We start from the raw sequence: 72,089 nt of genomic DNA on the forward strand, positions 1-72,089 counted from the left end.
GTGGGGTAGAGGGGTTGTTCTGTTTCCAATTTATGCAGATCAGTGACTAATCCTGCTGGCCTCACTACGAAAAATGGTATTGTAACTAAATCATGGTTAGATTATTAAAGACGGTAGAAAGACAAAGTTTCCAGGCAAAACTCAACCATTTTCATATTGTGCTTGCCTCTTTGGTGTTTAAATGACAATACTTTGTTATGCAGCAATACCAGTACTTGGGTATGCTCCTTTTATGTGAGTGGTTTTAGAATGTTCTGTAGCTATCATTTCTCTAGTCCTTTACCTGGAAATCCCGCAGCTTCTACTTTTCTCTTTTTAGCAGCAGTATGTGGCATTCCTAGTTACTAGAAAACCTTGCTACCTCACCTCCTGACAAGCTTTTGCATATGCATATGGAAGCCAACACACACAGCATGTTAGATATGTCCATCCATTCCTGAATACCCTCTGAGCAAGCAGCAGCAGACCCAGCAGTATTGGTGGTTTGATGTATGCAAGTAGTAGTGACTGCTATAGTGATGCAACCCTGAGACCTCTTCCTATCACTCTTATTGCTGTGAGCTTATTTGTTGAGGCTGATTTAGTAAATGATTTAAAAATGTTCACACAATTCAATATGTAAAGATTCACTTTTCACATGAAAGCAAAATCCTCATTTCCTTTTTTATCTGCACATAATTGACAACTGAAGTGAATCATCATATCTTACAAATGTAAATGAAACGTCAAACAGTCTGTGTTATCTGGATTTAATCATTTGTGTTGTGTGACTGTTTGACACCTGTAATGAGATGTAAGCAATGATGTACCCAAATCAATACCACAATTTCAATATTATATAATATTTGGTGAGATTTCCTCCTATATACTGTTCATTATTACAAAAAACACAAGCATTAAAAACAACTTTTTAACAAAGTGCAGAATAATTAGAACTTCTGTTAGGTTTTTGTTGTTGTTTTGTATCCCTACTTGGGAGATTTCACGTCACTTCCTGTAATATTAGGACAAAACATAAAGGCAAATCTTCCCAAAGGTGATACAAACCTGACAAAGCTCTTATTTCTTCCACAAACTACACAAAGTTTAACAAATGTGTTGTTAACTCAAACAGATGAGTTGGATGTATTTGTATAAAAAATCATCTAAGAGGTTTATGAGGAATACTTACTATTCTGCAACAATAAGCAATATGGCTGATTTACTAAAGGAGTTGAGACTCCTTTGAAGTATGGGAGGGGGGCATGGGACACCATTCTTGATTTACCTGTATGCACAGTTGTGACCACTGATGCGAAAGTCATCATCTACCATCTCCAATTACTTTTTCTTATGAACCTGCTTGAAGTCCACTTGAGCTGACCCATTTATTATCTGGTGCCTTGCCTAGTTTGATGGATCTTTTGCTGCAGGTCATTGTTTCAGCCTACTTATGCCCCCATGATGCCTAAAGCTACGTACACACGTCAGATTTTTATCGCCCGATAATCGGCATCGGCCAATTATCGGGCGAAAATCTGCCATGTGTACAGTCGGTGTCGTCCATCGTCCGGACGACCGACCTGCCGGATCCACGGACGATGGACGACAGCCGATCGTAATGAAAGTGAAGGGGAGAGCGCGCAGCAGGGTGCCGCTCCGTCGCTCTCCCCCTCCCCTCTCCATAGAGCATGAACGGTGCTGTATGTACAGCACCGTTCATGCATCGTGCAGTCCCTTGTCGTTGGAAAGGATCGTGAAAGATCCTTTCCAACGACAAAAATTGGCAGTGTGTACGCAGCTTAAATCATTTGTACCCGTTACCTTATCTCATACTTGATATGCATTCTATAGGTTAGTCCTTTTTGGGCTAGATTTACTTGCTGACAAATTCTTGCCACAATAATTTGTGTAAATTTTCACTTGAATGGATACTTTGTAAGAATTGTTTACATTGGACCATACCCTAATACTTACAAATACGAAAGGGTTTTCTTTCCCCAACAGGGAAAATATGCATGGGTTTTAATGGTGCCAAATATCAACACTAACAACATAATATATGTTAAAAAACAATTAGTTGCAATTTATTATACAATATTATAAAAACGTATCCCAAATTGGTAAATGCTTGTAAAATGCATTTTGCATAACACAACTTTTACAGTCCTGTTTTACTAATAGGCTTCATCAGAAGGACAGAACGTTCTTAGTGCCGCATCTATGTATTTGTTCAGATAGTGGTTGATGATTAGGTTGGTATTATGTCATTCAAGCGTTGATGTTGGAGAGCAAGATTATTTGTTTGAAATCCATAACACAGGCTTTCTTGTGCAGTTAAGAGTGATATGACCCCATGGTGTTGTAGGTCTCTTCTCTTTTAGTGCACCACAGTGTATATAATCAAAAAGATAAAATATCACCTTTAGAAGTATTGTGTTTAGATTTAGAACAAAATAGAGCACCTTTTTGTTCTTTAGTTGTTAATTCTACTTTGGTCACTCTTTCACTGCTTCCTGTCTGTGAATACTCATACAATTCATTAGGCCTGATTTAATTAAGCTCTCTAAGCCTGGGGAAAATACACTTTCACCAGTGAACCTGGGTGATCCAGCAAACATGAAAAAGATTTCTTAAAATACATTCGCTTTTTATTAGCAATGTTTTCAATCCTGGACCAAATCCATTCCAGGTTTTCTGGATTACCCAGGTCTACTGATTAAAGTGTATCTTCTCCAGTCTTAGAGAGCTTTAATAAATCAGTCCCATTGTGTGAACAATCTTAACATTAGTAAATCAGCTCAATGTTGTAAAGCTGAGAACCCAAAACTGTCACCATCAAAGGTTTCTATGTGGAGGAAGAGAAGAGGGGAGCTATAGTTTATGCATGATAGAAATCTTAAAATGATTTAAATGATGAATGTTATTTCTTAAGCACAGCTGCTCCCTCACTTTATTATAGACACATTGTTTCCCTTCCAGTCTCTGCACATGAAATCAAAGGATTTCCTCCAAATTAAATTCTTCCTCTTCAACTATTCATAACAGCTAAGCATAGAACATCATTCAATAGTATTTGTAGGCTGAATTCTGTAACACCCTCATCTCCGTGTTTGTCTGAGTATTTGTAAAAGGATGTGGCATACAATTGTGGTATTTTCAGTACTTTTTTAGTTCCTGTCTGAGCAAATAATTTATGTACGAGAACAAGGAGGCATGAAGTAAACCTTAATTTTATTCTTTTTTTTCCATTGTCTCAGATGACCTTAACAAACCGCAGCAAATCAAAGTCACATCTGTGCCAGTCCAGATTTCATAGCAGAGAGAAATTAAGTTAAAAGTGCCTTTATAAATCATCACTTCTACATTTCTGCTCCCTATTGCTCTTTTAAAAGGTACCAGCACTATATCTAAGATACCAGGCAGCATGGCCTATTATGGAAATTCAGAGAAAAGGTACATGAAAAAAGAAAAGGGTATGTTGCTTTCTTTTAAATATTTCATTAAAAAACACAGAGAACTTGACCTAATTGTAATGGACATGGCAGGTGATAGAGCATGAGAATTTAAAGTAGGACTCCAACTATACATATCTCGTCTGGACTACTGTGACATCCTCCTTTCTGGTATTCCACTAACCCGACTCTCTCCTCCACAATCTATTATGAATCCTGCAACCAGACTCATCCATCCTTCCCACCACTCCTCTTTCGCTGCATCTCTTTGTAGTTCTCTTCATTGGCTTCAATTTCACCTTAGAATCAAATACAAGCTCCTGTGCTTTGCCTTCAAATCGCTCCACAGTTCTTGTCCCTCTTACCTTTCTGATCTGATAGAAAAGTATTCCCCCAGCCGCTCTCTCCGCTCCTCCAATGACCTAATAATGACTTCCTCACTCATAACTAGTGTTGGTTGAATATCTCACTATTCAATTCGACAGCTATTTCATCGAATAGAGCGATATTGTTCGGGTGATCGAACGTTGAATTCCAACACCATTAAAGTCAATAAGGGGAAAATTCAGGTTATTTTTCTGGGCTGTGTAGAACTGCAAGAGCTGACAGCTCTGCTTCCCTGATTGCTCTTGCAGCCCTAGCGTAACTATAGTATGTGCTCTTGGATAGAGATTCTCTATTCAAGAACACAGAAGTCCCACAGGATCCCCGGGCACTAGAGGCTAAATGGGGACAGGTCTCCCCATTCATTCACCTCTAGTGCTCTGTGATTGGCTGGGAAAAGGAAAATCCTGATGACGCTTTAGCTGTCATCAGAGTTTACCTTTCGTCAGCCAGTCACAGAGCACTAGAGGTGATGAATGGGGAGACCTGTGAACATTTAACCTCTAGTGCCTGGAATCCCACACTGACTGAATCATCCTGTCATTGTAGGATAACCTGTAAAAAAATGCATGTTAGTTACACAAATCACACACATTCAATAAATTACTTTAACACTAAAGCCCCTTTTTTTAACCCTTTTTGTTACACATGAATTTGCAAAGTCGAATCCCGTGTCGGGTCCATCCGAATTCGGACAGACATATTTGGATCGAATATAAGGACAACCCGAATTCGAACACCAACACTACTCATAAGCCTCCTCACATGCACGACGGCAAGACTTTTCTAGAGCCAGCCCGACTCTCTGCAATGGTCGTCCTCATCCTATTCTGATTTCTCCTTGCTTGCGTGCTGCAGGCTTGCTCGTGCTTTCTGCTCATTTAAAAGAGCACACAAAACCCATCTTTTCAAACCTTCCTACCCTTCTTCTTCTGTCTCCTAAACCCTCACTAATACTTACCCCTACATATCTCCTCTCCTCCTCCCTTGTCACTGTCTGTATCTGTCTGTCATTTGCAACCCCTATTTAATGTACAATGCTGCATAATATGTTGACGCTATATAAATCCTGTATTATAATAATGATATAGTTCATTAAAATATGAAATTACAAACCCAGCAGTATTCACCTTCAATCCAAAGATTTCCTCCTTTCCTTCTGTACTTTTTTGCTGCTGTACGATGTCCTCAGTCTGAAGATTACAGATCACACTTTTATCACCTGGTTATTTCTCTTACCTTGTACTGCAGGAGGCTGATGCACAGGATTGGGAGGTATAGAAGGTATTATTACCTGCTGATTGGTATAACAGATACATTGACAGTCCTCCTCCCACCTGTCAATCCACCTCCAATCTGTTTTAGCTCCTGCATTCCTGTATTGCTGCTTTGTGATTACTGACTTTGGTATGTATTGACTGCAGTCATTTGCTGCCCGCCCAGACCTCTGGCCTGTTTCTGTATCTACTTGTTGACTTGATATCATGCTCTGTTCCAACCTCAGGTCATCTGACATCGGCACAGGTGTGACTCAAGACCTCAATCTCATATGGTTCAGCAAAGTCCACCATCCCTTTCAGGGTGCTCTGGTAAACATCTGGTGACTGGTTTTGCTCTTCTCAACCCCTGTTCAAAATGCAGATAGCATAGAAGGTCCAGTATCCATTATTTCTTGCCAGAGTCAACACCACCTCTTAAAAGCCTAGGTCCTTCTGCACCCACCCAAGAAAGTAACTGGACAGTGAAATGAAAATCATCACCACAGTGAATTCACCTATCACTCCTCCTATTTTTAGCATGCACCCCCCTGTGCTACTTTATCCTTTTACAATTCAGCCCTCCTGTACACAAAAGGCTACTACCAGGTCAGATTTGGATCCCTTATACTGCTTGCATTTAAAAATAAAGGTAATAAGGTGTTAATGATTACAACGTGCATTCAATTCGATCATTTATATCTGCCTAGAGTTAAGCTTTAACTAAAGAGATCTTACCATCGGTTTCCCCAAGGGATACAAGAAATGTATAAACTTATCTTTTATCTGCTGCTACTTTGGAGCGGATATCACTTAACCTAGAACAAATTATTTAGTTGTTAGAATAAAGCAATAATGTTTTTACACCTATATAAAGTGAGACCATACACATTTTATAAATATACTATATGTGGTGGGAACTAAAGTCAGACAAGGCAAGAATGTTGGCAACTTTTTACCCCAATATTGTTATACTAGGAGCAAATATTTAGACATTGTATATGCTTTCCAAAGATAAACTGGAGAAAATTAGTGCTTGTTGCTTTGAGAAACCAAGGAATCACATAAGTAATTTTCTAGTTTAGCTGAGTGAATAAAAATTTTCATCCATGTTCACTGCTGCTATTCATTTCATGCTTTACTTTGTAAATGTGTGTGTCATTATTCTCTATAGCTTCTAGAGCCAGCATTGTGGGCCAGAAAAGAGAAAAAGTGTGGCAAGAGATTAAGTAAGTATATACTTATTGTTAATAAAAATGAATTTTAAATGTGATATCCTAAAGGAAAAAGAAAAGAATTGTGCATACAGAAAGCACATACTCATTAGTTAAAGTTAAACTCATACTAGAGATGAACAGTGGATTAAAGGGTTTAGGAAAATTGTTCCATGCCATTTAAATGCTTGCTTAGTATGAAATCAAGGAGCTGCAAGTTAAGACATAAATAGTTATAGCAGCAGAGACATCTACAGGTTGCATGACATTACTACATGGCAGAAAAAAGTGTTGGCAACATGGATTACAATTATTATACTAGTATCCATATAGTGCCAAAATAATATGCAGCGCTGTACAAAGTCTATAGTCATGTTACTAGCTGCCCCTCAAAAGGGCTCACAATCTAATGTCCATACCATAGTCATATGTTTTTAACACAGTCTAAGGGCAATTTAAGGGGGGGGGGGGCAATTAACCAAAATGTATGTTTTTGGAATGGGGGAGGAATCTGGAGTACACGAGGAAACCCACACAAACACAAAGAGAACCTGCAAACACCAAGCAGATAGTACCCTGAATGAGATTTGACCCCTGGACCCAGTGCTTCAAAGGCCAGAATGCTAACCTCTGAGCCACCATGCGGCCCTGATCACTACAATCACTTCAATCACTTGAATTTGTTTATTTTGTTTCCAGTTATTCATGTTTTCCTTATGATATTGCCACAGAGCTACCATGTCCTTTTCTCTGTGTGAAACTCTGGGTAAAATTAAAAACTACAATTGCTGCAGGGCAGGGGTTAATTGCTATCCTGATCCCTCTGATGCTCTGGGTTGTGGACAGGCCCTTGTTATCCAAACTACTGACATTAGACATTGTGACCAAGAGAAAAGGCATTTTGGGGGATCTGTCATATGAGGGAAGGAAACCTGTGGGAGTGCGGAATATAGAAGTATTTTGAAAACTGATATCACCTTACCAAAATCATATTGGCCACATTCCTAATTTAAGACATACCGGTACAATATATTGAAACATCAATTATAGGACTTTTTATGAGGCCATTTTACACCATTTATGAGATTCATCATCTTAACGTTAAAAACTGTTATTTTTTGCATCTTATTAAAATACAATACAATTAACAAAAACATTTTTACACACTTCTCAATAAAAAATTTCCTAAATGGGATACCCCTTAAAACTTGCAGGTATTCCCACTTTTTTTTTACGCATTTCATGGAATTAACTACACTTCCTCATGAAAACAGGAGATCTATAATCATAAAAAATAACTGCATAAACATCATGATTTGAGAAATCAGAAGAACCCCAAAAAATCCAATTTGTTATCCAATTAATGCACATCAAGTAATTTACACGAAAGTCTTGAATCAGGATGACCTACAGAGACCCTTCTCACACAGAATGGTAAAGACGATGCATTGGAGCAGCACCAAGAGCAGGTGAGTAACAATTATTAGGAAGCAAACTTTCAACACCTACTAAATTGTCTTCAATGTGATACATTTTATCAACCAAACAGTCACCAAGTAACCTATTGTAACAGAATCAAATTCAAAGTCAGTCCTTCAAACCATAATTGGAGTATATTGTATAACTATAAAGCTGTACTGTTTCACGTTATTAAACTGTACAAGCAAATTGTACAAAATTGCCCAAAAATCGGTGTTACCTTATCTATTACCAAATACAAATTAAATTGTGTATATTCAAGTTAGAAAATATTGTTACCTCAAGACAAAATATCAACACTACTCTTGAGGGATAAAGTAGATAAACGTGCCTTTAAATTGTACACTAGGCAAAAACATGCATTTACAAGCCCCACTGCAAGGAGTAGTTTTCAAATTTTTTTTCCTGGTGTTCAGTTTTAATGCTTAACTCCAGCTTTAGCTATACACTAAGCTTGGTCAAAAAACAAAAACCAACAAAAAAATAAAAAGCAGTTTCAGCTACGGAACATTCTTTACCAAGAAGAATGGCATTGAGCAGCCTGGCTTAGTATTGTTCATGCTAAGTTAGTGATAAATTCTAAGAAATAGAAATGATTTAATAATTGGTACATGGCATTGATTGGGGATATAAAACAGAAAATGTGTTCTAATAAGTAACTTCCTGTGCTTTTCAACACCCTTTTACTGTGAAATGGTACACAAAGGATTACCCTGACATCAGCTTTGCAATAGGTGACACAACAAATAATTCCTTTTAAGCTGTTCACTTGAATTCTTTTCATTCTCTTGAAATTATTCTAAATGTATTCATTTGCCTCAGTGTTTCAGAAAACCAAAATATTTCATTCACCACTCAGTTCTGCCATTTTCAATCCCTCAGGGTCATGATTTTGTGAGCTTCTGTTTGTTAACAGATAATAATACATTACGAACAGTCTATGCTACTGAGCAAAATATTGGGTTTGGTCTTGAATTGTGGTATAGGTACCCCATAAATTACCGTAATTCTGATGTGTTGGTAGGTCCTTCTATATAGGAACTAAAATAAATTTGGTTCTTCTATATGGTAAGATGAGAATATTCAATATGAACAATATGAAAGAATGGAGTTGAACCTTTCACTGCTTCCAGGGAGCTTCTGATTGTTGTAGAAGATGCAGCAAGTCCAAGGCTAGGTACCCACATCAAATGGTTCTCGTCTGATCGTCTGGGCTCAGGGCCGATATTGTACGAGAATCTGGGGTGTGTACAGTGCCCATCGTTCATCGTCCGAACGACCGTCCTGGCGGATCCACTGACGATGGCCGACGAACAATCTTAATAGAAGTGAAGGAGGAGAGTGCGCAACAGGGTGCTGCTCTGTCGTTCCCACCTCCCCTCTCTATGGAGCAGAACAGTGGTGTATGTACAGCACTCGTTCATGCATCGTGCAGTCCTTAGTTGTTGGAAAGGATTGTGAAAGATCCTTTCCAAAGACAATTATTGCACATGGGTACATAGCCTTATAGAAGCCCCATTTTGGCTGAGGGCCATCCAGCATTATACAGCCTTTTCCTCCCAAGGCTGAGTGTCCTTGACCCACTGTCCATTCATTCATTGGATTTCAGTTCAATCAGAAAGGCTCGCCAGATGCTCCACCACTTTCACCACAGTGCTGGTTCTTAATGAACTCTTACCTGCAGATTTGACAATGGACAGCAGTGAGCAGTACTGTATGGAAATATAGCCTCATTGCCGCCCCTATTCATTCCGTATTAGGATGCCATGGGTAGAAGCTACTTGGAATGTCTTCCCAAATGCAACAGTACACTGGCATGGGGATGCAACCTCACTGCCAATCTGAACATAGTTTTACTGGTGAAACTGCAATGATCAGTGTCTGCACTGGTATACCACAAACACTATATTATAGTTAAAGTGATGTAATTGGTTCTAATAATATCACTTTGAAAAAAAGTGTCATTGCTATGAGAAAATAAAATCAATTTTTACTTTATTTAGTAAAAAGGTTGTTTAGAATTGGTGATCACTTTTTTTTATTGTTCAAGAGTAATGTTGCAGCAATGTTAAAAAAAAATATTTCTGTATGTTGTATTTTTGCCACCAGATGGCAGCCAAGCAGCATATTTTATTGTACAAGATTTTTTTCTCAATATATGTTGTATTCAATGACATTTATTTTGTAAGATATGCAAGTCTATTGATGTCCATAGAATCAATGATGTGGTTGGATATTTGAGCATATTTGTCCTTCAAAGTATCATTTGCCTTGTGGGTAGGAACTCTGACATTGATGTAAAAAAAGTTTAAGTTGCAAGGTGCCCTTGAAGATTGTGAGTAAAGTTAGCATGATGTTAGATTTCATGTGATCTGCCATGTAAAATAATATTAACAAAAAATTATTTTTCCTTTAGGACAATCTGACAATGCATGCAACCAGAAAAGCTTGGTATTACTTCAGTCACCTTGTGGAGTGGAGATCATGTAACAAGGACTGCCCAGGAACTTTAATTGTGACTGCACTATCCAATGTGCAAAGGTTAGATGCAGTAGGTTAATTGTATAGACACAGTTAGGGTTTAAATTTTTCACAAAAAGGCAAAAACCTTGAAGTATGAAGCTATTTTAAAAGGAGACCAATTAACCTGCTAGCATGTTTCTGGGATAGGGGAGAAAAAAGTTTTTCTTTCTTTTTTGTAGGAAAGGATGAGGTCCTTTTTGAGTTTTTTTGTGTTGGAGGAAGTTCCCCTAACTCCTTGCTCAGTGACTCCCATTTGATTATACTTAAAGAGGACTTAGCCAGTTGAAAAGATAAAATAAGATATTTATTAAGTATTGTCAACCTGATCCTTACTAAATGACTTGTATATAAATGGAATTACCCTTACCAGCGATTTATTTAGCTCTTCTATTCTGCAGTCTCTCGCACCCTGAATGCAGCCATTACTGTTCCTGGCAGAAGGATCACGAAGTGCAAGGGCAGTACAGTAGTACTAAAAAGTCTGAATCCCCTATCAGTGTGCACAAGTGCTTCCTGACAGTTTCTGTAAGTATAAAATATTTATAGCCTTATAGTAATAAGTTGATATACACTCCATGATACATTATGGGAGGGAGCCAGCACATGTTCAGTATTATATAATTGCTTGGCATTTAAAATCGGGAAAACATTACCCCGCTGTAGACAGGCCACACAGCAGCAGAATGGTATGTTGGGCAGTGGAAACTCTATATATAAAGCATTTGATATATAATATATATATATAATTTGGCTAGTATTTACAGACAAAATAATGCTTCCCATATTCCCTATATTTGCTCTCTTAGCGTACATAAAATATGACATTCCAGAAGGGCATATCATTAGATAGATATAAATCATTGAAAAAAGGGTTTTAACTAACATAGGGTTAAGATTAATTGCAATAGGTGCTAATAAACCCCATACCATGGACTTAGTTAAGCTTCTCCTCAGCTTCTCTGGAACGTTTAACATTAGCCATATTCACGTTAATACAGAACTTACTAGAAGCTCTGGGGCTCAGATAAAACCAGCCATGAAAAACATTCCCATGGCCTCTGTAACACTGATTTTTAACAGTCTGGGCTTAAGAGCCTGCCAGTCAAAGGCTGATGTCTCATATATTCCTATGAGGTGGGTGGCAAGCTTTGTTTTGGTGACAAGCCCTGGTTTTATGGCTTGGCTAAGCAGTCCTAATTGTTTCATTGCCAAATATAGGATTTGTGTGAGTTTGTAAAGTACTGTGACCCCACTGCCATGTTTTTGGTTAATTTTAAATAACCATGTCTTACAATGACCCTTGACATTTACAGTGAGCAAGATTTATAGCTCTGAACAAATAGAAACTTTTTATACCCTTCTGTTTTGTATGCAACTAATGCCGATTTTATAGCGTTGGTGACCAAATTCAGAACAGAGGGGGAATACTAATGCAGTATTCTGGATTTGAAGATCATATAAAGTATATATTATCTTTGGGGGATTATACTAAAGGAAACATCTTTATGATGGTTTAAATAGCCTTCTGTGTTCTTGTCAAACATTACACTTTTTTCCACGTAAGATGATCAAGTGTTTAAAAGTAAAAAACAACAAAGAATAGCACTGACATTGCTAAAAACAAAAAAAGCAGATAGCACAAAGGGTCAGCGGAGAGATCTTTTAGTTGTGAGTAGCTGCCATGGCCTTGTATGAATGAATAAAGGGGTTGGTATGGGGGCAAAACATAGGCCCCCCTTTTAAGAGAAGCATTTTAAGGTTCTGAAGCATAAGAAGTCACATGGGTGCTGTGGGTTGCTACATGTTTCCTAAACGGGCTTTAGATACTGCAGGCATGTATGCAATGCCACAATATCATAAGTGCTAAAGTGTATGTAAACCCTAAAAAGCTTTTTGTTACTTATTTTATAAAACAGCGGTCGCCAACAGAGGAAGGACCCTGCTGGGGGAGCACCTGGGCCAGAGCCGCAGACCATGTCTCCCGTATAGATGGCAGGCTCAGACCTGAGTGGGTGGGTTCTGGTATCATGACATCACTCTGGGGGAAGTTTCTTCCCCTTTGAGTGACACACGGTTCCCTGCACATGTGCAGTCCGTAATCCGTAAATTTTGTATTCTGTGAGGTCCAAAAGGTGACGACCACTGTTCTAAAAGATATATGTTGATCCATTGGGCTTGTAACTACCTGTTCCCAAGTAGAATTATTAGCCTTGCTCAGTCCCCATCTAATCTCCAGAACAGCCCCTTGTTTTGGTATGGGAATGGAAAGAGGGGAAGCTGTAGTTTTAACGCACTCAATGTCCTAGAGTAATAGGATACTAATGAGTTACTAATGAGATAATACTGCTTGTCCATAAAAACAGATTGGTGAGTTTGTATAAAGAAATGACATTTTTATTTTATAAAAAAGAAAAAAAAATGGCTGTGATAGGAATGCACTGCTTAAAGCAAACAGATTTTGTAAAGGAAGAAGTGTGCTTGAAGTGACAACCATGGATGACTCTAAATAGAACTCATGAACAAAGTAGACAAAGTCACCAGCACTTCAAAGTACAGGATTCTTGCCTTAATGTAAAAGCACTGTCACAATATTTTTGAAAAGCTTGTATACCACAGTACCACTGAGCCACCTTCAATACTGAATGGCTTCAAAGGGTTCCTGTCATCAGATTCATCAGTTAATGAATGATCTACCAATGAAAAGATGCCAGCCCCAAAGGTGTATAATTCCAAATAAAAGACATCTATGATAATTGGTGTTTTGTTTTGAGCCTATACCCTCCGAGGAATTTGCTTTATACTTAGACAAATAATATTTCAGCATTTAAATATTCCAAGTTTAAAGAGGAACTTTACTCAAAAAAACTAAAACAAAAACACACTTACCTTCAAACCCACAGGGCAGTCTGATCACTCCAGGTGTGTCTGGCATCGAGTCCCGCATCATCTCAGCATCCGTCCCGGAGCCGGTGCCTAATCCTATGTCACACGAACCAGGCTCGAGATCGGGTGATGTAGGATGAAAAAAAAATTAGCTGATCTCACTGCACTGCGTGAGATCAGCAAGTTTTTTTTTGAGCAAAAAGGCTTCTTCTGCACATGTCCGAGATGCTCGGGCATGCGCAGAAGGAGTGCCCAAGAGCCTCCCGGGATGCCTGACATAGGTATCCTGGAAGGTTTTGCACTCCCATTCATTCTCGACCACATAGGCGGCCAAGAATTAGGGGGTGGTGCTGCACCCTTTTTTTTTTTAAAGGGTGTTGCACCTAAGAAAAAAAACAATTTTTACCTTACATAAAAGAGTTCTCTACCCTTTTATGTAATGTGAAAATTCTGAGTTTAGGTACGCATTAAGTAGTGGTGATTTAGACTTGATTTTAAATTTGGCATTATCCACATGTGTATAAATGTTGTCTCATGTCTGCTCACCTCCGCCTCTATGACTAAGCCCATTTAAGATGAAATACATCAGAGCGGGTGGATCCTCAGGGGTGAAACTTGGGAGCTATTAAATTCTATTTGTGATGACATCATGGGTGTGCAGCTCAGTGTCTTGGTATTGTATATACTATTTCATTATAATGTTAGCTCCTCTGAGGCTTTCTTTCTTTGGAATCTCATTCTTCTCTTGCTGTTTTTTTATTGCAAAATAAATTGAAATTAGAATAGGAAGAATGAGATGCCTCTGTAACAGTCACAGCAGGATTTGCAAACTTCAGAACTCTCTCTGCTGGAGCCCTAGAGACATATAAATGCCAGTAGGTGGTTCAAAGAACTGGGAATAATCAAGACACATACACAAACAAGAAATGAAGTGTGGGCTGATATTTTGCAACTGTGCGCATGTTAGAATAAGTTAACACTTTATTTTTTCAAATTTCCCTAAAAATACAGGAAATAGCAAATATACATAAAAATGCTATTACAAGGTTTCAAAATAAAAGAAAACATTTGTATAATACAGGCTTTACCTTTACTTTCTTTACAGGTTTATACAAAGCCCATTGTCTTTATAAGGTGTACATGGATTGTTAAGTATTAATTAATAAGTATTTACATGTGAATTTTGAACTTATTTAGGTGTCTCCCAATTTGATGCATGGAGACAAAAGAAGAATGCATAGCCCTGCATATGTTTAACTTTCTTAGTAAGTCAAATTCATGGGAGGCACAGATAGACCGGCTTAAAATGAAACATAATTCTTTATAGCTGAAGATAATGCCATCTTAGCATATCTTTATCTCTGCAGTTACCACACTTCAATACTGTTATACATATAAATAAATGACTTGGACTTTTGCTTAACAGCTGACATAAGTATGCTGGCAACTTGAGTTATCACCAATTGTAACTGTTTTGGGAAACAGATGAACTGGTAAGTGTATACACCTGTAAGGTTTGGGTAGAAAAGTAGATTTTATTTACAAGTGCAATAACTAATATTTAGCAGTGTTAGTTTGTGACAAAAAAGGGGAAAAAATATTTTACAAAATATTTACATTTGTTGTCCTCCGTACATACAGTTAGTGTAGAGGGCTTTGTACGTATTGCTTATGTTTGATTCTTTATACTTTTTACTGGCAAATGCCCATATGAGTTACATTGGTTACAAACACTACATTTGAATTGATTGAGAGAACATACATTTTCCATCATGAAAATATTTAATCATACTTTGTGGTGACAGATAGAACGGGAGACCAGAAAAATTCTCCCAAAGTGAAGTTACATCCTTATATGATGTTACTAGAATAAGTGCCTCTTAATAGAGGAATCTGCCTATTACAGCTGTGAACAGTAACATTTTGCATGGAAGACTACCCTGTCTCGACTTTTTACTCTAAAATAACCCTTGAAAAAATGATTAGGTTTTAGGGAACCCCTGATAAAACCAATTATTTAGAAATCAGTGGTGCTCCTACAATGGTGGTACTAAAGATTAATGCCCCTTCTTACAATGGTGCATAGAATGGCACCCATACAGACAGCTAAAACAGTAACTGGCAGGTCCCATGAAAAGTCAAATTAATCACAGGTTAAGGAACCCCTAACAACTTCTGGAGGAACCCTAGGATTCTACAGATCCCTGCTGGAGAAAAGCTGTTTTAGATCATCTACTATAACTAGAATTTAATGAGTTTCCTGGTGTTGATCCAGGCAGTAAAATAAACCTGACATAAACATTTGTATGTAGTAGACTTGTATAACTGAAAATCTAACTTAGGTTTTCTTACTACTAGAGAAATGATTTCCCTTTAACAATCTTATTTTAGCAATGAGTAATGTACTCTTGTTTATTTCTTTTTCCAATCATGCAACTAAAGTAATTTGCACACTCAACTTGCCATTTATACAAAAATCCTACGTGTAAGCCATTGTAATGCCCAATAGTGCTAAATATTTTAAATTACATGTCAAATGATGCCTTGGCATAAGAAAAGAGATACTCTTTCGGGTGAGGCTAAAATAAATAACTATACAGCAGTTTTCAGATTAAATAATATACAAACTTTCAGTTTCCATTCTCACACTGGTATCATTTTCCAGGTTTGGTTTCCTTGGTTATTCTTACACAAGCTAAGGAAGAGAAAAGTCTTGCCAGTCTCTATGCTCACTGTTTCCACACACTTGCCGGTAGGAATGTGTATCAGTTGTCCAGCCTGCAAGAGTGAAAATCAGATTTTATATTTACAATACTGCTAAACACAGCAACATTTCAGAGACAGTTTATGACTGCAGAGAGAAGCTGTCTGTGTCTTCTTCACCTGACACCTTTATATCTAAACACAATGCACATGCGTGTTTACATAGACCTGCTCATGGAACTGCTTAATCTCTTCAAATGACTCTTCATCTGATTTTCAAACAAGCAACAATCTGTTTTTCAAATGCAAATACTTGTAAAACCATCATCTTCTTTCTTTATTATTAAAAATAATGTTATTAATAACATTAATAATAAATTAAAGATGGCACTCCAATGGTCCACAAATCCATATTTGTTTTACTACATAAAAACAGTTTTTTCAGAAGTTCCTTTAAATATGTTGAAACAATTAGACAGGTTATGATTAGGTGGGTTAAAGGGACTCAAAAAGTTGCCCACTTAGTGAGAAACAAACAAGATATACATAGATCTTACTTCCATTACAGAATAGGGGCTTATCCATAATTTTAAAATAATGAACAGACCCTAAAAAAGCTTTCTATTTGTCCCTTCATGGCACACATCACATCCAACTCTGTCAGTTTGTGGTGTAGCCTGAAATATATTTGGCTTGAATATGCTAGAGTAAGAACTCTTTTTCATACCTATCCCTGGTTGTGGGGACCATTGCCTCAATAGGAAATCCTAATTTTTGTCAAAGGAACAATAGGAGATCGAGGAATTTTCCAATGAGTAAACTAGTTATGATGACAACTACTAAGAAGAGAATATCTATGCAGAGATCACCTCTTACTTCCTGTCCCCCATGGGACACAGACCCAAGAAGGGCCTACATTCTTCTACTTAATCCAAACCTAAAAAATGTTTTGGCTTTAATAATACAAGACACTTTATTATTACAAATAAAAGTCTAGGCCAGTCTAAATTTCTCTATTTATATGTGTATTATTTTGTATTGTTGAAGTTATATAGTGTACCTGGTGGAGAATTTGGACATAGTGGACCTGATAAAGCTCTCTAAGGCTGGAGAAGGCATGGAATGGATCTTGTGTAGGATTGAAAACATTTTGCTAACATATAGCAAGTTACTTTTTTACCAGGTTTGCTGGATCACCCAGGTTCACTGATGAAAGTGCATCCTCTCCAGCCTTGGAGAGCTTTTTTAAATTATGCCCAGTGTACCTGGTGGAGAATTTGGAATGGTAAAAGCTCACCAGACAGGTGACCTTTCTTGTATAACCTGTGCAACATGACCACTGCTGGAGATTGCCTAATGATAAGTTAAAAACATGTTGTAAATGAGAAGCCTGATGATGATCAGATAACAAAATTTGATGCTTACAGTGGCTATGGAAACAATAAAATATTAAAAATTACTCACAGATATAGTTGCTGTCATTTTATTATGTTTAATCCAACTCTGTTTTACTAGGAAAGCTAAATGGTCCAGCTTAAAATATAGATATGTGCCATTAGTGTATAAAACTTCTAAAATAGGATCACTAAATGGGTAGAGCTGTATGAGCTGTCATTCTATGTGCACTTTATAGGTGCTGTAGGTAATAATTGGCAATGCAATGTACAACACTTGTCTGAGATCATACTCGTAAAACTTTAAAGTTCAAAAATCTTGTAAAATAATTTTATTGGGTTCTACAGAAAGCCAGTGATGGTTTACAAGTCTGTAAAACTCTTACTCTAACATTTCTAGTTCTTTACTTTCAATCCGAAACAGTATTTATAAAAGGGGAAGCATTCTTAATGTTATTCCAGAATAAAGCCAGAATACTATTTCTTCCACCTTCTACAACAGCCTTTTTTAATCTTTTTTTCTCCTAGGAAACCTTAAAAAAATGCTTGGGTGTTGAGAAAAGCCTGCAACAGTAGAGCATTGGTTGCCAGCACAGTAGTCGTCAAAATGCCCCCCTTACGGTCAGTTAAAATGATTGCTTCATTTAGCTGATGTTGGTTCGGGAACAACTGATTTATGGAAGTCAATCACCCACAGGTCAAGGAATCCCTGACAACTTCTAGAGAAACCTCGGGGTCCATGGAACTCTTGTAGAGAATACCTGCTCAACACACTAGGTTTAGTATATAAAGCAGCCAAGTCTAGGGCCACCCAAAATCTTGATTTAAAAATTTTATAATTCAGAAAAGTTATAGCTTGACATTGTGGTAGCATTTAGAATACCTCAGTAAAATCCCATGTAGATGCTTCTTTGAAGGAGCAGTTTGTGAGCACAATCTGTTCATACATTAGGTCAAAGCAAAGTGACTCTGTAAGGTTAGAATAGATCTTCTTATCGTGATATACAAATAGCTGGAAAGTAAGACATCTGTGTTAATAAATAACTCAAATTGGCACAAACCATATAACTGATCTGCTATCCATGACTAACAGAGGTCTCTATGCAATATATTAATAAAAATTGTGAATGTTTAAAATCGTTTGAGATCTGCTAATATCTTTTAGTTATGTCACTGTCAAAATAAAATATTACATGTCAAAAATTATATGTTTAGTGAAATAGCCATAGAAGAAATACTGGGGCTGTTGTTGGCTAATCTTTCTAAAAATCTTTCATTAGAGGTAAACATACAGCAGGAGAGGTAATAAACATAGAAAACAATACAACATTAACAAACAATGCTCAATGACAACAATGATGTACAGACAAATAATAAGTAGGTATTGCAATAGAGAATAGAAAGTGGAAGAAGTAAAAATCAGGTGGGGGACGGGGAGAGAAAAAAGCGAGTAAAGCAAAAAAAGTGAGTAAAGCAAAGGGGAAAGAAAAGTGAGTAAAAATGACATAGAGGTGATGGTGCTTGTGATCTAGTAGTTTTAACAATTGACATAAAAATGTATGTAAATCAGAAAAGCTAAAGAAGGTCTTTTTCTGTTCAGATGGCAGGTGCAATATTAAATCGTTGTGACCTTTCTCCCATAAGACAGAGAACACTAAATGCTCCATAAACACACAACACATCTATAAGAGATTGGAGGACATCCCAATATCCACCAATTCAACCAAAATAACAATTTATAAGGGAATGGTAGCTTTCCAGTTCATCACCTAGATGTTCATTTGAGTTGACATCAGGGCTCTGTGCAAGTCACCCAAGTCCCTAACATAAAACTTCATGAATCATGGCGATGAATGAGATGCAGTAATACTATGACCTTCCCCAAGCTGTTACGGAAAGGTTGGAATTGCATATTTGGGTAAAATGTCCTTGTGCTTTATGCTATATAAATAACTGGAAACTTCACTGGAAAACAAAAATAATTCAAGAGTACATACCAAGTACACAAAGGCCCTGATTTACAAAATAAATGCTCACTTTAAAAAAAGTGAATTTGTATCTTAGTGAATGAGGTGAAACAAAGTTAAACAATTCACTTTGCCTATTACCTAATCATGTACAAGGAAATAAATGCTGCTTTAGCAAGATTGGATAATTATTTTATCAAGTAAGAATTAACTTAGTGAATATGGTGTACTTGTACTGACTCAATCATACAAGCACAGCAAATTTAACTTTAAACATAAACTTATTTAGGAAATCTGCAGCAGGCAGCAATAATTCCACCAAAGCTGGAAAAAACAAAAAATAAAACATTGTACTTTTACCTGATTCAGTTTACTACCACAATCCGAAAGCTCAACCATGTGATATGACATTCTGCTGTTGTAAATGACTTGCACACAGGAGTCTGCTTCAGTATTAAACAGCTGTGAATGATAAAAATAGAAAAATGTTAATTTGTATATTTTTATTATTAAATGAAAGTCATTCTTATATGCTTTATATTCACCAAGGCTGAGTTAGGAATGTTCTCTTAACTTACTGAATGTTCCCTTAGTCAAGTGAATAATTGAAATAGTTCCAATCCATTTGCCAAACAAAATTGTATTTTGTTGTTGATGAACATAATTGTTTATTCAAAGAGAACATATCTTCACTTCATTAACTAAGTAAACATTTAGCTTATGAAGTTAATGTTTTTTCTAAATCTTTTTTTCGTAAATCAGCCCCCTTTCTGTCCGAAGAAACATACATATCAGTGTAATGTGAAGTGGGCTAATTTGTCCCACACTAAGTTATGGAAAAATACTGTGACCTTGCCCAGATATTTATGTCAACATTTGAATTACAACTTCCATTCATTTGTGAGATCAATGGAGCTGTTGTTTATACATAGCACACCTGAAGGTGAGTAAATGGATATACTGTGTTTTTCTTCCACCCACCAACATCCATCAGTGTTCATGGCATCCAAAACACGAATGCTGATGCATTATCAAGCCTCCAGCATGAGATGCCTATCTGTAAAATGTCATTGTCTGTGTGAATGAGCCTTGAACACAACTTTTTAAACAACCAATAATGAATACCTGATGCATACTTTATCCAGGTTATAAGTTTCTTATAAATATATATAGGCAGCGTACAAAAACTAATCAAATAGAAAAAAAAAAAGAATCCCTCAATCCAACTTTTATAGTAAAAATAATGGTATCGTAATGAGTTAATAATTTCAAGGGAGTAACAAGCTACAGAATGTTCTCTGATAAGCTATTTCCATCTCATCCAAGGCTGTTCTCACAGGAATTTTAATGGAACAGCTCTGATGAAGGTGACGCAACAATGATGAATAACTCCAAAGGGCAAAGCTAATTTTATTCTGTTAAATATACTTTAAAGTATTTCAATGTATGTTTTATAAAATGTAAAAATCTCCCAGAGATTGGGATTCGATAACCTCTTGTACTCTCCGCCTCTGCTAACTGTTATCAGTTACCATTGTTCCCAGCTAGCACTGTAGACTGCAGAGCCACGACCTATCTTATGGCAGTGAGGAAAGGGGAGGTGTAATAAAGTCTAAGGACAATTTTTTATGGAAAGCCCATTAACCTAACTGCTTGTTTTTTGGGATAAGGGAGGAAGGCCAGGGAGAACGTACAAACTCCTTGCAGATAGAGTCCTGGCTGGGATATGAACCTGTGATCTAGGGCTTCAACAGCACGAGTACTAATTACTGAGCCAACCGTGCTGCATCCACAATGTCTACTAATCCGCTTGCTTGTCCCATGCCACTAACCTAAAGGAGTGAAGTCAGGGACAGCTAGACAACTAGCATTTTAAGGGGAAGCTCTCATATTTTTTGAGCATTGCTTTTCTTTCCCTAAAGTTTTATACTTTAGGTAAAAGACTCAAAATCTTGGACAGCTGCTTGAAAATAGTACAGATATATTTAAATACATTTGAGTGTTTTATGATGAACAACATATGAAAAATAATTTTCCCGCCCAAAAATAGATAACAAATTCTTACTAGGCCATATAATCCCTGCACAGATACTGAGGCATTGATTTCTGGATATATATTTTCCAAAAACCACTGGAAGCCTTTGCAGCCGAGTCTAAGTCGCAGTTGTTCCCGTTCAGTGACATCAGTTTTCTTGCTCTAAGATAGATAAAAATTAAAAAAAAATAAAATAAATCAAATATACTGTAGCCATTATTTTATTGTAATAATAGTTAAAAACATATAGTAAAGTTCAACTCCAGCCATATTTAGCTTTAGAGAGAGTGGAGAGGTTAGGAACCCCCGGTTCGGTATTACCGCTATCTGTGACATTACTGTATTATGTCATGGATTTATATGAATATTGTTGGGTTAAATTCAAAGTGTACAAAGACAAGTGACAAGAGACTTGCAAGTGAAATTAACGAGTACAGTATATTATTTAATGATTTAAAGACAAAATAGATAAAACAATGCAATAACAAAGAAATAGATATAACAAAAGATACTTAACTACAGAGTTTTAAACAAAGAGCATACATTTCACTGACCAGGTTGCTCACATGCTCCATTCCAATGCTCTGATAGAAGACATCTTTGTATGAATCCATCCATACCTCTGCAATACGGATTTTGTTTTTTAGAATTGTTTCATTTTCAGTTATATTAGATGTGCTGGGAATCTGAGACAGATGGCCAACTCTGGAGCATGGTACAATTTCTACTGAGCCACCACAAAGCCAAACCTGTCAACAAATACAGGAGAAAACCATAAAATAGCAAAAACACAATATGACACAGTCTTATCTGGTCCTTGCCCAGTAAAAATAAAAGATTTAGAGTGCTTAGGATGTTCAAAGATGGAAATCTTTAGGATGCACAGCTATGCTACCTTCTGCCCTAAACATACTTAATTGCTTGAACTTTGCTTAGTTTTTGGGCTACAGAAAAAGTATGAAAGCCACTGATAGCATTAGAGACCAAAATGCTGACATTATCTGACCCACTTTTTGTTTGAGACGACTGATATTTATTTAAAGGTATTATGCCAAAACAGCCAACCGTAATGGTTTTGCAGCTGAAGCAATTATACCAGATGATGTTTTCTAGCTATTACAGAAAGTACAGTCTGCTAAGCTATGGAAAAGAAAGAAGCATACAAAGAGTAGTTCCCAACGAAAACCATTTAAATCAAATTTTGAATTTAAACTGGGTCAACTGTGCCCCACCATACTCTCCCTTCCGTAACTGAGGTTAGAAGATCTGTGAGACAAGCTGCACGTGAGGTTATCGGACAGTCTCTTTGTTTTTACTTGTTTCTGTGTTGTTGTTTGTAATGACCACTCCCCTTGTACCAGCTGCAGCTGGTGGTCATTACTGCTCCTCCATTTAGTCAGGCCTCACACTTCATGCTATGTGGTTGATATTCACTTCTGGGATGTGAAGACCTGGTGTGTTGTCCTCTTCAGGGTTCCTGCTCCTCCATTTGCTAATTAAGATAAATTGAACTACTTTTGGTGTTACTAGGCCTCAGGGAGAAACTGGTTCTTTCATCAGGGGAGGAACCAGTAGTCTCAAGCCCAGTCACTACTCCTAGGGCTATGCAGGGCTACTAGGGCCTAGGTTGCAGTGTATGAGTATTCCCACCTTCAGGCGATATTCATACTGTCAGGAGTCAGGGCTAGGTGTCCATAGGGGGTGACTGTTTCCTTTTCCCTAGTTATTGAAGGCCTACTCCCTTGTATTTATCTTTCTGTTTTCCTTCCCTCCCCATTATCCGTGACACATTACCTTTTTTTTTTAGCACCAAGGAAAATGTGAGCTTGGACCAAACTTGATTGGCCTAGCATATCCCAGAATCATGTACTTTCATTTTTTCTCCCTTTTTGTTAATTGTTTGCTATATTGCTTAATTCTTTCCTAAAATGTTAACTCACCCGGATAGAAAGCTCAATATTTTCAACTCCCGAGTCCTCCATGCCTGAATCAAAGGCTCCAATATTCTGGAAGTAGTGCCGGTCAACAACTATTACACTTCCTGGTATTACAGGAGTTCTGGGTGAATATCATACATTATTACATATTATATATTAACAAACTAACAATCACATCCATTATTTATAAATTATTGAATTTATACATTTATCAGAACTTTTGTAACCATATTTATGCATATTTATTAGGTACACCTGTGCTCAGACTATGGAGAACATATCACCACATTTGTTTATTCATTTACATAGTGCTGATGTCTTCTACAGGACTTTACCTATTCTATGACCAATTTGGGTGGTGGTGGGATTAATCTACTATTAAGTTTTTTGGTGTGGTAGGAAACCCACACAAACATCATGAATATCATGTCCAGTCTGAGATTTGAATATGAAAGCTAAGGCCAAAGCTACCATGTCACCTTTATATGCTTACCAATCACCAAAAAAATAATGTTAAAACAAGCAGTACCTAACCTGTGCTTTTAAAGTCGTGTTCTTACTTAGCAAAGATTTTAAGAAAAAACTCAAGATATAGGTGAAACTTTTTCAAAAACATGTAGTTAGGTTAATTGGCTACCCCCCAAAATTGACCCCAGGCTGTTGTAAAGACATTTGACTATGGTACAGCAAGTGATATGACTATGGACTTTGTACAGCGCTGCGTAATATGATGGCGCTATAAATACTGTGTAATAATATTATTAATAATCTCTTTGCACATCTGCTGCGTCTTTACAATAAAAGCATGCCTCTAGGATCTGCAATCCACAGAAATAACTAAGATTTCAGTGAACTTTGAAAATTTATTTTTCTTAAATACTTACCAATACATGGGTGATTGTTTTAAAATGTTAAAAGCTCCTGCTTTTTCATAATCTGTAGACTTCTCAATAATTTGGGCTCATGAGTCCCCTAAAATGGACTGAGAATCCAATGTTACTTGGCACCTTTCTATGGGTTACCTTGATCCATTCTCAAAATTGACTTCTTAATCTCCTGTATCTGAAGTTGTATACACTGGGATAGTCATATATTTTGCAGTACATTGGTTTTGTATACTGTAGTTATGGGCCAATCAAAATGAAGCTTTTTAAAAAGACCAAAGAGTACTTGTGATGTACTTTCTTTATCAGCACTGTTCACCTAATCACTTGAATTGAATTAGTATTATATATTATAAATGTGTAAGTCTCTTCTTGGCAGGATGATTAAACATTACCTTAATGGTATGATGGGAGATTGTCGTACCTTCTCTTCACTCTCTGTCAGAGTAACCCAGTATAAGTCAAGTTTCCAATCAAACACTCCTTGTCTCAGGTCTGGTGAGTGATAATAGTCATACATTTTCCAGTCAATGACATCTAGAATAGGTGAAACGATTCTGTTTCTGTGAAGGAAACAAAGAAAATATATTTTATATATTTAATACATCACTTGTGCTTTTATATTGGCTTAAAATCGTACAGATTTTAAAGACTATATATATCCAGGTACCAGGTGCTGGAATGATCATTCCAACACTTGATGCCAGTATCAGCCTCAGACAAGAATGTATGGAAAAATGACATGTCTCAAGCCAAGGGATGTCTGTGATAGAAGGCCTCGGTGTGTTCTGTAGCCCTGCACAGCTCTAAGCTCTGGATTTGAGGTCTGAAGGGGTTGGGGAGAAGGAGTGCTGATCTGAGGAGGACTATGGCTGGTGTGTGAGTATATAGAGATGAAGAATGGTTTGATTAGGCTCTCAGCATGAAAGATCTGGGGTCTGAGTTTAAAGGGGAGGATTGACCTGAGGTCTGAGTACTACAGGGGACAAATCCAATGGGGGTCTAATCTGGGTGTGTGTCTGGGTGTAAAAGGGGGTTCTGAGCTGAGGGTCTTCCTTTAAAAGTTTTAAAGTAGTATGTTTGTAGTCAGTCCAGTCTGACATTGGTGTTAAGTAGTACATGGGCTGTAATAAATCCATGGTTATGTAGCAGATTTTAGATGTTGAAAAATTTTGTATTTACAAAGGCAGTCTGTAGATTTTTCTACTACAAACATCTGCATTTGTCTGAGAATGTCTTATTATTTTTGCATCACATTTATCTTATTAGTAACAATTTATATAGCACAACCACTTCCTGTTCCACTTAACATGCTGATACAAATAGAGCTCAACAACACACACAACACAAATACATAAAACATATCTAATGTACATACAAATGTATAGAGAAACAAATGCAGCATTAACAGATAGCAGAAGAAGCCCTGTCTGTACAAACTTTCAATTATTGTGTAAAAAAAAAAAAGATTTTTAAGGCCTTCAAATAACGAAAAGCATGAAGAACACATTCTTACTATTTCCAGACTATTTAATATATTACTAAATGTGAACAGCTATATTTAGAAACAAGGAGTTTAATGCCAACATCTGTTTTAAAGAACACATTTCAATTAAACAGCAATTCAATTTGCATGTGAAATATTTTGCTTGCAGGAATTGTTTAAAACAATCTAAAATTTGAGGTCTCAAAATATTTACTTTTAGGTGGAAAGCTTTTTTTAGATACTGAGAGAGTCAGTGAGAGGAAAGCTTGACAATTAGCTGCTGCTTCGTCTTCATTGTTTAATCTCAGACAGGTTTGTAAATAACAGGACTGGTTGGGGAGAAATTCGAATCCTATACCAGGTACAACAGCTCCCACATACTTCAACTGTTTACTTGAAGTTCAGAGTTGGTAAAATAAAGCAACAATCGGATCGGGTGCCATCTTTTGACATTCTTATACATTTTGCTGGTTGATAGAAATATAATTCCATGCAGAAAACATCTTACTTATTATTCACTATTCTGCTCAGTAAGGGTTCTAGCCAGCCTGGGTGGCATTCACAATGTGGGTCCATGAAGACCAGAACCTCCCCTGTTGCTCTGGCTGCTCCAAGCATTCGGCCTCCAATAACACCAAGTCTTTTGTTGCTTCTTATGAGCTTCACTCCGCCAATTCGAGAAATGTATTCACTCAGTGCGGACTTCAGATGACCTGGAAATATTACAAACATAGAAATCTGATTGAGGTAGTATGGCAGCAGAAGCTTACCCTACATGTGAGTGGATATCTGATATGAATATATATATTTATATATATATATATATATATATATATATATATATATTTATATATATATATTATATCTGCACATTTTTATTAGGTACTGTATTTAGTGTATCATTAGGAAAAACAGAGTTTGCCATTCAAAATATTAGCTGACTGGCTGTGTCTGAAGTATGTACCTTAGGGGCCTGTAACAAGCAAGTTTTAAATAAGTGTGAGAAAATGTCTGAATTCCTCATCTCTATAGCTGTTTTAGGTCAGTATTTCAAAAAGCACCAAAGCCAAAGCATTAGTATGGCAGTCCAGGAACTAACATTTCTAAGAAAAGTTCAGCAATGGCAGACTTCATGATTCTCCAATGATGGGGTCCATCTATGAGAAATTCAGGAACTCTATAGCCTCAGAGCAACTAGATGCATATCAATCTGAAAGAAATATGAAGAATGCCACTGCCGATCACTTCATTTAAAAAGCTAAATGTTTGGCTTTCATGCCGATTCGGAGAGTCACAGATTAGGAGTTGTCACTCTCCTTGACCATTTCTGGCTTCATACCTAAGGGGGAGTATGAGATTCTGAAAGCAATAAGACAAGATTTTTTAAAACAGGTCAGCCACTGTATTTCTCATGGTGAGATTCTTGCTGAGATTCTTTCAAATAAAAGCTCGGCACATCTGGCTTGCCCCAGTCCATGTTGAAATAAAGCAGCATTATCCTTTCCCAAGGATCTTTCAAGAAGCCCCGCTGACATCTTGTCTAAGTGGGCTAGCTGGAAGCCATAGTGTAGGGTATTTTTTTAAAAATTTTCCCCAAGTGTTTTTTTTCCTGTTAAGCTGTATTTTGAGAGCCTGGGGTGGGGAGTACCTGACCTCAAATCTTAGTACAACCTCCACCCTAAATCTTTTTTATATCAAAGAGGCTACCTTGATAACTAAGATCATCCACCAAGATAATCTCCTTTAGCATCCTTTTAGGGGAGTTGTCCAGGATACTGTGTACCGTCCTCAGCAGTGTAGACCAGGCTTCATTGTGAAAGCAGATGATGACACTGGTTGTAGGGAGATTCTCATTGTAAATCTGCTGGTGACACCTGTGTGTTGTAACAAAAAAAGAGGATTTTGTAAAGTCAAAAACATATTGAATAGAATATGGAAATGTTACACCCCTGTTGCATGTTTTTTAAAATCGTTTTCCATTTGACAGAACAGGAAGTCAAAAAAATCTCTTTAATGTGAAGGAAACCCCCTTTAGAAATATTTTTACACTGTTGGTGTTCTGGTAATAGCATTTTTTTAATTTTCTTTTCATTTCTGCAGAATGAATCTGCCTAGTGGGTGGCAAAACAACAATAAATACAAAACTAAATACAAAACAAATTTTTTTAAATAAAATAGTAGTGGTCTATTAGCAGTAAAAACAAAAGGGCTAATAGTAATACCAACTAAAAATGATTAGTTTAGTCAACTTCATTTAAAACAATTTTGAAATACATAGCAGGAAGTTTTTTATCCTGGTAGCAGTGAGCTGCAGTCAAGAAATATAACACACATTACAATTACTGTAATATAGTTTCAAATAAACAATATACAATAAACAAAATGCATACTATATACAATATGAGCTCTATTTATAAAACAGAGAATCTGGCATTCCCTCAATTCCCTTGTGGGAATCATTTACATGGACCTGGAGGATTCCAAAAAGACAATATTTGAGGTTAAAAAGAGTCCTGTATATAACAATTTCAGGATTTGCTTTCCATCCCTTGTTGTTTCTCACTGGGCTTATAGTGTAACCATTTTCTTTCCACAATGAAATATTTTAGGTATTTGTTTAATATCACCTAAGGAAGTCTTAACAAATTATCCCAAAAACATTTTAGTAAGTGAAACATTGGGTACTGTAAGTTTAAATTTATATAGAAAGGAAATGGGTGCACATTATTCATACCTTGTTTTTAAATAATTCCACATAACTCTGGTATTTTATTCCAAAGAAGTGATACTTAAATTTGGAAGTTACATCACCTCCTTTTATCAGGAACTACAAGTTGTGTCTTCATTTTATTATTACAAAAGAGAAAGGGAGAATGTTATGAAGTACGCTATGAAGTTAGGTTTCCTTATTTATATTATAATTAATTTTCCCCCTAGAGGCTCTGATTCCAGGTCAAGGCTGAAATTATATTTTACTTGCGTAAAGCCATGAATAATACCACTAAACCAAAATTACAACTTGGTAGATATAAAAGATCTTCTAATAACATTCATGAATATTTTTATAACAGTTTTGTGAACTCATCAGAACTCAATATGTTTGAGGCACGGACATTCCTGTAAGTCTCTTTATAAATTGGTATAGTAAGCAGGTTATGTAAGGGGAACAATATTGTCAATTTTATATTATAACACTTTATTTTTAAAAACAGGGATTTAGGCAATTCCTTAAACGTTCCTATTGTGGGAAACTTCCAAGTCCATGTGTTTCAATGTCAGTAATTGATTTCCACCAGGGAATGTTTGAGGGAATGCTATATTCCCTGTTTTATAAATAGAGCCCTTTGTGTGTTGTAACCAATGGCAAATAACCTAGATTTTATTCCATAACATTAATTACAGCAAACTTAATATTGATTGTGTGCCATGACATTTGCTGAAACATTCTCTGGTGGAGAGCGAACTACTCCTGCTAAAAACATGGACCTGGGAGATTCTTGACACAGGAATGTTTCAGTCAATGGCAGATTCACAGCTTTATAAAAAGACCCCTGTGTGTTAATACAAAGCAATGTTCTGTGTTATTTCTGTAACACTAGAGGGCAGCAGTGCAGCTGTAATGTCAGCCTCCTGCCTTTAGGAACTCTGAATGTCCCATGATTCCTTGCATAGTGTACCATAGATGGGGATATTTACAATTGTAATCTCAATTCTCTGCAACACAATGGGGTGGCTACAAAGGAATACATTGTGAAAAGAGCATGAAATGTAGCCATGTGCTTTAGGTGGCTCAGAGGCGGTTTTCCCCATGTTTGCATGGGTTTCCCCCCACATTCCAAAAACAATTCCAATTGTGAGCAACTATGAGAGACAGCTATTGACATGACTATGGACTTTGTACAGCGCTGCGTAAAGAGATGGCGCTATATAAATCCTGTGTAATAATAATATTATTTGAATATGTACCGTTCTGCAGTGGATATAAGGTTTTTTATGGGGACTAAATTAACTCACAATTGAAAAAAGGAAGAAGGAATGTTTCATTAAACCATATTTTTTTTATTTTGACTTCATACACACCAGTAAACTAGAATTTACAGCAAAAGTATTCTCTCAGCACAGATTTTCTTTAAAACCCGAATCCATTATCCAAAAAATGGTCTAAATTGTATGTAAACTGTAGGAAGTTAATGCTTCTGTGTTGAGAATTACCTGTACCTACTTCATACACTGTATTTTTTTTTAATTAACATCACTTTGTATTATAAGTTTGCACATTCTGGAAAAGCTGATGAGTATCTAAAGAATACTAATTTTATGGTGGTCTCAAATTATTTGTTTGTTTGCTACTTTTTACTGCAGGCACATAAACAATCCATGCATTACTGCTTTATTCTGCAAATACAGAGACGGTATTATCCTCTAGATATTGTAGAACTACAAGTCTCAGCATTACATCAAGCCATTTATGTCTACCGTGCTAAAACCATCATGTCAGTGGCCTGCAGATCACTGGTACCTAGGTGTCTATGTAGTATTATCACTGTTAATAATACTCACAATGGATGGCGACCTTCAGGCACTGTCCGGTGTATAGGAATTCTCTGGCTTCCATTCTTTTTAAACTCATGTATATTCCTTGCCTGTTCAGTATGCCAGCTCTGGGTTACTATGTTGGCATCATTCTTCCTCTTGGAGTGCTTCACTATCTTGTAGATGTTTCTTCTGATCTTCTCAAAGCTTCTGCTCTGTCCAGGAATCCCAATGGCAATAAGTTCCTCATCCCTGAGAGAAGACAATGGGGACAAGAGTTCCACTTTATACTGATTGGCATCCTCAGATTGCTCCAATAATAAGCTACCTGCCCATCTCTGCCCAGTGCCATGGTGCTGGTAAACATAGCCAGAACTGTCCTCACTCTGTACCTCTGGATCTAAAATAGCCACCATCACCAGCATCAAAACCAATGCCAGGAGTAGTACCAGGACCTGCAGCTGGCACAGCAGGGATCTGCACCTCTTCCTCAACAGCATGTTTTTGGTTGCACAGTAAGGCACACACCGTCATGGTATTTGCAATTATCTTCATTCCAGATCAGTTTCCCTCACATGTATTTTCCCACACAGGTCCTTCTTTCCTTTTTGCATTCCACTTGCACGCTCTTACTGTGTATATTTTCTTTTCTTTTTTTTCTCTCTTCTCCTAAACCAACCAGGCCTTTGCAGATAAATTCCTTCCAGTCAATGTAAGGAAATATATAGAATAAACAAACAAGTCACCGTAATCCCTTGGATTTCTTCAGGATAAAAAGTATTCAATGAAATGCCACATGGTAGTAATAAAATATTTCCTCTTCTCTAGATGTCATTTTACAGACTAGATTTTTATTGCCTTGTGCTGGGGCAGTGTTATCATTTCATCCTAGTTGATTGCAGGGAAACAAGCCCAGATGTGTGATCCCTACACTGTTGTGATACTGCACTGAGATCTGATGAACAGATGTACTGTAAATAGGCAGCCACACTGCCTCCCCTTCACACAAGTTCAGCACTGCCGGATACTTCTGCACAATGCAGCCTGGTCCTAATGCCCACTATGTATTCCTGCAATGTGTACATGTACAGGCAACTTCACACTCAGCCAGTGGGACTCCTAAGGCAACCTTTATAAAATACTTATACGTTATGTAGTTATTTATATTTATAAGGTATATGTCTGAAAAATTGTAAATAGGCATTGAAAAGTACAAACAAATAATTAATATTCATTTGGGGCACAATAAAGAATTTAATATAATGATTATGTTGGGAGTTAAATTATTTGCTGCTGTAAAAGTGTACATAATAGTAATGACAATAAACTTCAGGCAAATAGCTAAATAGATTTAACTTGCTTAAGGATTTACATTTCTGCCTCTCCTGTTCTGAGAATAAAACAAAACTTCCTTCCCTAAATTGGGCTGTTATATTTCTGATGCGGTTCAGTTACACTTACAGGTCTTGTCCACCTATTCAGGGCTGTAACTGGACAATGAAAGGTGAAGCCGGAGACAGATAAGCTCATCCTTTGTCACTTTGCTCTCTCCTTCATGACCCTTGCACTGCTGCCCTGTTGCAGTAGCGATGCATTGGCCTCCACCAGTCTGCACTTTGTTGTAAAGGGACTACAAGTGGCACATACTATGGTATTTAAACTGATTGCAATAAAAAAGTATATGTAGAGATTATTTATGCTAGTGCATGACTGTGACAAGGCAGAGACCTTGCATAGAGTGCCCTCCCCCCCATAAAAACCCCTCAAATGACAACCCACTCGAATGATGGTTAAATGGCCGAAAGGCCTTTTATTAAAACATTTTCTCAAAACAATTAAAAATAGATAAACATTTTCCATAAATAACCAAACAAATAACCATAAATAACCAAATAGCAAATAAATAACATAAATAAAAAGTCACATAACAATGCAAATACAAAAATAACACATTTTCCTATAAACTTGACTCAATGAACCCACTCTCCTGGTTACTGGACCTTGAATGCCCCCTCTACTATACCCCAAACTTATTTGGGTCTGCACTGCTTTGATGTATATGCTTCCAGCCGCACCACAAGCTCAGGAACGATATCAGCAGCACTCGCAGTCCAATTTAACCAAGACCCATCAACTACCAATAACCAAATTCCATAAAGACCCATACCGAAGATGAGCCTCTCATCCCCACTGAAATAGACCAGAAAACCAACTTCCTTCGAGGACCTCACCACAGCCACAAAGCTCAACCTAAACAAGTCCCCACCATCACCCAAATACTAGGGAGGATGGGCGGGAAACTTTCTCCACTCTCCCCGTCCTGCCGAAGAATGATCCTCCCCTTCCGTTTCCCCCTCACTTTTCATTCCTATTCCCCCTCCCTCAACTACGTCACCCCCCCCACCACACTGCAAATTAGTTAACCCTAGCACTGCCTGCTCCCTACCCCTTCCCAGTCATGGAGGCCTTCCACTATCCTTTCACTACGTTCTCCTGCTCCAGGCCTCTCTTTATAGTGCACTCATTGATCCTAGTTTGCATTCCTTGCTACCCCAACCCCAGCTCACAACCGCATACCTCAAACCATTACATTGACACTCAACCAGCATACCAGTTTAAAAGGAGTCTAGCAATGGTAGCTATCCATAGACTACTTTACTGTGATGCCATGGGCCTGATTTATTACAGCTCTCCAAGACTTGAGAAGATACACTTTCATCAGTGTACCTAGGTGATCCAGCAAAACTGGAATGGATTTCTTAAAAGTCAGTTGCTATTTGTAAGCATATAATCTCCATCCTGGACCAGATCCATTCCAGGTGTACTGGATCACCGAGGTTCACTGATGGAGGTGTATCTTCTCCAGTCTTGAAGAGCTTTATTAAATAAGGCCCAATGTGTGTGTAATGTGTTAAAGATTCAAACTTAAAGAGTTTTGCAAAAAGTGTAATGACACATCACAGCCAATCATACATCACCTTTTACTGGTCTGAGGCCCTAGATTTAAATTTGATTGCTTGACATGGACCACTGCACTTTGCACTTCATCATTACACATAGATCTGTAATATTAAATAAACCCAGAAAAGCACAATGTCAGAATAGTTAGGCAATGATCTCATGCTTGAGCTGAAGGTTGGCTTGCATTGAAACCTAATCTAGCAGCTCCCTGTCTTGGATCAAATGGGGGTTTACGATGTTGCACTTTTATGTCACTAAACGGGGGACCTGGGAAAGAACCATTAATGTCTTAGAATACCTCTAGATTCATGGAAAGGATACGTGCATCCAATGGAAAGACAAAATCAAAACTATTTTTTAGTAAGGTATGTTTAAAGGGGACCTGTACTGTAGAAGAGTGCAAGAATTGGTCCTTACATTTCATTATAGGCTCCCTACAGAAGATCTTTTAAAAATTACTGACTAACCAAGTTTTGTTTTATGCTGTGTCTCATTATGGATATGGCCATCTTGGTAGAGTCATTGGGCCTGGCCCCTTAATGTTAGAGCTTCCCTCCGGATGACTGGTCATGATCAATGACCAATGATCCAGCAGCAGTTGAGAGGTGAAAGAAACATAAATCCACATATAAATAAAGTAGGAACAGGGTTTTCTTTGCACTGCATGATTTCAGGTACAGACTTCTCTCTATCTTTCCAGCAAAGAGACAGCACAATAGTAAGATCAGCAAATATTATTCCAAATCCATAGCAGTCAGAAGCACATGATCTCACACTGCACATATACAGCTATAAAGCTGTGGGCACAGGAGTGTACTGGTGCGTTTCAAGAGAAGTTCAAAACAAAAGTAATATCTTCAGGGTACTGCTTAGACACAATGAAACTTTCTAGATGATTCCTAAGAAATTTCTGAACTGTTTGTATTCAGGTTTGGTTTAGAAAGAAAAAAAGTTAACTTAACAATACAAGAATAAAGTAGAAACAGAATAGTGTATTATCTAGAACTGGGTTAGACCCCCTTTTGCCATTTTGGAATAGATTTAACAACATTTCTCAGGGATTTTGGTCCATATTGGCATGATAGCATTAACACAGTTGGTTTCATTGGATGCACATCAATGATGTGAAACTCCTTTTACACCCCATCCCAAAGGTGCGCTATTGGACTGAGAGCTGGTGACTGTGGAGGCTATTTGAGCATAGTAAACTTTTTGTTATGTTTAAGATAAAAGTTTGAGATGATCTGAACTTTGTGACATGGTGGAAGTAGCCATCAGAAGATGGGTAATCCCTGGTCATAAAGGGATGGACATGGTCAGCAACAATACTAAGGTAGGCTGTAGCATTTAAATGATGCTCAATTTGTAGCTCTTCTGGGCAGGGTCCTCTCCTCACCCTGTGTTATTATTTGTAACTGTATGTAATTTGCAACCCCTACTGTTTATTATTAATAATAATAATATTAATAAGAAGAAAATATCCACAACACCGCTATATAACCAACAACAGCCTGAACTGTTGACACAAGGCAGGATGGATCCATGCTTTCATGTTGCTGATGCAAAATTCTGACCCGACCTTCTGAATGCCCTAGCAAAAATTAAGACTAATCAGACCAATTAATGTAGCCCATCTTCTTCAAAGTTTACTACGTTGTGTGTTCATAGATACTGTTCTGTATACCTTAGTTGCAGCAAATGTTTTTTTCAGTAGACATAGTTATACGTGAAAATGCAGTAAACATGCCACATTCAAAGTTGCCTAAATCCCTTTTCTTCTACATTCTGAAGATCAGTGTGATCTTCAGAAAGTCGTTTTGATAATGTCTACATACCTAAATGAACTTTGTTGTTGCAGCTTAACAGGTGTACCTAATGAAGTGGTCAGTGAGTCTATAAAGAACAAATAAATATCAAGAATGAGTACACACAGATCATACTACATATACAGAAGCATATGGTACATTTTTTTTTTTTTTTTTATCCAGTTGGGGAGATTTTTCTTCACTTCCTGTCCCTTTGATACTTGTAAAAAAAACAGGTTATGTGGTTGTTACCAACGCAGAAAGCCACATATAGCAGAAAGTAAGAAATGCTGCTGACCATAACATTGATGTCAATGAAAACCTTAAATGTCAAATTCTGAAACAAATGAATTTGTCAGCTACTCATATTAATAATTCATATTAAATATTTTGATGTTTTTTGTTAATGTTGTATAAGTATATAATAGAACCCTAATAATTAATTCTAATAATTGCATATATCTGAGCTTTAATGGGATATACTTCAGTTTTTTTACTACTAATGAAGCTGCAACAGCAGCAGGTTAAGGAGTAATGGCCTTTTTAAACTGATATGCAATTTAAAAGTAAAGAAAAATTTGTTGAGTGAAACAAGCTAATACATATTTTCGGTGGTCTATGTCAGTTCGGCAAACTCCGGCCTTTAGGCCCGATACGGCCTAGCCAGTAGTCCGTTCCGGCCTAGCGCCCCCCCCCGGGTCGATCGGCCTAACCCCATCTGGCCTAATCACATCAGGTCTGCAACCCGCGGCTCTTGAGCCTCCTTTTCATGCCTCCCTTCACTATTTACTGCGGCCGGCGTTAACACTTCTGTCGCCGGGGGTAAGAGGACATTTCCCTACAGGGGCGTTCCTGGTGGGGGCAGAGCCATCAGCGTGGGACTTGCGCTCCAGAAATGGCCTAATAGCCAAAAAAGTTTGCTGACCCCTGGTCTATGTTATGCACAATTTTGTCTTACTATATTGTATCCTTGCAATAGATAGAGGAATTGAGAAGCTAGAGATGTAGAGAAGTGTTGGAATGCCAGGATGTTCCCCATCAGGGCATTTTACACTAACAATGTCTGGGAATCTGTGATTTGAGGCTTCAATTGAAGGAAATTTGATTTTTTCAACCACTGCATTGGTAAGATTGTTGAATGCAGTACCTAATAGGTGGAGTAGGACATTTTTTGAGAATGGGGGAGTGACAGTGCTGGGTGCTGATATGTCCCTATATAGTGACTGTATAGTAACTTTTTCAAAATAGATTATTATCCTAATTTCTGTTTTAAAAACCTAGAAAACAATCTAGTTGTCTATTGTATTACCTAGAAAATGATACAAGGGATATAATCAGTTGGTACTAGTAGGGTGAGATCTCAAAAATAAGAGAACATTTTTTTTACATAGAGTGATAGGTTGCTGAGCCAACAGTTTAACAAATGTATAAAAAAGGAGAAAACAAACAGGAAGAACGTCTCTTTACAGCAACATCTGTAGTTTAAAATATTAATTACATTGAATAATTCATAACTAATACAGTGTAAGGCCCTGGTCAGTACCAGTATTCTCCAGACACCAGTCCCCCAATCTAACACTTTCACCTAAAGCAGCCCCCGCTCAGCCTCAAGAGACTGGTTCCAGCTCCCAGCACTCGTTTGCCCCCAGGACTTAGTGAGCAAGGAATAGTGTCTGGGGATGGGCCGGCAGCTGACCAGGAGCCCACAGATACACAGTACAGAATTACCAGGGAACCAGAGAACAAGCCGAAGTCAAACACAAGAGATCAGTCCACCAAACGAGGTACAAAGGAAAAGGCACAAGCAGAGTCAGAGTCACAGGCAAAGGTTGGTCCAGGCTGAGGTCAAGCGGCAAAGGTTGTCAGGCAAAGGTCAGCAACAGAAAACCACTCAAGCACAGATAAGCCCAGCTAATGCTGTAACAGGAACTGGTGACTGTGAGCAGAGAGGCTTTAAAGTCCCAGCAGCCAATAGCAGTTTAGGGCTAAGTCAGGAGCTGATCAGCTTCTAGAATCTACTTCAGCTGTGTACAGCCTAACAATGGATGCTGGGGATGCCATAAATTCATCAGGCTGCACGGCTAAATGTATGCAGGGGCTGCTGCAAATGACATCTTCGGACAGAACAAACAGTGTTTTATATTGCAATGGCACACAGCACAGAGTTGTCAGCCAATAGAGTATCTCCTAACATACAGAGATTTGCTAATAATGTAAAGAATGCATACAAACTTGTCCTTTTGTATACAAAAAAGCAATAACCACACATGATCGATAAGTGCTCCTTATCCCCGCTACGTTTCGCCATTAGGCTTTATCAGGGGACTTCACAGTATAATTAGATATAATTAGTTGGTATGGGATAGTTCTCATGTTTGTTTTATATCAATTGATTTTACATTGTCCTGATTGTCAGATTTGGAAGTTCCAAAAACCCTCCCAGGGCAGACTGGGCTCATCTGTTGGGTATTTGGTTTAAGATGTCGTCTTATTTGGTTTAGATGTTCCATACAGTTTCACATTAAAATTGGCAAAATGTTTTCTAACACATTTCCTATAGTAGAAGACTGTTCATTCTTACCTATCTAGAGGACAATCTTTGGACCAATAGGGATTCCATACTACTGTACTGCACTGTGGCTTCTCCTACCAGCTGCCACTTTATTAAAGAACACAGGGGCTGTTAGATGGAACCACAACAAGTGTGCAGTGAAGGATATTTCCAGTGTTGAATGCAACGTTTCTCATAGAAGCAGTAACTTTGTAAATAGCATCACTCCAAGTCATCACCCTCCAAAGAGGTAAATATAAATGATGTTCTCTATATGACATGTGAAAAAAATTATTGCCAACAGAGTCACTTTAATTAGCCAGTGGTTTTGCAGTTGCAGCGTTTCAGTGGTCAATATACCCACTGTCCATGGTACTGAAAACATATATCTTTAGCTGTGTTTTATTAATACTATAGTTATCATTCAATGCATTAATAGGTCAGCACAAGAACATCAGTAAATTACACATTTGGGTTTTATTCTAAAATTGATAAACACACATAACAATATTAAATTAAATAGCAGGGAAGGAACCATACAATCTTTTACAATCTTTACGAATTTGCCCTTTTCATTGGTGTGTGACGTGGGGCATATATAAACACTGCTGCTTATTTCTAAAAGACAAGTATAATGCATTATATTTGGTTTATTATAAAATCTCACTGAGGAAAAACAAAACCACATTCCCCCCACCTGCCCTTACCAATTCATACAATTGTTGCCTACCTTCTGTAGCTGGACCAGGACTGATATAGAAGTCCCTTTAAGTCGCTGGTTCTGGGTGCAGGGGAATGGTAATTCAGGAAACGTTAGGGAAACATGGCTTGTATATTGATGATGGCGTTTACAAAATGTTAGCAGCTTGTTAAGAGCCTTATAAACCTTTGCCATCTCTTACTGAATTCCTGCGCATGCCTAAAATATTAGGTATAAGGTGTAGTATGCTAAGATTATGCAGTATGTATGAGAAGGGAATGTATGTAGAAAAAAAAACATGAGCCTAACTTGATTAGTTTATTAAATATTTTATTTTGTTAAGTTTCCAAGGGGAAATATACATTTTGCTTACTGTAAAGAAACGCCTGAAAGAATAGTTAAGGTCATGTTTTAAAGTTTTTTTGACCAGTGCCATACTGCCCATATGGCCCTTGTTAGCTGGTTTGGTGGATGGTTTTTGCCAAATTCAGAAAGGTGGTGACAGCTGTACTATCCAAAATAGGAATTTACCAATATTCATCACAATCATAAAGTTAAAAAGGAAACTTGACTTGGCCTGGGAACTGATGACCTGATGACATAAACACACTGATAAGTAACTTCTCCTATTGTTTTCCTAATGCTTGTTTTGTCTTCAGTGCCTGGATTTCATTCCTTCTCCAAAACACTTGTGTATGTAGAAAACACATTAAGTTAATTCTGTAGCAATCTACCATGTTGGTTTGAACCAGCTCATGTGAGAACGTGCTCTACGTTTTCTCTAGTCATTTCAATACTATATATATATATATATATATATATATATATATACAGTTAATTTTAAATTAAACATCTCAGATGCAGTTGAACTGCAGACTTTCAGTTTTAATTGAGTGGGTTGAACAAAAAGATTGCATAAAAATGTGAGGAACTAAACCCTCACATTGATACAGGAATTGGAATAGATGATTTTACTAACAACAAATGTTAACACAGCATAATAATATCAATCTCTATTAACACCCATGTTTTGCATTTTATATATTAAATGTAGCATTATTTTCATGAAACTTTCATTTGCCTTCTTTTTATTTATACATTTTCATTTTTTACATAAATATGAGTTCTTTATATGTTGTTTAAAACATACATTTGAGGTGAATATTCCCAGCAAAAAAGAAAAGAAACGTTACAGAATTTGTAAAACAAGCGTATCTTGTATATTTTGGTATTAAACTGGGGGACTATGATAAGTATTGGGCTCCCCATATGGTATGCAAAACTTGTGTAGAGTGTCTACGTCAGTGACACTCCCTGGTATTCCTGTATCCGACATGGAGGGTATACAGGGATTGGAGTGTAATCCAGGAGTTAGCAGTGGAAGTGAATATGGAGGAAGTGTTTCATCAAACCAGCAGTTCTCCCAAGAAGAGCTCAATGATTTAATATGTGACCTAAGTCTGTCAAAACAAGCATCTGAACTTTTAGCATCCAGACTAAAAGAAAAGAACTGTCTGAGACCGGAAGTTAAAATAACGTTTTATAGAACAAGAGAGGTGACACTCCTACCATATTTCAGTGAAGATGGAGACTCCGTGTACTGTTGTAACATCCCTGGACTACTAGCCCATATGGGAGTACCAGAATACCGAGCAGAAGACTGGCGGCTTTTCATAAACAGTTCCACTCGAAATTTGAATTTTGTTTTCTTACAAACTTGGAATAGATCTGGTCCAGGATTCAAAATATTTGCTAGCAAATAGAAAATGACTTTGAAGAAATCCATTCTAGGTTTGCTGGATCACCCAGCTTCACTGGTGAAAGTGTATCCTCTCCAGCCTAGGAGAGCTTTAATAAATCCGGCCCAAAGTTGGGAATAATGAAGCAGTTTGTTAGAGCTCTGAACAAGGACGGTGATTGCTTCAATTACATTAGTAGATTCTTTCCTGTATTGAGTACTGAAAAATTAAAAACAAGAATCTTTGATGGACCCCAGATTCGGAAACTGATAAATGATTCAAATTTCATGAGTTACATGGCTGATACTGAAGCTTCTGCCTGGCACAGCTATGTCATGGTTATCAAGAACTTCTTGGGTAACCATAAAACACAAAATTATGAAGAACTGGTACAAACTTTGCTCTTAACTTTAAAAATGTGGGTGTTACTATGAGCATTAAGGTACACTATCTCCATAGCCATTTGCAAAAATTTGCAGAAAACCTTGGCGATTTCAGTGAGGAACAAGGGGAGAATTTCCATCAAGATATAAAGGTGATGGAAGAAAGGTATCAGGGCAGATGGGAGAGACACATGATAGAAGACTACTGCTGGAGCCTTCAACGTGATTGTCACAACCTAAAATGACTTTAACCTCCTTAGCGGTTCATTTCTTTCCGGTTTTATATGTCTAAGCGGTACATTGTTTTTCATGAAAATGTATTTTACAGTATAATATAATAGAATGAGTACAATGAAGTTTGAAACACAAAATCATGTAAAAATAAAAAACTGAATAAATTAAAAAATCTATATATTTTAAAAAATTTAATTAAAAAAAAAAATTACATATTATACTTATACTAATATATATACTGTAAAATAAATGTTCTTGAAAACAATGTACTGCTTTTACACATATAAATCTAATGTATTGCATTCAATACAGTTATTTTGTATTGAATGCAATACAAATGGATTTTGAATTTCCCGCCCCGCCGGCAACGTACACACGCACTGGCGTCACCGGGAACTCCCCGGTGACTCATCAGGTACAGAAGTCGGCCGGAGCAAGAAGAAAGAGGACAGAGATTGCAGCGATGAATGACGCGGGTCGCCGGCGAATCAGGTAAGGCTGTATTTACTATTACTTCCCATAGGTTTACCTACCCTGAGTGTGACTCGGGGTTACCGCTTTCAGTAACTTTTTTTCTACCCCGAGTCACACTCGGGGTTACCGGTAGGGAGGTTTATCTGTTTGGCAAGAAAATTTTTGTTGACCAGTGTTATTATTTTACTATTATTATTCTATATCTATGTCTACTTTCATTTAGAGATATGTTTTCATTTCCAAATTAAGTAGTGGCAGGTTTTCTCATAAACCTTTTTTGTTTACTAAACACTCCTTGTCCCCTGGGAATAGGTAACTGACATTGAAACACATAGACCTTGGACATCCTCCACCAGGTAATGTTTCAGTGAACTTCAAATCCACTGCTTTATAAATAGATCAATATGACACAATTGATGATTTTTTTACCACCTGTGCACCTTGCTCTTCTCTATTGAAGTATCTTTTTTGTGTAATTTTTTTTTTAATTAGATAAGAGTTTTATACAGAAAGTTACAATGAACATAAGTAAAAATATGAACAAAGAAAAGGATAGGAGAATAGGAAGAAGACCACATGGTAAAAGAAACTGAATTCTCACTTACTTTACATCTCCATTGGGTAAAGAAGTAGAGCATTATGGCATTATGGCACAAAATATTAGGTATAAATATTTCTAAATGGGCAGTAAGTTTGCCAGTGACTGAAATCTTTTAGAAACAAAAATAAAGCAAGAGTTTCCTTTAAATGCACATTTCACAGTGTATAGATCCAGCCAATACTACAGCAAACTGGAAAATAAACTGAAAAGCAGAATCATAGTTTCACAACACTGTAAAATGAGTGAAGTTGGCAGGTAAGGTAATCTCTTTGTAAAAGCAGTACACATTAAATGCAATAGCAATAAGTGTAAGGAAAGTACAAAGTTATCTGTGCACAAAAGCCCATATTTTCCCTTCTGGAATGCCAGTAATCGATGGCAACCTGTCAGTAATATTTCTAAAACTTCTCATTTATGAAACTGTGGATCAATGTGCTATGGATCCTTTGGCCTGGGAAGGGTGAACTTGGACTGAATTAGGCAGCTAGATGTGCCGCCAGTAAAAGTGCTGTTCCTAACTCTTCCTGAAGGAAAAATATGTATTATAAGATAAATCCAGAGGGAGAACACTGGAAGTACACCAGATCTAATCACAAAAATGAAATGTATTACTCAGAAATGACCTCTAAAAGCCATTTTACTATTTTTATTGTTATTTTTTTAATGTGAGGTTTGTTACACAAAGAATCAGACTGAAATTGTAAATCGTGCTGCCCTGGGCACATGTGAGTGCAAGACTCCTAACTGGCCCTGATTTGGATGGATTGTCTCACTTTCGGATCCCAGTCCCTCTGTCCTCCTCCATTGTTTCCCTTTATAGAAGATTATTTATACCTCTTAAAAATGTTATTATTCATCTATTAATAGGTGTTATTTTGTACTAAACATGTCATCCAGCCTCTTAATTATCTCACTATTTCAAAGATAGATAGAAAGAATATGTAGTTGTAAAAAAGTGCTTGTTGTTTTAATCAATCATTTGTTGGATACTGTTTTTTATACTTTATAAAATAGGAGCATAGCAGGGATGTGTCATTGTGAGCTAAACAGTTACCCAAAAATTTAGAAGATATGTGAGTGGTGATGCCCTTTTATACAGAACCCATCCCTGTTGTCACCAACATGTTAAAGTATATCTCCAACCAAAATGTTTTATTTATTTTTGAAGAGAGTTGCAAAAGAGTAAGAGAATAGAACAGTGACTGCAACCCTGCAAAATTGCAAATTTGCAGTGCATACAAGGCCGACCAGACTCAGTGGACTTTGGTTCAGCTTTGAAGCCTTGTGAATTTAGATTAATTTGTAAAATTAGACTTGGTTGCTGCATTTTTTTACTGCTGACCAAACAACCTTTTGCTTAGGCTAGAAGCTGTTTAATACTGATACATAGCACACTTAACCTTACATTAGAGTATATTTTCTCAATTTCATTTAGGATTCCTAATTGGGTAAAATGAGCAATACCTAATAAAAATGTCATATACTTAATATTATGCCTCCTAAACATTCCCATAAAAATTAATATACACTCGCACACATTTAGACTTATTAATGGATAGTAGAAAATAGTGCAAATGGCAAGCAGATTTTAGTTTACAGAAGTCAGATTAAACCCATGTGCTTTTGTAATAACTTGAAAAAAATGAAACACAAAACATTGGGGAAAATAACAAGGCCAGTCATTATTACATAACACAGCTCAGATTTTTTTTGGGAACATCTAAAATTATTTTTGGATTTGGGATAGCAAAAACAAAAGTTGGTAACAAAGTGGAAAAAAGAAATAATGTGTTTTACTACTCCTAACATCTTTGTTGACTGAAAAAAACTATGAAATGACTGTCCTTTTGGCAGCTGCATTTGAGTTGAATCATACAAATACGTAATTGCACCCCGTCTTCCCTTTGACCTCACCCATGAACTCACCACCTGGGGTACCTTGTCTATTTGTGAGGGCATGTTTGAATTAAATTAAATATAATATCTTGGCAAAGCCAGCCACGTATATCTTCAAAGAGCAACATAGCCCCCCTTTTTTCCAGGCACCCAATTCCTTTCCTCAGCCACACAATCCTCACCAAATACATATTCCCAACTACTCAAATACACATTCCACCTCCTAAATTGTATGTCCCCCACTCCTAATTCACATTTGCATACATGCAGCTACATATTATATCAGTATCATACAGCCCATATCCAGATCCTGACTTTCTCACACTGGTGCAGGAAGAGTTTCCAGGCACTCCCAGTTGTAGCAGCATATGCACAGGGTACAAGGGCAGAACAGCAGACAGAGAAGGTGCTAAACAATTCATTTTTATATTTTCTTTTTAGACCATGTCTCAAAAAAGGGGCTCTCCGATGCCAGGTCCTCCACCATAGTCCCATGCTTTCCCTTATTTGAAGGGACCATGCTTCTTTTGGAACCAAACCTGTGTCCTCCTTTAAATTTTTCCATGTATTTGAGTAGCTCCAATTTATTACAGAGGACTTTACAATGTCCATTGTGGTATCACTAACAGTCCTTCAAATGGCTTACAGTCTAATGTTGCTCCCATATTTGTGTCAATAACACAGTTTAACGCCAATTTTTTGAGGGTAAGCCAATTAACTTAACTGAATGTTTTTTTTTTTTTTTTATGTGGGAGGAAACCAGAAGCCCGGAGGAAACCCACACAAACACAGGGAGAACACATAAACTCCCTGCAGATAACATTGTGGCTGAGATTCAAACCTGTGACCTAGCTCTGGCTGAGATTCAAACCTGTGATCTAGCACTACAATGGTAAGAGTGCTAGCCACTAAGCAAACCATTCTGCTCCTTTTCCTCCTGCAATGTTCCTCTGATATAATTGATATATATAGACCTCTATAAAACAACCAAACAGTTAATGCACTCTGTTGGGGAGGATAACGTCAATGCACCACTGCTTGGTTTCTGGTTTCTTGGCTTGCAGTAAAATATTCTGAAAATTCTGGTAAAACTTGTCATGCATGTTCAAAACAAATGAAGGTTAAATAGTTCTAATATTTAGTTCCATATGCAGTCTGATCAACTTGAATTCTGGCTTGTAGTTCCAGCGAAATACTTTAGTGACACAGTTTTTTGTGAATTATTCTGCCAAAAGAACTTGCTGAACTTCCAGTGATCCTAATGTTCAATAGAAAGTCCATTTATTCATATTATTATACCATTTATCATTACACTTCACTGTTCTGCCAAGTTTCCATGTGCATAGACAATTTTTTACCTAAATAACTGGATAATTTACATTTGGAAGCGTGGAACATAATTAAAGTTATTTCATTTGGGTACATTTACACATTTTTAATAGCACTCTTTGTACTTTATCTCCTGTGTTACTACTTATATGCACCAATTTTTTCCCTGTAAAATATAATAACAGCCTAGATTGACCTCACCTCGCAAGACCTTTTTTTTGTTTATTCCATTAAAGCTGAAATTTAGATACAATATTAGACAATTGTGGCCTGGTATTAGCTTCCTGCAGGGTCTGTACAGGTCAGACTAGGCGAGGATCAAGTAAGGGTTGTGCTTATTTGCAAAGCTTTTTTACATTTAGAATAGATGGAGACAAATTCAGTCCATGGCAGGTAAAACAGTAGTTAGTTTGCCTGGAGTTTGTGTTTAAAGGATATGTAGAAAAGCATGGGTGGTGAGACCGGGGAGGGGGCTCTACAATATTTATGCTTAATGAGTGGTGTGAGGAGGAATCAATATGACTAGTTAATGAATTACTTATAAGTGCTTTTAGTTAAGGTGTTGCATGCAGTGTAGGCTTGATTGTTTTATTATCCTGTGGATATTCTGCTCAAAGACACAACAATGTCTCCAAGTATGCATCAAACATGTCAAAACTGATTGAGAATCAAGGAGTTGCACACCATGCATGACCAGCCTGAAATGTTTGTTGTGCTTCAAATAAAGTACAATCAGTATAAAACATAAGCTATGCATTTGGTGGGCTCCAAAGATCCCTGTTTATCAGGGCTGTGTGTACTGTAAGACTTTCATCTCAGGAAGTCTTTCTCAACTTTGTACCTCTGAGGAACCCTTTAAATATTTTTAGGTTTCAGGGAAACCCCTACTATAATCAATCTTTTGGGAGTCAATTGGAAATTGGTGACCAGTAGAAAGAATGACCCTTCTTAATGTTGTGGCTTAAATACAACTAAAATGAGAACTAAAGACATCATTATAATCTTGCAGTTGGTTCTACCAAGTAGTTTTGGCCCCAGAACTATGCAGGTATCATAAAATGGGAGGTCAAAGAGCATAGATCAGGGAACCCCTGGCAACTTCTGGAGGAACCCTAGGGTTCCACGAAAACCTGGTTGAGAAAAGCTGATCTAAAGGTTTTAGTGGAGGATATAATATAACGTGTGAAAAACAAAATAATGTGATTCAGTATTAGGCATTGATTTAGGTGGGTATTTTCCAGATAAAATATATCTAGTAATAATTAGTCACATTCAACTGGTCTTGTTCTCAAGATTAGTTAGATATAACTATTTACAACAAGATATACAATGATCTGGATAAATAAGAAACTTCACAATCATTTCAAGTTGAAAGTTGTACAGCATAAGAGTCTGTTCAATGAAAATACTATGGAGCTTATTAGAACTTATATGCGCAAATGAATCTTTAATAACCTTATTTCATGGATGGGACTTCTGAAAATATGACCTATTTTGCATACATTAGAAATGAATGGGCTTGTTCTGAGGAAGTAAGGAAGGTGTTGTTACTAACCATCTGGTTTAGCCAATGACTGCATCACTATTGATTGAGTACAGCCAGGGAACTAATTTTTGCAGATGGGGGTCACTGGCAGACACTTTATTCTAGTTTAGCTTTTAGTTGACCTGGTCGCTGTATATTCCATCACCATTGTGAATTGCCCTTTTATCTTCTTTTCCCTTTTATTCACCCTTTTTTCCCCAATAGAATTGTCAAGCATGTTTCCATTGAATTAATTAATACTACTGTTTGGCAAATGTAAAATATGTCAAAGTCATCAAGTACAGATACAAGCAGTTACCTTTTCAGTCTACGTGTGAACTAAAGCCAAGGCAAGCTGCCATTTCCTTGCAGATATTATGAAGTGTAGAAGATTTGGTACATTTATTCTAATTGAGAAAAACATAATAGGTGTCAGATTATCTACTAGTATACAATTGTATAAAAATCCAGGGCTGCATTAAAATATTGTTAGACCAAGACAAGGATCCACAGGGGTCTTATATGACATTTTATAGGAAATAGGATCTGATGTGAGGGGAATTTAAATACTACAGTTTCTTAAAATCTATTCAATACTAATTTATATTTAATTGGAATATAAACATCCAGTTCCCTGTTCTCTTGCAGAGAATGATGAGCAGTTTCAAAACAAAAAACATCACTGAAAAGTAAGTGATAAATAATATAGTTGGGCAGAAATACATATTTAGTTAAGCTCTGCAAAATGTACACATACTGCTCACTTGCTCAGGTTTTGCCTCTGCAAGTACACAATAATACATGTGTATCCAGGATCCCTCTAACTTCCCGTGTAAGCTGACAACAGAAAGCGCTACCCCTCTTGTGGACTAAGGAACACTCCCTACCCTTTTTATCCCTATAAAATAAGGTGAAGGTATTCTGTGGTCTACAGAGGACATATAGGTAGGACTAACTGCTATTTACCTGGCCTACCTAGGCCCCTAGGATCTCAGGACAGAAATGTTCTGTCTTCCTTAGCTTCTAGACATCGGCTGTTAAGGGTTTTCACTCCGGTTTCAGTTCTCCACACATATATCCTGTTTGATGGGACCATCTGAAAAGGCACCAAATGTCACTATAGTTCAAAAGAAAATGCACCAGGACAGTGATTGCTGTTTACCTTGCTATGGCCGGGTCCCTCACCTGTTACAGAAGGTTACCAACCATCTCGACCTAGGGAGAATCAGAATCTAGAACAGTCTAGCACATTCTAATGTTAACCCCTTACACAGCCCCCCATACTGAGCATACATCCAACAAAATATTGTGAAAGGGCAGGTAAGTTTGGTATATAGCAGATGTGACATGGCCGGTCCATTTTTTAAATAAAGATGCTTGTCTGTTTATATGTTTTGCTTTACAGATTTAGTTCCGCATTAAATAGTTTATCCACACACAGTTTTTGCTGACGTTCATGCCACTACCTTATCAAATAGTCTTCCAGATTGACATTTCTGAGCTTTCCTTGAAGTGGAACTAAACTTGATGCCATCTTTTTTCTTCTTCTCTTCCTGATTATGATCTTCATACATCTTGATTTGCCAGCCAGGGACAACATAATTTCTGCACATGAGTGCAGAAGTTCTTGCAGTTCTTGCAGGGGAAGTTGGGATGAACTGGGTAACCTGGCAAACTACGCTGAGCTGTGCATCTGCATGAATCGGTGAGCAGGCAAGTAAGAAAGCTTATTGCAGACGGGACATTGCCTGCAATAAAACTCCGCCTGTTTCCAATTTTCTTTTTTTTTTTTTTAAACATTATTTCAAAGGGATAAAGAAAAATAAGTAAGGATAGGGAAGCACTAGTGCAATACCAATACCAACCCATAAATAACAATCAAAAATGTGCAAGCTTTGCAATTGCATGTACAATAAGTCTTTCAATTATGGTACATACCAATAACCAAACTTAGAACCTTTAAACTGACTTGTAAGTTTTTAAAATGGACACATGTGTAGAATAAAAGGGTATGGGGGGGGGGGGGGATATGCCTTAGCAGTAGGGAACTGTGGGGTTAAGGGAGCCTTGCAAATGTGAGTGTAGGTGCCTGATTCCAAATTTCTAAGGTGGAACTTTAGTTGAACTTTAAGAGTAATTTTGATCAGCAATGAAACTTTATACAATTTTTAGTTGTATAAAAGTCTAAAAAACATTGTTTGGTAATACAGGGAGGAGTTATAAAAATTTGGGAAGTTTTATTTTCCATCTGTGTCTTGGAGTTCGGTTTTAAATAGTAAATATGCTGCAGACTGTTGCTGCTTCACACTACAGACACATGACACTCTTTCTTGACGTTTATTACTACCAAACAATGGCCCTCTTGTATTCAGCCGAATGTACAATGTCACTTTAAGTTTAAGCTATAGGAATACAACTTTTCCTTTTACAATTCAGGAGTGACTAGTGACTTTCTTATTATTGTGATTGCAGCATATTTAACCTCTGGTAACCAGGAGCACCTGCTTTGCGTTTATGTGCCATAAGATGAAGGCATATTAATGATGTCATCATTGTGGAGGTTGAATTAAGCTCACCATGGAAACTAAATAAACAGGGCCTATTCCAAAAATACGAATATTGGAAAAAGAGCACTTTCTAACGGTTAAAGCACTATTCACGCAGTTGCCAGCACTTGGATTCTGCCTCATTTATTAAAAAAAGACCCTATTTGATCTTGAAGCATTCTCATTTGACTTTTAAAACATCTGAATCTGCTTTCATCATTTGCTTGTTGGAGCAGGAACCAGCTGGAACAATTAAAGTACAAATGGCGTACTGTAGATGCCAGAACTGCTTGAAACCTCACTCCTGCTTGAGACAATTTACTATGGGTTTCACAAACATTTTCGGTCCATTTACTGTCTGCCCTGCTAGTTCAAGTGATGTGTTTCATTCTAATTTTATTGTATGCCACAATAAAAATGAAATGCACTATGTTTTAAAATTGGTCCATTTATTGTACAGAAAGCTGGCACACGTCATTCCGTTTATGCAGTTTCATGTACAGAATGAAATGTTTTATGGTGTAAGACAAGGTTTGGTGAAAGGTTATAGAGGCAGCTGCTTTTCCAGTACGAATGGTACACTCCAGGCAACTTGTTTCACTTTGTTGTAGGCGTCCTCAAGCACACATAGTAGAAAAAATAATAAACACATATCCTTTGGCCCTGCTCACCCACCATATTAGTAATGCCCAAAAACAATAATCAGTGAAGTGTGAACGGAAACATTTCTTCATCATTTGTGCAAAAAAGGTGACGTACACTGTTCTTTTTAATGGATCTAGACCACACACTTTAAGGCTGCACACACATGTCAGATAATCACAAGACAATTGTGTGACTTATATGACATGTGTAAAGTTCCCCTTACGTCATTCATTGTGCTGGATCAATTAACTACTCATCAGGAGCAACAGCTATGCATGTCTATGGAGGAGAGCACAGCAGGGTGCCGCTTGCTTGTCCCCCCCCCCCATTGCTCTCAATTTGCATGTGGGTATGATACTGACTTATCACTGCACTATATATACACATATAGAGCTATATAATTGTATGAATTTGGGTGTTTTCTGTGAATCATGATGTTGTTTATTCTGGTTATATATTCAATCATATATTTAGATATTGCTACAGATATGCGATATCTATTACAAATTATTACTATTATTAATCACAGACTAATGTATTATTAAATAATATATTATTAGTAGTCTCTGCTGAGGTTTAGTTTCCAGTGGAGCTTGCATGGTGATGGAAAAAGTATTGAGACAATACTAAACACATAGGACCTCAAAGTCTTCTTTCACACTGACAGCAACTATTGCACAAAGGAAATCTCTGGGAGCCACTGAGCCATCTTAAATGCAATTGGAATATACAGCAAAGGTCTGAAATCAAAGCTTAAAATTCTTCAAACATCTTCCTTAAGTACATGCTTGCTAGATGTAGCAGGAAAGATAATTGATTAACATTAAGGCCCCTTGTATTTTATGCATGAATAGTAGTAGAGCAGCGTCATCAGAACTTACCTTAGATCTCATCTGGGATTGTTTGGCCAAACTGGTACAAAAATTGATTTTAAATGTCGTTTTAGATTGACACCAAGTATTAGCATAAACTTTCTACTGGTTTGTCCTGGTCTCTATTGAGTAACTGCAGTAACCAAATGAACCAGAATAAATAAAAAAGGGGGGTAACGGTGCACAGTGATGGGGATTGGTCATTATATGTTGTTGTTTGTAGGGCAACAAGGAAAAAATGCAAATCCATAATTTTACAGCTTTGTTTGATGCCTCCATTTTTTCCCACAATAGAGACACAAAATGGTTGTTATACCAAGTGGGTCAATGGCCCACTAAAGAAAAATCAGTGTCCTTTAGGAACAGTACAAACTGTAACTGCAAATATACACATATATTTTTTTCACAGAAAGTAGTTGTGACTAGTGACACACATCACACAGTCCCCTTAAAACTGTACAAGGCGTTACTTGCAACTCTTTTCAAGGTGATGGACAGTACATCTAAGGTTTTACTACAAGCAAAATCTACCTTACAATAAAAAATAAAAAAATATATATATTTGTGCAGACACAAGTGCTTTATATACTGTATTTATCACTAAAAATGTACACATAGGTAATGTTAAAATTTAAATTCCTATTTACTATCAAATACAGAATCAGGCTGACCCATTACTGATTTCCACCCAAAAATAACACTAAAATACCATAACAAAGTGGTTTCCACTGGTTTGGATTACAGATGTGGAGAGGACGTATCATTCTTTACACTTTTATTCTTCAGAGTTTTCTCCTTCCTTGCTAATTAGAAAAAGAATCCATGACTCACTTATTGGACTGGAAACGCTAGTGCCATCAGAGTACTTTTATTAGGTGTGGGCGATTTCTTCCCAGGATAATATCTGATACTTTATTTTACTGACTAATGTATTCCATATTTTTCAGCACTTGGTAAGTAAAAGCTTCTCTATATCATCTGTTTTTCTACTTTAAACATCATAACAAACAGTTTTAGAGATGATCAAATGTTAAATTTATAACACAAGACAATGAACCATTTACAATTCATATTTCTTGAATGAGAGGCTGTTATTCTGTCTTGTAAAAATATATAGCTACTAAAATGCTATGCTAGAGGCGCAGTATACTGGCTGGTAGGTGCAGTTTAGGAGCACTAGAAATGAGTTACCCAAAAAGAAAAAAAATATACAGTATGTAAAATATATTACTAACTAGCTGATTACTCGGTGTTGCCCGAGTGATCAAACAAAGCTTTAGTGTTAAATCAAAGATATGTTTTTTTTTACAGGTTTTAAAAGTATACAAATATTATAATGTAAAATCTTTGACAAATTGACTATAATAATATTTTAACACAAAACATGATTTTAAACAACATTTTTAGTTTCACCTCCAGGAGCAAGAATAAATACATTTTTGGGCGCACCCACCCTTGAGCAAGCAACATAAAGTTGTCCGTGGGAGAAACAGCGCTCTCAAATCCACTCACCAGTACGTAATAGTTTGCCTCTGTGGCTTGTTGATTGTGATAGAGAATGCAAGTCTCACTGGAATTTGTAATCTCTTAAATTGAAAAGGGGGATCCATGGGAATGAGTGGTATCCATGGGATAAAAACTGTTTAATTCACCCCCTCCCTTTCCTGTTAAGATAGTGGCTTCAATTACACTGGCCAGCAGCTTCTTACCACAAAGCCTTGTGCCATTGCAAAGTTTTGGTGGTCGAGGTTGCATAGTAAAACAATTGGAGAGCCAACTTTAAGTAAAAGAAGATGCGGTTGTAATCCAGCCGGTTCAAGTGAGTTTAGGAATTCTGTTGGGAATCGGCATCTACTACGGTATCAATAGACTTGTATTCAGTGACTACGCCTGGTAACATGGCAAGTATTTGATTGTTTATTTCGTGGACTTCTTCATTTTTAGCAGCAAGAATGACCCTCTCTCGCAACCAGTTGAAATTGTGATAGTTTTGTAAAACTGCTGGATAGACTGCATCTATTAGCTCTGCAATGGACGACACCAGATTACAGAAATCGTATAGCAATTTTATTTTGCCAGAAGACTCAACTAGTAACCTACCTTCTCAGATTTCAAGTAGTTTTTTAGAGAACATTGGAGCACTTTCATCCCCCAGATGTACTCTCATGTTTTGCTTTAAAGTTATCTGTTACACATGTCTCCACAAAGATGAATGTTTTAAACATGCAAGGATCTCATCAGCCGCTGTTGACTTTGGGATAACAGGCATTGTTTGACAAAAGTCTCCACAAAGGAGTACCAGAGCACCCCCAATCACATTGTCATTTCCTCTCAGATCACTCAGAGTGACATGAAGGGCTTTGAGAGCTTTCCTGTGAGCCATTGGATGAATGATCGTCTGGCTCTTTCTCTCATTTCGTGTACTCGGGTCTCACACTGTTTCTGAAGTTCTAGATGTAGTATCTCTTTCTCTCTTTTCCTGCAGTCGGGTCTCACACTGTTGTACTGTCTCGGAAGCTCTAGATGTAGTAGCCCTATTTCTGGTATCCTGTAGTCGGGTCTCACGCTGGTATACTGTCTCTGAAGCTCTAGATGAAGTAGTTCTTTCTCTCATTTCCTGTACTCGGGTGTCATGCTGTTGTACTGTCTCTGAAGCTCTAAATGTAGTAGCTCTGTTATCCTGTAGTTGGATCTCACGTTGTTGTACTGTGTCTGAAGCTCTAGATGTAGTAGCTCTATCTCTGTTATCCTGTAGTTGGATCTCAATCTCACGTTGTTGTACTGTGTCTGAAGCTCTAGATGTAGTAGCTCTATCTCTGTTATCCTGTAGTCGGGTCTCACGCTGTTGTACTGTCTCTGAAGCTCTAGATGTAGTAGCTCTATCTCTGTTATCCTGTAGCCGGGTCTCACGCTGTTGTACTGTCTCTGAAGCTCTAGATGTAGTAGCTCTCTCGCGCAGCGTGGCAATTCTTTCTTTGTATTCTTGTCCTTGGGATTTCTTTTCTACGGTATTTTCATTTTTTTCCCTTTGATTGCACTCTGCCAATTGCCTTACATTTTCTCAAAGGAATTTTTACAGGCCAGAAATTTGTAAAAGAGTCTAAAAACAAAAAGTATGGTAAAATATAAGCAAAAGACACACTGTCACTGAGCAATACATACACACATACATACATGCAAATATACCTCTGACATATACCACAGTGCTGAACAAAGATCAGCGGTGCACTCACATGAGTCTGAGTCAAATGTCTAGCAAGTTTGGTTGAAATGTGTTGATGCATTTCCTAGTGATCACATACACACATCCATATATATACCACACACATACATCCAAATATAGCTCTGACATATTGCAAAGCGCTGTACAAAGATCAGCGGTGCACTCACATGAGTTTCAGTCATATGTCTACCAAGTTTGGTTGAAATGTGTCAATGCATTTACGAGCCGTGGTGGAACATGGCAAGTTTGGTTGAAATGTCTCCATGCGATTCCTAGTGGTCACATACACACATCTATATATATACCACATACATACATACATACAAATATAGCTCTGAAATATAGCACAGCGCTGTACAAAGATGACTGGTGCACTCACATGAGTCTCAGTCATACCCTGTTTCCCAGATTATAAGGCACTGTCTTATATTTTTTGAAATGCCAAAATATGCCCTAGGTCTTTTTTTCAGGGGATGTCTTATTTTTCCATGAAGAAAACTACAGTACACATTTATTGTTGAAAGTCACTCATGATCACTCATGTTCCATTGATTGTCCCCTTCTGATCACTCATGTGCCGTTCATATTCCCCTTCTGATCACTCTATGCCATTGATTGTCCCCTTCTGATCACTCTATGCCATTGACTGTCCCCTTCTGATCACTCTATGCCATTGATTGTCCCCTTCTGATCACTCTATGCCATTGACTGTCCCCTTCTGATCACTCTATGCAATGACTGTCCCCTTCTGATCACTCTATGCCATTGATTGTCCCCTTCTGTTCACTCTTTGCAATGCTTGCCCCCTTCTGATCACTCTATGCAATGACTGTCCCCTTCTGATCACTCTATGCCATTGATTGTCCCCTTCTGATCACTTACCGGTAATTAAGTGTAGGGATCTACGTTAGGGCAGGAATCAGCAGCTTGCTTCCTGGTGCAGAATGCCGGCTTGTTACTTTCAGTTTCACTCTGCACTGCAGCCAGGAGCAGACACGTGCTGCAGCCAGCATCAAGGAGACACACACAGAATCAAATATCGGGGGGATGTCTTATTCACGGGTGAGTGTCTTATTTTAATTTTTTTTTCAAAAATGGGGGGTGGCTTATTTAATGGGGATGTCTTAAAATCGGGGAAACACGGTATGTATAGCAAGTTTGGTTGAAATGTCTCCATGCGTGTTCGAGTAATGGTGGAACATAAATACATACAGACACACATACATACAAACATACATACAACCAATTTTATATATATACATATGTTAGGTTCCCAGATCACACTTATGCACAAAGCAGCAACTCAGGTCTGTTTTAATTTTCTAAAAATTTTAGAAAGAATAAAATATATAAAATTGAAAATATATATAAAAAAAAAAAAAAAAAAAAAAAGGAGAAAGCTTACGATGTACATGAGTAGGTGAACAAAGCCAACCAATTATCTAACCATAAACAATTTCAAAATACAATTTCGATATACAATATTGGACTTGAATAAATTAAAACATGAAAATAAACAATAAGAAACATAATGTAAATATAACAAAAATTAAAAAAAATGAAAGCATTAAAATGAATCAAAGCCAGAAGAAGTGAATAAAAAAAGGAAAGGAGGTAGTAGAGGGGAGACAGAAAAAAGGGGGGGGGGGGAAAGTAATGGTTATATATGATTACAGAAACTCAATATCATGTTATGGTGTATAGAAACAGAATATACTACATAAATGTAGTATGTGGAACCTCTGGTAAACCATCCGCCGTAGCGTGTCACACTATCCTCTGGTCAAGGAGGTTCCAAGTATGGTACCAAGGCATGTTCCTAAATGCTTCAGCAATGTCAGTAGGCTGGTTGGCGGTCAAAGTTTATTGCTAAAATGGTAACCAAATATCAAATAATTAATGGGTGCATGTCTGGGAATGAAGGGTGATATTGGTTTTATCTAGAAGCATCAGTCTATGTAGAATATGGTGTAGTTGTGGCATATCAAGGGGCAATTTTTAATAACTAATTAGTCATAATACATTTTTTGGCCACCAGGATGCAGAGATGCTCAAATAGTTGTAGACCCAAGACGCTTTGTCCCTGTCTGTACGGATGAAGGCTAATAGTATTCTCTGGATTGCATGGTTAATCCATTAATGAATTGGAAGGTAAGTTTCCAAAATGATGATATACTGGCAAAAGTCCACAGAAAATGTTCAAGAGCACAATCAGACTGAAAACATTTAGGGCAACTAGTTAACAGATGGATCCTCCTCAATCTCTATACTTGATATTGAAAGCATAGTATGTCCTGTATTTGATTATTGAATAGCATTTCTTCTTATTATTAAGTTTTTATTTGGCTCACTTTTCCTAAATTAGTACTGGAATATAGGAAAGTGGAAACTATGTAAGATTTGATGCCTCCGGGGGATGGTTACACTACAAGAAGAGGGATATGTGTATGGTTTTAGGGTTCAAGTTTAAGGGTTGTAAATTTCAAACTTATCAATAGTTTTAGCATGTGGTGGGGATGCTATTTTTTAGAGTGAATATAAGCAGCTTCATAATAGCAAATGATGCTTTTGATTTTAAGCAATATTTAGCAATAAGTAGTGTGCTTGCTATCAGGCAGTGAGGAGTGCCAGTATTTGCAAAATATGATTTTCCATACCCTTCTCTTTTTTAGATTTATGGATATATAAATCTATTTATATTTATATATTTTTATTTATAATTTATAGATTAGTGTGTGTCAGGGTATATCACAAAGAGAGTGGTAGAAAATTGGAGCTGTCTATACTGCGTGTATTACATAATAGAAGAACTTTGTGGAACGATACATTCTTCAGAAGTGTTGCTCGGCTTGGAAGGTAAGTCAACCATACTCACCACATTCTGGTCTCAGAACACACGTTGCTTTTACAGATAAGATATAAGAAAAAATCAATGGACAAAGTTCACTAAAACGTTTTATCAAAGTATCAGAAAAGAGTCTGGATTTGATTAAGAGACATTTGTGCATGAAACACATTCTGAACCAATTATGCATGTATAAATAATAATTCTGGACTAAAATAAATAATAAAATATAACCATACACATGTGTTCTGAATCCAAAAAGGTGGATGTAAATACATTTTCTTGGACATGAATGAGATTCATGCTTCCGTCATTCAACATTCTTTGTTGATACATAAAAAGAAACTCCTTAACCACCTTGCAGTTAAGCCCGACCTTCGCTCGGGCAAAAAAAAACTGCAAGGATGGTTAAGCCCGAGATTTTGTACATCCATACTTACCTGGTCCCCCTGTGCTCATCCAGCGTCGTCCTCCATCGATCATCGTCCGCCGATCTCTCCAGCGTCGGGTGCCTTCGTCGGGTGACAGCGGGACCGGTAAGAAGCCGGCCGGCATCTTGGGTGGACCCGCTCATCGTCCCACGTCGTCCTCGCTCCAGCGCCGGATGATCTCTGCAGGGAGAAGCCGTCCGGCGGAGAAAAAAAAAACCGGACGGCTCCTCCCTGCGTGCGTGATGACGTCGGCGCGTGTGCGGGAAATTCAAACTGAAACTCATTCATTCATTTTGTATTGGATTCAATACAAACTCCTGTATTGAATCCAATACAAAATGATTCAAATAAATACAAAGTATATAATTGGTAAATTCAAACTGTCATTTTGTATTGGATTGGATACAAACTCCCGTATCCAATCCAATACAAAATAATTCAAATAATTACAAAGTATATACCTGGTAAATTCAAACTGTCATTTTGTATTGGATTGGATACAAACTTGCGTATCCAATCCAATACAAAATAATTCAAATAATTACAAAGTATATACCTGGTAAATTCAAACTGTCATTTTGTATTGGATTGGATACAAACTCCAGCATCCAATCCAATACAAGAAAATAAAAAAAAATAAAATAAAAGTAAATAACTTGGAAAGTCAAATTCTTATTTTGTATTGGATTGGATACAAACTCCCGTATCCAATCAAATACAAAATAATTCAAAACAAACTCCAATAAATACAGAATCAAAGTTTTAAAAATTGCCACACTAGGGAGGTGTTTTAGAATAATATAGTACTTTACAATATACAGAGTTACTGCTTTTTCAGTATTTATGATTTGTTTACATTGCTGATTTTTGTGTTTTTCCTTTAATTTTATTAAAAGTAATTTTTTTTTTTTACATGATTGTGTGTTTCAAACATTTTTTATATTCATATTATCTACTAGAACCCTTGTTCGGACATATTTCTGTAAGTTACAGGTCTACAATTTAAAAAAACATTTCATGAAAAACAGTGGATCACTTTTGGTACAGAAATCTAGACCTCAGTGTAACGCTCAGGAGGTTAAAGCCCTGGTGTTTTTTTTGTGGTTGGCTGTGATCATCCCACCCAACCATTAGCCAGGGACCTACCCCAAGATAAACTTTTAATTTCCGTTCTTTTTATTGCAATTTGTTATGTTTCAGTAGAGACTCATCCAGACAGACAGGGACTTCATGGAGTTACCTACCCTACACTGAGTACACAATACTCTTTTTCCTACGGTGGCATATTGGAAAAGAATTAGCTATAACAATGTCACAATGTGCTGTGAAAATGCAAATGTCACACAGGCCCAAGCAGAATCTTCACTGAACAATACAATTTGGAGTTTTAAGCAATTTTATTTAATAATGTAATAGCTGCAAGCAAGTGCATAGTATACTTTAAAGGGGATCTGAACACAAAAATTAGGGTTTACTATGTTTTTCAGAGAACATGGAAAAGTCGAACATTCAATAGTGCTTAGGAGACCATTAAAACTAACTAGCCAAGTTTTTTAGGTGCTATTCCAACCAAATAAAGATCCTACTAACACATTTATTTTTTTAAATAGGTGTTCTTCACCTTTAATACAAAAATATGTATCTCTATTCAAGACATTTTCTGCATCTATTTATTACATTTTCTATTATTTTTATTTTTTCAAAATGGAATGTAGATTAAGGTCCTTTTACCTCTTGAGGTATGCAAAAAATGGTTCCCAAATGCTGCCATTCAGTTTCCACTGGATCTAAGCACTTTTTTGCAATGCACACAGATGTGTAGCTCATTGTGCAGTCTGATCATAATTCTGTTGTCATCAAGACCTGGCTTATAACAATGGCCTGAAGACAGAATACAGAAGAAGATGGCAGCGATGGAGCAACAAGGTACATGCTGCATGTGTTGCATATGCAATATAGTGCTGTCATTACATACTTGCATATTATGGAAAACCCTGGGTGCTAGCAGCAAGCTGTAATTGAACTGTAATATACAAATTGCAGATGCAAAGGGATTAAAGGCAATCATACTATGTGTTTTTTAAACATATAAGACATAAAACTACTAAATATATAAATATTATACTATATTTAGTATTTGCCATTGTCAACTGAAGCCTTGAAACTCCACATTCCAAACACAGCAGCATGGCTTAATGTATGGCTGTAAAGGACATTGTCATTGCCTAATTGGCAACGGTTTTCGAAGTTTTAGGAAATATTAAGGACCCAAACCCTTAACATGCCAAGCTCAGGATACTAACCCAGTAATATTAGTCCATTATATAGAGTGGTGGGTTGATTCAAGGTGACGAATAACATAAAAACCCAATTACTGCACAAGTTGGCTCCTATTGTCTTTTTATTATTAAAACATGCTAAGGGGAACAGATACCCTTCTTTACCAGCATAAAGACCTTATGGCCAATAATTACAAAATAGGAAATGTGATGTTGGAAAATATGTGCAGGTGCCTTTAGTTACCTCTAAGTCCAGAACACGCATCATAAGGAAGTTGTTATGACTATTTGTATAAAAAAAAAAATTCACACTCACTCAATACTAAAAGCATGAAAGGCATCCACCCATTTCAATAACCGTATGTTGAATTCCAGAATTCCATTACCCTGAAATGCTATGGCTTCAAAAAGTATCTCTGTAACATTAAGTAGGTTAACATAAACTGTTTCTGATAACTTAATATACATGTGTACTTTCTAAAGGGAAACAATGCTTTTCCTGCCAGGGGCATCTGTACAGAGGTGCTGGATTAACTGTCAGAGAGGGATAGCGTGCAGCTCCTCCATGCTTCCACATTTATCCTGCACTAGGGATGAAGATGTGATTGTATGTCAAAGATTTTCTCCTTTTATTCCAAGCTTTCCATTCTCGGACTGTTTAGCAATGCCTTTACTGGAAACTTAAGTCAGAGCGTTGGAATGTACCAAAAAGAGCAAGAGTATCAAGACAACCCTAGCATTCCTTTGAAATGATAACTCACAATTCATAATGTTTTAATGAGAATATGAAGTTTAAAGTCATGCTAGAGGTTTTTAGAAAATATGTTACTATGCAAGGAGAGCAGACATTTCCACAACACACAGCTAATGTGCACCTTGTCATCTTACAAGCATGCATGTTTATTGCTAAATTCTTCCTACAGTTTTTATGTAAAAGGCTCAATGATCCACTGAAAAGATGCATAAAATCCCTTCCCCATTACTCACATATGAGCGTTTAGTGGTATGGAGGAGCCTCAATGAATTGTCTGTGATTGGAAAAATTGAAAAGGAATCAAATCATAGGCAGAGAAGTACCAGGTGTGTTAATGGAGCTATGGCCCAGCCATCACTTTAACCCATGTTATCCCACCATTAGTTGTTTATCACTAAAATTTGAAAATTGCCAGGTTTGCTTATTGATCTTTATGGCTTAGTCATTACTAGAACCTTTGTTGTCACAATTACCTGGTCAGTAGACATTTACAAGGCATTACAAGACATTTACAAGGCAAAAGTGACTGACTAACCACTTAGAGATTACCCATGAATTGGAAGGCTGGTGTCCTACTCTGCCACATTACAGGAATACTCTATGCCAGACTTTTTAGCCCTAAAAAGTTCTTAAAACATTTCCTAGGTTTGAGGAAGATCCTGTTTAAATGTATTATATTTAACTTATTAAGGTCAGTAGTTTTATTCTAGATCCTTTGATCCTATATTTAGATAACTTGTAACACTGGAAAATTTCAACCACAGGTTCACACAAACTAAACATTTTATGTACACAAAAACCAAGAACTACAATGTTTTACAGGGTTACATAGCGCACATTGGACAATCAGATTCACAATGTCATTGTCTGGGTGGGCTGACCAGACACTGACAGCTAAATTACCGGTAATAGAAAATGTACATATCAGTATACCTCATCTGAATGCTATTTTTTTTCCTCCCCTTTCCATTACATAGACCTGAATGATGGAGCTATTTAGGAGTTTACATTTATTCAGGATTTTTCATACAAAGACAGATCATGCCTGATCATCCAATTGTTTTTGGGCAGTATAAAGCAGTTATAAAGTTTACATTTACATCCAAACAGATAAACTAGTAAATAGATATTCTGAATTTCAAAAATTATTGAAATTCTACTACTTCTTCAGACTCAGATGGGTCCTTGCTCCCAACACACTTTTTTTCCATAGGAATTTAAATTTCTGATTTTTTTCTGGTATACCGTAGCCTTTCCAGTCACAAAGTCTGTGAACTGTTTCCAGATTCTGGATGAATGTCTCCTTTAAATTTGATCCCATAATTAGGTCATTTTTATTTTACAAACAAGTTACACATTTCACATTTCTTTATCTTCAGAAAACTAGTAGTTTAGGCAATAAAGGTAATTTATGGAAAAAATCATGTAAATGTCTAGTATAATGACATTTTGACAGGAGAGTAATTTGAATCAAGTATTCAAACCAGTAATTTACTTGTTCCAGTAATTCACTTGTTCCAGGTGGAATTTTTGCTAAAAATCAGCCCCAGCTGCAAGCACTTCTTATCTAGGCTGAGCCATCATTATGATATGGTGCACACCGAGCACAAGGGACCTAGTAACTTTCTGAGCTTCTTTATTGTTTGCAGGTGCTCAGTATCCTTTACAGGTGCTCAGTATCCTTCTCAAAAGAGATGCCCAAATCTATTCCATGGTTTACAAATATCAGGCAGCATATGAACAGCTTAATGCAGTGTACAGATTTGGGTCGATTCACCTGTACTAACCAATCAATTTCACCAAAATTCCAAAAAGATGGTTACCTATTGGTTGTCAGCCAGCAAGACATTATTATTTTCCATATTTATTACAAAAGCAAAAGTGCTTGTTCTTTCAAGAAGGAAACCTATTTTTAGTTATATATCACCCTTGAACTACAAGGAGGTTAGAATATAGAAACATTGTTTAAATGTAGCTGTTTCAAATCTTTCCAGTACAGATAAATGTGGTTTCAAGTGAATATTTCTCTTGTAAACATATCATCCTTTCTATTTCACAGGCAATATTTCCATCAATTTTTAGAACTAAACTGCAGATGGAGCAGTTATATTTAGACCAGGGTCATGAAATGGTATATCATTGCATATGCAAGCTTATGGCAAAATGCCTGCAAAATAGTATTAATTCATTTACCACGTCATAGAAATAGTTGAAGAACACACACCGAGTTATACCACACACACAACATCAACTAAATCTACTCTTCATGATTACATAGAATTACCCCAGACTCGGCAATACCTCTGAATGTCTGATAAATGCATTTCAAGGCAACTCTCTTTTTGTTAAGCATATAATTATTATGGCTATACAAGAAGCTTGTCCTGCCTAATGTATGTATCAAAGTCCAATGGGGTTGACAGCTAATCACAATATGATTGTGCATTACACAGCATGATTTACTGCATTAATTAAAGAGGCTTGGGTACTGCATGTTCTAGACACATATGTAGTACTAGCCAATACAAAGAGGCATGAGGCACTGTATTTAGTATAGAGGTATGTGGCACTACATATAACAATGTGATAGAGAGACATGAGACACTGCATACAGTAGAGTCACAGGACAATTAATTTAGTAGAGAGGAATGAGACCCTGCATGTTATAAAACTATGATGCATTGCATAAAACAGTAGCAAGTAAGGAAACTGTATAATCTGGAAACTGTATAAAGAGCTATGAGGACTGTGATCTTAAGAAAGGTTTAAAGCCTAGCCAAAGCCCAAACTGAACAAAGCAAATATGGGAAGCAATTATGATGATTAGGGTAAATGATAAGTATTACCTTTCTATTCCATTTCCATTTCAAAAACCCATTGCATAGTTATGCTTGGCTGTCAGGAGCTACTGTCTGTCTCCTAAATTTAGAGATGAGAGGAAATAAGAAGTAGTAAAATGCATTGGCCTATAAAACAGATATTCTGTCCATCACTTTGATGTGCCTCATTTAGTTATGGGTCAGTTGGACGTCAATGAGTTGCATGTAACAGAGAAGCTTGAAGCACAGTGTATAGAAAAGCATGAAGCTCTTCTTGTCAGGTACACGATCTTGCATGAAAGTGCCTATAATAAGGAGTGAATCACCATGTACAATACTGATACAATAGGAAAGTGAATGTAATAAAGAAGTATAACAACCTATTAATTGAAAACGATGACTGACTGCATTGCCAAAGGACTGGAGTGTACAGGGAAAGCTTTTCTAATCAAAGGGCCAGTTTTGGGCAAATATCAAGTAGGGGCTTGAAATGCACAGCATTCCAGCTCCCTCCACCCCTGCTGTTCTGTCAAATGAGGCCCTAGGGATCCACACCCCCTATATAAAGCCCCTATATAAAGTCATCCTATATGCTATATGATGATAATATATAGAGAACGAATGGGAGCGCAAATCCTCCCTGAATACCTACGTCACGCATCCCCAGAGGCTCCTGGGTGTGCAGAAGGAGCCTTTTCACACAAAGAGAACAATTTGCTGGTCTCACGCATGCGTAGTGAGATAGGCAGGTTTTTTTCCATCCTATGTCACCTGATCTTGCGCCTGGTTCAGGTGACGTAGGATGAAGAACCCGGAAGAAGAGGAGAAGATGGCAGTGCCTGAAGTGCCGGATCTGGGACGGATGCCGGGACAACGTGGGACCCGATGCAAGACACCTCTGGATGGATCCGACTGCCTTGCGGGATTGAGGTAACTTTATTTTTTTTTAGGCACTTTTCAGTTTAGTTCCTCTTTAATCAGCAACAAGCTAATGTGATATATATTCTGTATCTCCCAAAGCTTCTGGATATATCATTATAATTTCTTGTAATCTCAATGATATATATTCCTAATTATCTTCATGAAGCTTTCAAAACTTTGCATGTTTTACAGTGACATCATGCTTTTTGAAGAGATATAGGAGCCCCATATTTTAATTGTGTTGAATATATAGAACCAACAAGTGAGCTTTTCATGACACCTCCTGCAACTTCTTTTAAATTTCACTTCCCAGTTCTCATAATTACGATTCAGGGATGGAACGGTATACTGTAGGAAGATTTTTTCACAGAAATGGAGTTTATGCTTGGAGGATTGGGACAGAAGAGTTTTCCATTTGTTTGAAAACTCTTCCTACAATATACTTTCCCATCCCTGAATCGTTATTATAGGAACTGGCAAGTAAGAAGTTGCAGGATGTGTCATGAGGGGCTCACTTGGAAAAGTTGGTTCTATTGATTCAGCTCAATAAAAATATGTGGCTCCTATATCTCATGAAAAAGCAGCGTGATGTCGTCATTGGAGTGGAGTGACATTGGAGTGATCTGAAGTCTTGGATTGTCCACAAATTCCCTATGGTTTTAGTGGGAAACTATAACTAAAAAAGAATTGTCCTTCCGTAAAGGGATAGGACAACATGATTGCTGCTCCAAGAAATACCTGGACGTAGATTATATAGTGATAAAAAAAGATAAATAGACCCCTTAGTACGATAGAAAAAAAGCAGTAAAGTATTCTGTCAGAAACCCATACATAGTATATAGTTTTTTCGTAACTACTGGTGGAATGACTTAAAAAGAAGCAAATTGTCTATAGCTGACTGCAGCAAATGCAAGAATTGTTAAAGAAAGAGCATTATTAATAACCTCATTTAGTTTGCATTAACTCACAATGACCCATCCGATTAGTGCACAAAGTAAAATCGATCTGTGCTGAAAATTATGATTTCCTGAGATCAGGAGCCAACTACCAGGACTGTATTTTTCATTTATTGTTTCTGTAGTTGGTCCAAAAAGAGAACGATAGCCAGGTCCAGGAAAATGTTCTCATGTCTGCAAGATGGGATACTGAATTTGGAACAAAACTATGTCAAATGCTCAAGACGAAAGACTTCAAAGACTGCCTGACTGAAGTCATGAAATTGCAGCGTTCCAGCAATACTATTTTATAGGAAAATATATTAAAACTCTTCATGACACTAGTCCTTAAAAGCTGCTAAATGATGTGTGCGACACACATATTTTTTAGGAAGAGGGCATGCTTTATTAAAATTTTTAAACTTTAGTGTATACACATGACATTTATTATGAAGCCCTCTAAAAAAAGTCATCCTTTTATATATATTTAAGAACTGCAGATGAGGTGCCGCTGGTTGGAATCCTAGGATAAATTTGACAAGAGAGAAAAATCTGTATGCTCTGGTTAAAATTTGTCACCTGGACTTCAGTTAAGGTTCATGTAGCAGTAGGCACACATTGTATAAGAATGTCCACTGTACAAGTTCCATCCTCTTTAGTCACTAACTGCTACACAGTAGTTATTACCATAATGAAAATGCTCTGTTGGCAATAATATGCAGTCTCTTACACCAATAATGCTGTTGCAAATGGACTGCATAGTCTGCCAATCAAAGGGCCGCCAAAAAGGATGTAGCTGCATTTTTTCTGAACCTAAAGCATAGCTAAACCCTGATTTTTTAAAGCTCCAGAGAGGATACAGTGAAGCTGGGAGATCCAGCAAACCTGGGATGGATTTGCTATTTGTTAGCAAATATTTTCAACCCTGGACCAAATCCATTTCAGGTTTGCTGGATCATCCAGCTTCACTAAATCAATCCTCTGCGAACCCCAGGCACTAGAGGTTAAATAAACCTCTAGTGCCCAGGGATCCCTTAAGCTACGTACACACGTCAGATTTTTATCGCCCAATAATCGGCATCGGCTAATTATCGGGCGAAAATCTGCCGTGTGTACAGTCGGTGTTGTCCATCGTCCGGACGACCGACCTGCCGGATCCACGGACGATGGACGACAGCCGATCCTAATGAAAGGGAAGGGGAGAGCGCGCAGCAGGGTGCCGCTCCATCGCTCTCCCCCTCCCCTCTCCATAGAGCATGAATGGTGCTGTATGTACAGCACCATTCATGCATCGTGTAGTCCCTTGTCGTTGGAAAGGATCGTGAAAGATCCTTTCCAACGACAAAAATTGCAAGTGTGTACGCAGCTTTACAAATGATACATTTGTATAAAAGTATCTCTTACAAATAAGTATCCCTTACAAATGATACATTTGTATCTGTAACAAATGTATCATTTGTAAGAGATACTCATATTACAATGTCAGTAGGTTCACCTTTGTCAGGCATCTTCTCAATGATTGCAGCTGTGGCTGCATTCATTAAGAAGAGTGTCCGATCCCCGGGGCACTAGAGGTTAATTAATCTAGAGGTTAAAGGGGATCGTGCAAACAGGAGGATTCCCAGGGCATCATGCAGCCATGGAAATCCTCGGCGATACCCGGGTAGTAGATGTTAATTAACCTCTAGTGCCCCGGGGATCATGCAAACAAGAGGATTCCCAGGGCTAAATGCAGCTCTGGGAGTCCTCCAGTTTTAATTTCCTCTTCCGATGGTTTTGCGAAATCGGTTTGAGGCATTCTTGCTCATCCCTACCCTCAATGTCATTTAGTGATCTACAATGGCAAATCACTTAACAACCAAGCAGGAATGACCACTTTTACATCCAATATGGAGAAATGCAGCAGGGTGCCCCTCCCTCCATGTACTCTATACTCCATGTCTCTCTAATACTGAATAGGGCTGTGTGTACAGCACCTATTCATGCAACTCTATACTGGAAACAAGAAAGAACATTTCTATTGACCGAAATCTTACGTCGGTATGCAGCTTAGCAGGACTTGCCTAAAGGAGACCACACACTATGCCAATGTATTTATTAAAACTAGTAAGACGCTAATAGGAACATTCTCATGCCATTTACTTTAACAATCTAATTTCTTCTGTTGGTATAGTAAACAGCAGGGACCGCTTGCCTTGGCTGCAGCCTATTAGGGAGCTTTCACTAAAATCCAGCAGCCAGGCTGGTTAGGGCTTTCAAGGTATTCATGCCAGGTGAACACTAAATATCAAGACTATATTAACCCTTTACCTGGTCATTGACCCAATGACCTATGTATTGCCACCCTAAATTCAAACTCCTATCTTGTTCAGTGATTGGACTAATCTTAATCTCCATGCTTCTAAATTTCTACTAGCAATGCCTGATATTGATGGTTTGCCCAGTACACAATAAACTAAATATTACCTCCCTGACTCTTTTTATGTTTATAAAAGCTTGGGTTTCATTTCATTTTATTCAAGCATATAACAGCAATACAGTTTATGGTGTTGGTATTTTTTTATATTTTATGCCTTTTGGTATTCTTATCTAGTATTTGTATAGTGCCAACATATTACACACCACTTTACAAAGCCCATAGTCATGTCACTAGCTGTCCCTCAAAGGGGCTCACAATCTAATATCCCAACTATAGTCATATGTCATTAACACTGTCTAAGGTCATTTTTTGGGGGGGTGAAGCCACTTAACCTAACTGCATGTTTTTGGAATGTGGGAGGAAACTAGAATGACTGGAGGAAACCCACACAGACATGGAGAGAACCTGCAAACTCCATGCAGATAGTGCCCTGGCCAAGATCGGAACCTGGGACTTGGCACTGCAAAGGCCAGAGTGCTGACCTCTGAGCCACCGTGTTATGTTTGTTCAATATTTGTTAAAAAAATTAAATTGACTTACAAAATTAAACAACAAACAGATAAAGACTAAATGTAAAAAATAAAAATAGCCCATGAGACATAATTGAAATGTAGACTTCCTTCAACAAAGAATTTTATTGATCTATGTTGTATTTTTTCTACTTTCTAAACTTTTTTTTAAGTCTTTCCAAACTTCTGCCATTTGGCAGATTTGCCCCCAGTGCATCATTGAACAAACATGCCAATCTTTAAACCCGGCATACGGCACTGATATCTGTAGCTGTATCCGGCAACTCACTGCAATTACAGTTTCTTACACTAAACAGAAGCCGAGTCTCAACGAGCTGCTGTGACTGTTAAATGAAAATATATAATCCCACAGTTGTAGGCCATGAAGACAGAGAAGCCTAATCTGTTTTATTTTTCACTAAGTGCTCATATCCCCGGATATGTAACTAAAGCCAAGTCTTTGACAGGAAGGATAAACCATCAGCGGCTAACAGAAAAAAAGAGTTCAACTTGGCACCGGTAGCTTGAAATAAAGTATCTGCCCCTGATGTCTCTTTACAAATCATTCAAATAATTATAATCGTATTCTTTCAATAAAATAACAAATGGCCGGTGGAAGTGGATATCAAATTAAAGAGTCATTGTAGACCAGTTAAATATTTGGGTTTTTACAGAACCACTATTTTCTTTTTTGCTGCAGTGTATTTAATATAGCCCATAAAACATACATAGTTCTAAACTGCATCATTGTTCAGTTCTAAACATTACATTGAATTATTAGCTCAGTCATTCTGTGAAATGACCATGTTGCCTTTAGTGTTTGGTAAGTGTCACTATTCAGACTACATTCTTCTGGAGCGACTGGCATAACACAAAATAGACCAGTGCTAAATTAAATGGGTCACAGTCACATTCATGGGAAATAAATCTAAAACTTGTGTAAAAGCAAAAGTAAAATTAGGATGTATAAACATTTATGAATATAAACCAAGGTACCTGCTTTAACCTTAAAAAAAGAGAAAACTACATTGACTCAAGTATAAACCCAAGGCACATATTGGAGCTGTCACTACTAACACTATGTCACTACTACTACTACTGTCACTACTATCACTATGCCGATAAAATTAACAAAAGTAAATACATCCATGTGTTTTTAAAAAATATTTATTTAAAAGTGGAAAAATTAAACTAACGTGGGTTCAATCTGTAATATGGTTATGGCAAACACGTTAAAGCTGCCTGTGCTGACCTAAATAATAATACCATGGTGGTCGTTCTTTCATTGGCATGTATGCTGTCCATGAGTACTGCATGTAAAATTAGTATATAAGGAAAGTGCAAACTTTTTGTAGTATTATTTAGGCCCAGAAATTCCAGAACCCAATGCTGGAGTTAGAGGAAGCTTCATACTGTTTTATTGTTAAGCACATAAGTACTGCAAATTGTTTCCCATGGTTTTAAGAAACAACTATACAGTTTTATTTTTTCATGTCAGGCTGTCTTAGTGCTTGGCAGGGTAGTTTCGGAGATAAATGGTGTGCTACGTCTGCTAAGTCCCTTGTTGTGAGCTAGTAAGAATATAATGATAGAGTGGCAGAAAGCCTAAATGTATCTTCCAGGAACTGATAAAAAGGCTTAAAATTGTTATCCATTTATACTATACATTCTTTCAGCAGCTTTTATAGTCTTTGTATAAAACTTACTTTTCTAATACTTCTTGTAATATAGATAAAAGAGACCCTGTCACAACATTTCAACACTTCCCAGACTGTCTGAGTCTCAGACTTTTTGGCTACTCACAGCCACTCTACACCCCACCTTCCCCTTGGCCCCTGCGTCATTAATCTCTTATTTTGCTGCCAGAAAAATATCACAAGATCAGAAGTAAAACCCGCATAGTAACACCACTGGCAAGGTGCAGCAACTTTCACTTACAATTTTGCTAGTAGGATAAGGAGATTGATGATGTAGGGTCTGGGAAAGGTGGCCTAGAAATCGTAGGCTCTGACACTACAGGAAGCATCAGTTTTTGGATAGATTTGCAGCACTGATGACTCTATTCACAGAAAATGTTGTATGGATTACAAATATGTTTTTAGCAGAATGTGCAAAATGTGGTAAAAATGTACATTATTATTAATTTATGTAAAGTTTTTCTATTTTATGCAACTCTAGGGTCCCTAAAAAGAATGTACAGTCCCTAATATATATATGTTACAGTCAATATAAAAATATGTTTTTATTTACCTTCCTTTTCTTGCCAAATAATAAAAATTGCTTCTAACAATAATAAATGCTATAAAATGCTTCTAAATATTTAGTATTTTCATAGGCAGCCAGCATGTGTCACTATATGCTTCTTGAGAACCTGGGTGATCCAGCAAACCTGGAATGGATTTCTTCAAAATCATTTGCTATTAGTTGTCAAATGTTTTCAGCCCTGGAGCAAATTCATTCCAGGTTTATGGCACTCTGCCATTCCTCTCCAGCAGTTATAATCTACCTGCATAGCAAAGAGAAGCGCAAAGACCTGGTAAAAATGTCACCTGGTGAAATAGTGTTTTATTTAATTATTTCAGTAGCCGATTGATGGGAGCAAGTAGAAGAAACTAGAGAATCAAAAATTAGCAGAATAGACCTTAATTTTAAGGATGACTGTACTAAGGGTATAATTGTCCTTTACAACTTTAGCTAAAAAACTGAAAGGATTTTACAGTCTCCCTAGAAGACAAGCAGGTACTAGAAATTAGGGAGTGGCTTTAGGACGAATCAATAAAATGGTAGTGAAAGATGAGAAGATAAGGGTCCCCATTGTAAACATGTCCTGATACTGATCTGATTTGGAATGCTAAAATACTTTTGCTTTTCAGGGATTTTAGCACACACTGAATTTATTTTTTAATTTGAAAGTTTTTCTTTTACTTTGTTAAGTAAATAAATGTCTTATTTAATGCTCTCCCTATTAGTTAATTGGATAGTTTTAAGGCTAGTATAGTTTTTTTTATAGTCATTAACTCCTCCATATAATAAAAGGATACTTATAAAGCACCTTATGCAATACATACATCATAGCTACTGGGTATATATGCCTTGGGGACAGCCCTGCCTCTGGTCCTATCTTCTTTCAGCTTGGCTATATAGATTTGCCTACATATATTATTTATTAACCAAAAGTATACAAAGCATTACACTATATTAGTGCATCACACCTTTTTCTCTGCTATATGAAGAGCTTCTTACCTATTAATTATATGGAATGCCTTCTGCCCGTCTAAGTTCTTCTATGATCTTTACTAAGCATAGGACCAATTTTGTGAAAAGTGCATCATGAACCAATTAAAGAAGTCTTAGGGGTCGATTTATAAAGCAGTGAATTTGAAATTTTGGCAAAGAATCTTCCTGGTCAATGGCAGTGATTGAAATCTCTACTGGAGAATGTTGCTGAATGTCAGATCCACTGATTTTTACCCTTCAGCTATTTGTTACACTGTCAGTCCCATGCTTACAGCTGTGATTTTTCATTCACACGTTTTCCACCATGACATCACCCCACAAATGAACCTAGACTTCAAAGAAGATGTATTACTGCTCATTTAAGCATTATTATACCCTTTCAAATCCTAATATCTCCACAGTTCAGACTTTTTTAATTAGTAGTTTCAGGTTTAATATGTTTGCACATTTTGCCTTTACAGAGGACAAATCCAAATTACCAGAAACATTTATAAGAGAATTCTATCAAACATATGTTCTAGCAGCATGGGTTTCCTTGCCTGTAAGATCTCCAGTGAAATTGGCAATGTTTTCTACCATTACATGAGTAGGAAGGTGTTGGGCAATGGGGGAGGTGAATAAGGAATCAACACTCATTAGGAATCATTTCCTCAGCCTTCATAGTCTTTAACCCAAGCCCAGCAGGACCAACGGAAGAGTCCAGCTGTCCAAAAGCAACACAAGTACAACCTTCTTTTTTTTCAAAGTTTGCTTTAGGCTTTAACTTATTAAATTGATAGGAGATTTGATTTAACCCATAAAAACCTCCATTCTTTACATGACCTACCTAAATGTCCAATAAATTAGCCCTATAACTAAAACTAAAAAACAATTATGCAAATTTTTTTTCAAAAAGCTAAAAGAGCTAAAGTTAACCCTTATATATTGAACAGTGCTGTTTAATATGTTATTAATAATAATAATAACAGGATGGTGTATAGCAGACAAAATGACACTTATGCACTCCACTTCAATTAGCATAAATTTTGTAAAATTAAAATTAAAGTATAGCTTTGATCAAAATGAAATCCGACCTAACCATTTCAACCCATTCCCTTTAAAAAAAACTTTTTTTCTTGCTTTAATATATTGTTATGTGACCTTAAATGGCACCTCCAAGTATACTAAAAATGGTGATCCTTCTCTGCAATCCATGTCCACTACTGATCAAATCCTGTTGCTGCCTCTTGATTTGATATCATCACACTGCCATCACACTGAAGTCTTTAGGACCTTGTAAGGATCCAGTCAATGGTAAGAGTTTACATCACTGGGGAGGGGAACAGAGTCATCTATTCATCTATT

At 37.1% G+C, this 72,089-nt stretch overlaps 1 protein-coding gene across 1 annotated transcript; it reads right to left on the minus strand.

Moving 5' to 3' along the window:
- Positions 1–14,132: 14,132 nt before the first annotated feature.
- GALNT15 (polypeptide N-acetylgalactosaminyltransferase 15) lies at positions 14,133–31,056 on the minus strand. The gene is made up of 10 exons (XM_072412452.1): positions 30,140–31,056; positions 27,287–27,453; positions 26,088–26,292; positions 24,489–24,656; positions 23,213–23,330; positions 21,827–22,021; positions 21,303–21,434; positions 19,598–19,699; positions 18,154–18,282; positions 14,133–15,951 (listed from the first exon to the last, which is right to left on the minus strand). The coding sequence occupies exons 1-10, from the start codon at positions 30,610–30,612 to the stop codon at positions 15,817–15,819; spliced, it is 1,824 nt and encodes a 607-aa protein (XP_072268553.1). The 5' UTR covers positions 30,613–31,056; the 3' UTR covers positions 14,133–15,816.
- Between the last annotated feature and the right edge of the window lie 41,033 nt (positions 31,057–72,089).

Source organism: Pyxicephalus adspersus, chromosome 5 (genome assembly GCF_032062135.1).
Source record: "Pyxicephalus adspersus chromosome 5, UCB_Pads_2.0, whole genome shotgun sequence".
In the NCBI taxonomy this organism is placed as follows: Eukaryota; Metazoa; Chordata; class Amphibia; order Anura; family Pyxicephalidae; genus Pyxicephalus; species Pyxicephalus adspersus.

Excerpts from the sequence above, each read along its gene's own strand:
- GALNT15 (XM_072412452.1), bottom strand. The coding sequence starts at position 30,612 with ATGCTGTTGAGGAAGAGGTGCAGATCCCTGCTGTGCCAGCTGCAGGTC. Across the intron at positions 21,435-21,826 it reads TGGAGCATGTGAGCAACCTG|AGCAAGAAAACTGATGTCAC; the intron begins GTCAGTGAAATG and ends TATCTATCTTAG. Across the intron at positions 19,700-21,302 it reads TGCAGGGATTATATGGCCTA|CTGTTTAATACTGAAGCAGA; the intron begins GTAAGAATTTGT and ends TATCATTCACAG.